We start from the raw sequence: 72,089 nt of genomic DNA, 5'->3' as shown, positions 1-72,089 counted from the left end.
ACAACACAGTCTGTATAGATTGATTTGGGCAAGTTTTTAAACTTACTGAGGTAGCTTTTATTATCTGTAAAATAAGGATAATTGCTTCTGATTCACAATCTTGGTGAAGTTTAAAGGAGGTAAAATATGTGAAGTCTTTACAAGTAAGATAATCATGTAAATATTGTCCAAATCAAAACCCTTTTGAAAGCGTAAAGGATTGCTATTCATTATTATCCTAGGAAACTAGATGTAAACCAAAAGAGGCCTAATTATTAAATTACCTGCCTTGTAATACAAACATCTGTGCTCTTTCTGGGTGTGATTCTACGGACTGCACTTTCATCTTGACCATGGATTGTTTCCTGACTCTGGTCTTACTTTTTCGTATGTTTCATACATTTTGATTTAATGTTGGATATTGTCTATGCGATAACTAACAGTAAATACTGACGTCATTAGCTCTCAGGCTCAGAAATGCACAGGTCTCTTCAGCATGAGGTTTTGAATCGATCTGGCCAGTCGTTGGTCTGGGTTTCTGTTTAATTTTTGTTGGAATTGCCTTCACTGCACTGTGAATTACAAATTCCCTCAAGTTGACCACGGTTGCCTAGTCCTTGGCCTAAGATCGGGAGTGACAGATTTTTCCTTGATGTCCTGCCCCACCTTCAACTTTCAGCAGCCCCTCCACGTCTCCCCCCTGAGGAGCTTTCTCTGCACGTGCTTCCCCTCATCACACAACAGACCACTGTTGCTCCCTACTCCGTTCAAGGGCTGTGGTGAGTACTTTTATTCTAGTCTCAGTCTGGGCTGGGATTGTACATTTGGGCCTCTCCTCTAAGACTTTCTCAGCCATCTCCTCTTTTCTTTCTTTTCTTTGCCTTTTGTCCGGCAATTAACTTCTGTATCCATACGATAGAGCTTGGCATCGAGAGGTTTTAGGTAACAGTAATGTTCCTGCCACTTGCTAGGCTACAGCAGACCTCTACCTGCTATGGACACAAGGTTATAGGCTCAAATTGATTTTTCTCTTCCTGCCCCGACCCTCCCGTGGCAGACAACTTTTGCTTTTAGCCCTTTTCCAGAGTCACTGAATATTTCCTTTGTGCCAGGAATCGGGAGTGTTTTTTTCCCGTTTCACTAGTGACTTACTGCTTAGCTTCAAAGGAAAGAAGGATCTGGGAACCAAGCAAGGTTTCTTTCCTGTGTGTCACTGAGTACGATTCTCGCACATCTGCTGCTGTCCTGCCATTTCTTCTAAGTACGCAGCGGGAGCCTCGTGGAGAAGAGCTGGTGAGTTGGTTAGGACTGACCACCCTTGGGTCTCAGAACTCCAGCACTACTAAAATATGCTAGCTCACACTTGGTCTTTAAGTATCCATTCAAGTTTAAGCTGTCTTCTTCCCACTGGGGTTTTCTTTCTTTCTTTTTTTTTTTTTTTAAGATTTTATTTATTTATTTGACAGACAGAGATCACAAGTAGGCAGAGAGGCAGGCAGAGAGAGAGGAGGAAGCAGGCTCCCCTCTGAGCAGAGAGCCCAATGCGGGGCTCGATCCCAGGACCCTGAGATCATGACCCAAGCTGAAGGCAGAGGCTTTAACCCGCTGAGCCACCCAGGCGCCTCCCACTGGGTTTTAATGAAGGTTCATCATCCTCCTGAACTCTTACAAAGCTGAGAATTTCATGTGCCCCTTTTTTTTCTGGGGGCCTGGCACCATTTAGAATTCAATATATCTGGCTGCTTGAGCAGTTCAGTTATCTAGATTCAAGAGCATTTATGATTGACATTTATCCGGTTTCTTCTAAGCAACTGTAGAATCTCACAATTTTCTCATGATTTATCAGTTTTACATAATGTCAGGTCTTGCTCTAAATTAAAGACAGTTACCAATCTTTTCATAGTCAAATTTGAATTAATATGTATAGAACTATAGCATCTTTATGCTATTTTTGTTATATAGAGTTCAACTACGTATATTAAAAACTGCACAAGACTGTTCTATAATATTCTTATTTGAACATTCCTATGTATTTTAAGTAAATTAAAAGACCAAGGGAATGTTTTATATTTTCCCAGATTCTTACCATTTCCATGGTCTTCATTAATTTATGAATATACAAGTTTTATCTTTTAACATTTTTCTTACCTGAAGACTATCCTTTAGCAGTTTTGCATAGGATGTGTTTAGTGGTGAGGGATTCTTTTAATTTTTTTTTTAAATCTGAAAATGTGTTCCTATCTCTTTGAATCTAGAAGGATGCTTTTACTGACAATAGAATTCTGTGTAGTTTTTTCTTTTCTTCAGCACTATAAAGATGTTGTTCCACTGTCTTTTCATTTTCATAGTTTCTGATAAAACATCCATGATCCTTTGGATTGCTGTTCCCTTTATACAATACATCATTTTTTCCTCTTCATTTTTTCAAGATTTTCTCTTGATATATTATAAAAATATGTTGTTAGACTTATGCTTAGCTGCTTGAATCTGGAAATATGTGCTTTTCTACGATTTCGAGGATAATTCAGCCACTACTTCTTCAAAAATTTTCTGCCTCATTTTATCCTTTATCTCCATCTGAGGCTATAATGATGGGAGGTGAAAAGTTTTCACAGGTTCTTTTATTTTGTTTGAGAGCTTTTAGTAGTTTCTTCCTCATGTCAAATTTCTATTCTGTTTTAAATTAATTTATCCTTTCCTCTATTATCACCATTGTGCTAATAGAACCATTAATTCACTATTTTTAATTTCAAGCAATATATTTTTTGATTCCAAAATTTTCATTTGGTACTTTTTTATGTATTCTATTACTCTGGTGAGGTTTATTTTTTCAATCGTTATAGAATACTTTTCCATTATTTTTTAACATAACTAGACTTGCTACTTTTAAAGTCCATGATTAATAAATTCAAGGTCTGTGTCATCTTATGCTTAACATCTGTTAATTGTCTTTTCCTTCAGAATGAGTAACATATTCTTTCTTCTTGTTAAGTCATTTTGGATTTTAATCCTGGATATTGTGAATGCTGTGTTTAGAGATTCCAGACTCTACATTGCTACAAAAATGCTGATGACTTTTATCAGGCAATTAACTAGATCTGAAACTGTGTTTTTGGTACATGGCGGCTCTAATGTTAGACTTCTTGCTGTCTGCCTCACTCATCGTGATTTAGAATTCATTCATAGAGCTAGTCAGACTTCATATATAGGATGACAGAAAGCCTAAGAGAGAGGCCAACTTTTGTTAAGTCATTTTTCAGACTTAGTTACATATTAAAATGAGAATTCTGTCCACCACACATGGATCTCAGGCACAAGCAGGTAAAACCACACCTGAACCTAGAAATCCAGAGTGGAGGACTTCCATACTTGTTTGGCTTATTTTTGGGAAGGACATATGATGTATTTTTATAGGTTCTTATTAAAACATTTCTTTGCAAGAATATCACAATAAAGACTCATATAGCTTTTACCTATATTAAATGATTATTAATGGTTTTTAAACATTTTATCTATTTCTCTAAATAATTTGTATTATTACTACTATTGTGGAACACCTGGGTGACTCAGTTGGTTAAGTGCCCAACTCTTGATTTTGGCTCAGGTCATGATCCGAGGGTGGTGGGATGGCGCCCTGCCTTGGGCTCTGCACTCATCACGGAGTCTGCCTGAGATTCTCTCTCTCCCTCTGCCTCTGGCCTTCCCCTTACTTATGCTCTCTCTGTCTCCTGAGATAAATAAACAAATTCTTAAAAAAATATATTAATACTATTTTCACTGAAATTTGGAGAAAAGATTCTGATTTTATAGCCTTTGACCTTTAAATATTTCAGCACATGTGCCCTAAGAACAAGGAATTTTCTTGCACAGCTATCATATACATAACTATTTGGAAAAGTTTATATAGATACAATATCATCTATAATATGTAATAATTATATAATTATAAGATATAATATACAATCTATATTCATAGGTCACCATTCACCTGATTATGTCCTTAAAGGATTTCTTTCCTGTCTTTATTCCTGGCTTATTCTAGTGCAACTATTAATAATAATACTTTGCTAAAAAAATAAAAAGAACTGTACAAATACTACAATAAACCAAATACCAGGACTATGGTCTAATTAAACAAAAAGAGCTCCTGTTTATTCACTTCACGTGGTTAATTCACATCTTAAATTATTTTCCCAACACCCATTGCACCTATTTTTGTTCAGCTAACATGATTTACATAATTCTCAGGCATTGACCTAACCACTATCATAACTTATACTTTCTTCCTAGATCAGCAAGATTAGACTTTCAAATCAGTACTTAATTCTATTTGTTGAGATTCCCAAATCTATAAAATTTGGACCCTGGGAGCTCCACCTTCTCATGAAACTCAAAGAACTATTTCTTAGTAAGAGTTATTTCATTATTATAAATGCTCTTTTGGGGCACCTGGGTGGCTCAGTGCATTAAGCTTCTGCCTTCAGCTCAGGTCATGATCTCAGGGTCCTGGGATCGAGCCCCACATAGGGCTCTCTGTTCAGTGGGGAGCCTGCTTCCCTCTCTTTCTGCCTGCCTCTCTGCCTACTTGTGATCTCTCTCTCTGTCAAATAAATAAATAAAATTAAAAAAATAAAAAAAAATGCTCTTTTATCGTCTAGTAGGAACCCTTATATCAGTGTTTAAGTGGATGTGAATCATAAGCAGGAGGTTCCAACACAATAAATTTATAATGTAATATGCATTAAGATGTCCTCCCAGTTCCCAAATTTATAGTCTGAAAATGGATACTTAATCATAACAAATATAACTTGTGTTATTTTTTTTTCCTGCTTAAGTATAGAGACTGATCTTACATTCTATGTACAGAATGGTATGGACTCAATCTATGTATTCACTATAATCACTTAGGAAATTTGATTTAAATCAAGTCTTCATTCAGTCAAATTAAATACAATTTCAAGAGACAAAATCAGTCCTTCTGAAACCTCACTAATATGAGGAGCTTTAGATAATTAATGGGTAACTTTATTTAAAAAGAATTTTCAAGTACCAAATAAAAAGTACCTTCTATGATTAAAAAAAAGACTTTTCAAGAAAATCCTTGAATGTACCTTATATTATTCCTCATAATACTGTGTATACCTCTCATGTTACTGTGGATTACATTACTAATTGTATTACACGGTACGCTTTACTTTAGCATTTCAAACATTAGATATTATACAGCATGTTACATAAAAATTCATTTAATGGAGATTAAATGATATGCTTGGGGCACAAAGCTATTTGCTGGCAGTGCAATGATTAGAACTGAGACTTTCTGACTCCCAGTGTGGGTGTGTTCCACAACACCAGGTGTTGGGTGGGTCCCAACTAACCCAGGAGGGTTAGCAGGGTTAGCAGGCTGGGTCCTGCTAACTGATATACCAAAAAGAAGCAGTTGAGTCTGGGGAAGATTTCTTCACCTTCAAGTTTTTTGGAGAACTAAGTATCTTTTAAAGCTATAGAAACACTGAACACAAACTGGCTTCGACCATTAAAAACACACAGATCATGAGTCTGTCGATTGTTTCAAATTTAAACTTACTTATTTATCTTTTAATCTCTTATCAGGTTATATATTACAAAAATATCTTTGACTAATCTGGCAATGTGCTTCTGTTCATTATTTCAATTGTTAGATTTTTTTATTACTTTATTTAATACATGTTTCTAGGAGAACTTTGCTTTTCCATCACTCTGCTTTGTATGAATATAATTATTGGAAACAAAGTGTGTTTTTAAAGAACTATGCTAACCTGGGAGCAAGAGTGCAGCCCTCCTTTTCCAGAATATGCCAACTGCTTTATCCATGTTCTTATATTTAAGGAGAACATTTGTTCTGTGATTTCTTTGTAAGATGGGTGGTAGGTAGGATAAACTATGATTAACTTTAGTCTAATAACCTGATTCAGATGTATATCTCAACAAATGGGAATAGCAGAGCTATAAAGTTAGAAACTCCACATACTGCAGATCCTCTAAATAAAAAATAAAAATGTTAACCAAGCTTTATTAGCCTCATCCATATATCCTTTAGGTAAGAATGCTTCTTAGCATTAGCTCCAATTCTAGCCCAGTGTGCATTCATTCATTCATTCACTTACAGACTACATCAGAGGCATTTTCTTTTATAAACACTAACAAATCTATTGCCATGTGTATTACTGTATGTCAGAACCCGTGACAGAAACTAGAGATATGAAGAGAAATCAAACAGAATCTCATCCCTAGAGAAGAGATAGACAAGGAACTGATGATCACAGCAGCAGAGGTTTTAAGAATTGTTCACGGTGCCAAGGGAGCTTATATAAGCATAATGAACCCCGGAGATGGAAGCATGATTGGAAATAAGAGGTGATGCTTGAGCAATCTTGATAGACAAGTAAGAAATAGTCTGGTAAAGAAAACCAGAGGATCTCTCATGGGGAATACTTGTTTTATAAAAGCATGGATGCAAGAGAGAGCATGATGTACTTTGGGAATACAATGAGGGGTTTTACAAAGAGATACAATGAATAGGATAAACAGGGTCAACATGAAGTTATTCAAAGAATTTTGACTTGGTCTTAACCAATATAAAGTTAAAATAATCTATCATAAAATAGACTCACTTATGAGCAACTGATTATCAAAATTAAAGCAGAAAAGAGCCAGTGTTTACTTCCTTTTGATGTAGACTACTGGGACGGTTTGGAAGGAAAGATATTGTATTCAAATTGTGTATGTTAATTGTAAGTAAAAAGTAGCCTTCTGTTCTGAGGAATTCTCTGGATGGAACTTCAAGTTTTCTGAGTACTTTTTTTCTTTTTAAAGTAGTACTGACCTCATTGTTACCCTTTCATGCTTTGCCTGTGACTCATTGTTTTTTTAGGTTTTACTGTATCATTCTTGCGTAGAATGAAAGTTGTTTCAAGGATTTGAATTTTTGAATTTTTCATCATTGGAGTTAAAGTATTTGAATTTTTAATCATTGGAGTTAAAACCAAGTGAAAGGTTTTCAAGATGGAAAGCACAGTTTGCTAATAATATCAATGACTGATTCATTATTATAAAAATGTGTTAAGTGATGTGTGTGTGTGTGTGTGTGTGTGTGTGATGTGGGTGCTGGGGTTACAGTGGTGAGAAATGATTCTTGTTTTCATGATGCTGACAGGGGAGTGGGTGAAATACACATTAATCACATACTTTTATAAATATAGCCGATTCTTATTTGCAGATTCCATATTTGTGAATTTTCCTACTTGCTAAATTTATTAGTAGCCCTCGAATCAATACTCATTGCAGTTTTGTGTTCATTCGTAGATGTGTGTGTGTAGAGCAGTGTGAAGTTTTAGTCTCCTGACAGGTACATTCTGCACTTGATCTTAGCCAAAAGGCCAAGAAACGATGCTGACAGGTACATTCTGGACTGAGGTAGAACGAAGTGACACCGCATTCTTATTTCACCTTTTGAACTGTAAATGAGCACCCTTTTTGTGGTCTGTGTATTGCCATGTTTGTGTGTGTGTGTGTGTGCTTTTTATGGGTCATTTTATTGTTTTAGCAGCCCCCAAGCCTAGTTCTGAAGTACCAGTGTTCCTAAGCACAAGGAATTTATGATGTGCCTTCCAGAGAAAATACACGTGTGAGTCACTCAGTCATGAGTTACAGTAATGGTTGCCATGAGTTCAATGGTAATGAGTCAGCAATATATATATATGAAGTCAAGTGTTCTTAACCAGAAACGCACATAAAACAAGATTATGTATTGATCAGGTGATTGTTGCACTGCAGGCTCACAAAAAAAATCCAACCCTGTATTTTCCTTAGGAGCAATGGTTTAGTTATTTGCTAATTCAGTGCCCACAGTAACTTTACAAAACATAACTACTGTGGATAATGAGAATCAACTTTACATTAAAAAATTACAATTAAGGGGGCACCTGGGTGGCTCAGTGGGTTAAAGCTTCTGCCTTCGGCTCAGGTCATGATCCTGGCGTCGTCCTGGGATCGAGCCCCACATCAGGCTCTCTGCTCAGCAGGGAGCCTGCTTCCCCCCCTTCTCTCGCTGCCTGCCTCTCTGCCTACTTGTGATCTGTCTGTCAAATAAATACATAAAATCTTTAAAAAAAATTACAATTAAGATAAGTGCTTTTATTTTATTTTCCTAATCTTTGGAGCTAGAAGCAATTGCTGATTAAATCCTTTAGTTTAAGATATTATATCCATATTAATTTTTGCTTTTGCTTTTAGATATTTGTTTTCAGAGAAACAAATATCTGAAACAAATATCTTTCCCCACACATTTTTTTTTTTCGTTCTGAAATTCTTGGTATATATTCTGGATTTTTATTTGCATGATTCATAATAGGTGAGGTTTGTTTTTTTTTAAAGAGTTTTTTATTTATTTATTTGACAGAGAGAGAGAGAGATCACAAGTAGGCAGGGAGGCAGATGGGGGAGCGGGGAGCAGTCTCCCTGCTCATCAGGGACTCGATCCCAGGACACTGAGATCATGACTTGAGCCGAAGGCAGAAGTATAACCCACTGAGCACCCAGGCGTCCCTCATAATAGGTAAGTTTCGACTCAGAGACTATTCATTAGAGATTATTTCTTTAAACTACAGATTTATATGCTTAGAAGTTCCTTTCAAGATCACCAAAGGCAAAGCTGTAATTTTAGAGAGGAACACATGAAATTCCCAGAGATGAAGTGACTTTGAAGGTGAGAGTTAGTTTGTGGTATTCCTGGGACCAGACCCCATGCCTCCACATGGCACAAATCAGCGGTCACTTTGGATACGCAGCGCATCCTCTGAGATGCCGAACACCAGCCCCAATAAGCCCCAAATCCTCTCTTCTGAGACCAGTGTTCTTCTTCTACAGCGGGTGGTATGCCGGAGCCACTTGACACGACCTAGCTCTCACCCTCACATGAATCTGTAACATGCTCTTTGGTTTACTCTGTGGAACTGGTACACACATGCCGATGACCATCAGCATCTAGAAAAAGAGGGTTCTCAGGTTCTGAGCTGCAAAATGAACAACCGCAAATGAAAGAGGAAGTTTGGGCAGAGCCTAATTATCTAAAGCACTTCCAAAATTCAACATGAATTTTAAGTTCCTGCTTTCAGAAATTCCTGACTTTTAAATTTCATGCTTCAGCCGTGCCAGCGATAAGAAAAAGAGGCTATGCTTTTTGTCAAGGTATGACAGGTCATGATTTCCTGGAGTGCAGAAGATGATATTTTTCACAGATGAAACAATTATTTGGGCACTCTGTCCTATTTTTGTTTCAAATAATGTGCAATTAACTGCTAATCAGTTATCGTGCGTGATTCATGCCCTCTGATAGAAGTTAAAACAAGGATGCTAGAAGAATGTTTGCCACAATTCATAAGTTTGATGTGCAGCAGGGAATTTACATATCAATCCCAAAATGGAAAGCAGGCATTTAGACTTTGTCAAGTGCAAAAAGTAAGTGATTCATAAGAAAAAGTTATTTTAGGGGAACAAATGAAAGCAGAAGAAAGGAAAGAAGTATGCTATGTTCTTCAAGGTTAGAGAATATATATTTTACATTGTCTAATATTATAATAATAATAATTCTCTAATAATATACATAATACATAAATACATATATTAATATATAAAATTTTCATAAATATACAAGTACATATATTAATATATAAATAAATATATAATATATAAATATATGGGTATATATTTCTATTCATATATATTTAATATATATGTTGAATATATATTTTGAAAAGTTTAAAATTCAATTTCATAGAAAACATTCAAGTAAAGTCGATAAGCATTACAGTAGGCTGCTGGCTTCAAAAGCATTTTTGAAGTGTGAAGGTGATAGCTTTCTTTTATGGGTTGGATTTTTCAAATGACACGCCATCTTTGCACTGGTTCCTAAATTGCCCAATTGCAGGGGTCTTCAAATCGTTCTCTTGTTATTGTCTCTGAAGCTCAGTTCACACGTGTGGTTGGAGTATTCATCACTGTGTAGCATTATTAAAGAATTGGAAAATACGTAAAATCCTAACATCCCTCAATTAGTTCAGATACCATAATTAGTTCACATACCGTTTTATTTTTAGAGAGTATATTTAAATTAAAAGAATTTTTCACCTGCCCTATAGAAATATTCCTGCCCTATAGAAATATACATATCTTCTTTATATATGTAAATATATGTTATAAATATATAATGAAATACTACTTAACTATGAAAAAGGATGGGATCTTGCCATTTGCAGCAACATGAATGGATCTAGAGGATATTATGCTCAGTGAAATAAGTCAGACAAAGACAAATACTCTATGACTTCACTTACATGTGGGCTCTATGAAGCAAAACAAGTGAACAAACAATTAAAGAAAACCCAGACTCATAAATAACAGAGGACAAACTGGTGGTTGCCAGAGGAGAGGGGAGTGGAGGATGGGCAAAATGAGTAAAAGAGAGTGGCAGGTACAGGCTTCCAGTCTGGGAATGATAAGTCACAAGGCTGAAATGTACAACATATGTATTGTAATGGTGTAATATGATAACAGGTGGTAGTTACACTTGCCATGAGCATAATACAATGTTTAGAGTTGTCAAATCACTATTTTGTACCCCTGAAACTAATGTAATATTGCATATTAGCTGTACTTCAGTAAAAAAAAAAAGAAGAAATATATTAACCATAGACATTCAATAATATCTAAATATGCTCCAATTTATCAATTGCTCTTGAAAAGGACATTCAGAGACAAAGAAGCTAAATTATCTAGAACTTGTTTTCTCCTTATAAATTACCTCTCCACTCCTATTAATTTAACTTATCTGTCTTTTGTTCCTTCTTTGTTCTTCCTAGATTATAATTGTGGGGTTTTTTCCCCCAAATCAATGTATTATTGTGTGTTTTCATATAGCTTGTGTCCTAATATAGGAAGAAATCGAAGGAAAATGCAAAACTTCACATTGTTTTTCATAAAAATAACCCAAGTCATCCTTTTGACGTTAAATACAATTAAATGCAATTACTTTTTTCAAGTTGGCATCTCTGGACTAAAAAAAAAAAAAAGAAAGAAACTAAAAAAAAACCTTTATATTTTATACAAACCATTTTTAATTCTTATAATAAGCTTTTCCACTGATATTCTATGGTCTCTTTGGCCTCTATATAATTGAAAAAGGGTTTTTTAGTTTTTTAGAGAGAAAGAGCAAGAGAGTGGGCAGGGGGAAGGGAAGACAATGAGAGGGAGAAGGGAAGAGAGAATATTAAGCAGACCACACACCAGGTGCAGAGCCCGAGGTGGGGCTCGATCTCACAACCCTACGACCATGACCTGAGCTGAAATCAGGAATTGGATGCTTTATCAGCTGAGCCACCCAGGCACCCCGAAAAATAACTTTTGATGTTCATCTGCAGGCTGTAACTTCTCCATGGGCGAGAACTGTCCGGATTACTGAGTTTATACTTTTCACTTTAATATTCAAAATTTATTGAATGTACATAATTAAAGATCAAATAGGAGAAAAGAATAGATCCCTCACAAATGTTTAAAACTGCAGCACATAACCCAACTACAGGTGGTTTAATCTGTGAGGATGTTGATTTTTTTTTTTCTTCTGTTCATGATGATTAAGGGTAGGTGACCATAAGATTGGACTAACAACTCCACTGTCATAGATGTCCAGATTCATTTTCTCATGTGGCATGTTCATTAGATTGCTTTCGTATTAACAGTAGCATTTCGGGACACCTGGATGTCTCAGCTGGTTAAGCCTCCGACTCTTACTTTCAGCTCAGGTCATGATCTCAGGGTCATGAGATTGAGCCCACGCTCAGTGGAGAGTCGGCTTGTGATTCTATCTCCCTCTGTCCCCCACTCTTGCTCTCTCTTTGTAAAATATATCTTCCAAAGTAAACTTTTTGGCTTATAGTTAAAAATCCTAGGTAATTTAGGATCAGATATTCTTCTACATTACATAATGTGAAATTTCAAATTTCCATTTCTTTATCCCACAAAGAAAGGCAATAAAATAATAGTGAGATACAAGATAAGTTGGGGAACTGGAGAAGCGAAATGCTCTAAGCTTCCCTCCAAGTAGATAATCCCTGCATCCCAGTATAAGAAAATAGCCACCTACAACTTGATTTATCCATATCATTTTGATTTTACCTTATTCTCAAACAATAAGAGTGGGGTTTTTTTGGTTTTGTTTTTTGTTTCTGTTTTTGTTTTTGTTTTAAACAAATAAGGACATGCCTTAAGCAGAGTGAGTTCTAAATTCCTGGAAATGTTCCAGCACATGCTGGCCTGGCCCCCACCTCACATCTATCTGCCTACAGGCCAACTGCTTTCCCTCTGCTCCTCTTTGCCCCATCTGCCCTGGCTTCTCCCCCTTGGGCACATTGTATACACTCCCACGCTAGGATCCCGGCTGTTTCATCAGTGGCCTATCGTATTCTTCCCCACTGACATCCAGACCTCTCTCCTCCCACTTCCTTCAGGTCATTTTGCAAAGGTTGCTTCTCAGAGAGACTCTGCCTCACCAACTTTTCTACAATTGCAACCTCCCCAAACCCTGTACTTCCAGTTAAATATTTTCTGTCCCCTAAAGCAATGCATACAGTTTCTGAAGTCTGGGATCTTGGTTTCTTTGTTCAGTGTGATAACTCTGGCACCGAGAACAGTTCCTAATTTGGGAAATTCCCAGGGTTTGGGAAAATGGAGCTTTGTTTCAGGGTCTCCGACAGAGTGCAAGGTGAAGGTAACATAGCAACTGCGATTTGTTGCTAAGAGACTAAATATTTTGTACTATGTGTGGTTTCCCTTTCTCTTTCTTTCCAGATGGGACTCTGTAATACTGTTTTATATTTTCCTTTCAGCTCTTGAGTATTGTATGTGTTTAGGGAATGCTTTGGCTTATCTTCAGATGGGAAAAATATCCAGACTTAACCAGCTATCCCAGTTGCTCTCTTAGGGGCTTATTGATCTGGGTGGAGAGAAGGGAAGGTTAGCCCTTTGCCTTTCCTACCTCCCAACCCAACTTCTTCCCCTGTCTATTCAAAAGAGCAACTAATCTGAGCACGGTTTCCTCAATTTATTTTTTTTTATTAACATATAATGTATTATTTGTTTCAGGGGTAGTGGTCTGTGATTTATCAGTCTTACACAATTCACAGCACGCACCATAGCACATACCCTCCCCAGAGTCTACCACCCAGCCACTCCCACCCTCCCACCCAGTCGCCTCCAGCAACCTCCGTTTGTTTTTTGAGACCAAGAGTCTCTTAAGATTTGTCTCCCTCTCTGGTTTGCCTTGTTTCGTTTTCCTTTCTTTCCCCTATGATCCTCTGTCTTATTTCTCAAATTCTTCAAATCAGTGAGATCACATGATAATTATCTTTCTCTGATTGACTTATATCACTTAGCATAATACCTTCTAGTTCCATCTACATCATCACAAATGACAAGATTTTGTGGTTTTGATGGCTGCATAATATTCCATTGTATATTTATATACCACATCTTCTTTACCCATTCATTTGTTGATGGACATCTAGTTTCCTTCCATAGTTTGACTATTGTGGACATTGTTGCTATGAACATTGGGGTGCAAAAATTCTCACCAAAATACTAGCCAATAGGGACCAACAGTATATTAAAAGGATTATTCACCAGGTCCTCAATTTATTTTTAATGAAATCGATGCAGACTTTAGGAGTTGTAGGTATTCTTAATATCTTTCAACTTGGTCTTAACAACAGTAAGGATACTAACAATGATAAATTCCAACATAGTGTTTGCTGATGGTCAGGCACTTGTCCACTTAACATATATCAACTTACTGAATGTTTACTGCAACCTAATTAGGTGTATATCACTTTTACTCCCATTTTGTATATGAAGGCTTGTGACACAGAGTTAGGTAACTTGCCCAAGGTCACAATGAGTTTGCCAGAGCCAGGAATTGCCCCAAGCAGTCTGGTTCTAGATTGGATACTCTCATCCACTCTGAAACTATCATGCCTTTATTATTTCTGGCTTGTAGCTCATTTCTGTGTGTGTGGGTGGGTGCGAAATTGTAAACTTCATTTGGATTTAGTAATAACTTCATGTTCCTCTTTTATTATAGCTGTTGGTTCATCAGGATTATATCTTAAATTTTAGCAAATAACAGCATCTGTTTTTATGCTCATTTAAAAATTTTTTACTAAAATGCATTTCCTACTATTGCATTCCTAGAAAAAAAATCACATATGGTCTTTTGTGTTAAACTTTTAACAAACACTAGATTCTGTCTGCTAATATGTTATTGAGAATTTTGCATGTATCTTCTGTTGGTATGTGATTTTTCTTTTTATATAACACTTTTTTTGAGGTCTGTGTTAATATCATGGTCAAGTTTTCTTCTTTTCTTTGTGCTCTGGAGTCTAGAGAAGTTAAATTCCATGAGAAATATTCTTCCTTAAAGTTTTGGATGTTTTGCCTATGAAAATAATCTTATATTGACTGCTTATCCAACCATCTGTCCTAAAATCTGGAACTATATCTACCTCATAACTCCTGGGAAAATACAGCTTTTTCTCTTCTATTAGAATAGAATAGAATAGAATAGAATCTTCTATTCCTATGTATATGCAAATCTCTCAGTTGCATCCAGTTTCTGCCCCTCTTTGTTTACTTAATTCAGTCTTGGGAAAACACTAGGTTTCTTGGCATTCGTTATCAGTTCTGTGAAGGCAAGTTGATAAACTTTCTCAAAGTGACAGATAGCATATTTTATCCAAAGTTTGCTCTGTAAGTGCATTAGGGGAAGAAAGAGGAATTGGGAGAGACAGAATAAAATGTCAACCACTTGAATTCTTAGATAATTCTATGAGAAATTACAATTTGTACAATATTTTCTGAGTCATTTTTGTTTCTCAATCACCAAATCAGTTGCTTCTTCATTCACAAAAGTAACATGTTGTGTTTTGCTTTATGATAAGGGGTATATATATATTTTTAAAAGTCAAATTCTCATTTTTATACATCCATGTATAGCATATGCATCTTTAGTAGAGAATTACAAAATATGACAATCCTAATAGCTGAGGATTAGATATTTAGGTGATATTTTCTATTTTAAAAATGTGACATATTTATAAACAATGTTTTAAAAAATTATTCAAAAGAAAAAGTTTAAAAATTCAATGATCCTATGCTATGAACTTAATGACAAAACTGGTACTATTTATTAAAAGACTTTATGTAGATGTGTATTTTTTTTCTTGGATAAATACCTAATATAGAATTGTTAGGTCAGGGTAGGTATAGTCTTAATTTTATTAGAGACCATCAAAGAATATTCCAAATTTGTTGTACATTTTTTCATTCACACCATCAATATCGCCCCTCACCCTTCCCCTCCTTGGTATTATCAGTCTATTTAGTTTAAGCTGTTTTAGTGAGGGGCAGAAATATTTTGTTTTTCTTTTATTTGCACTTTCTTGATGATTAAAGATGCTGAACACCTTTTTACATGTTTATTGGATGCTTATCTATTCTGCCTAATAAATTGTCAAAGTTTTTGCCCATTTTTATTCAGTTTTGTCTTTCATACTTGTAGGAATTCTTTATATATGCTTACTATGAGTCCTTGGTTAGATTTAAGTATAGTGATTATATTCTCCCTGTACATAGATTAATGTTTCATTTTTATTAACTATGATTTTCAGTGAGCAAAAGTTTTGATTTTGATGAAATTCATTAAGTGAATTTCTTTCTTTTTTGATATATCAGTTTTGTGAGGCAACAATTGCTAGTTTTTCAATTCAAACACTAATCTAATTATCACTGTGAAAGTATTTTGCAGATATAAATAAGGGAGATTATTCTAGAAAATCTAGGTGGGCCTGACTGAATCATTAAGGAGGTTTTAGAACCTGGGTTAATGTAGGAAGAGAGAGAAAGACAGAACGTAAGAGAAAGGGGAGAGTTATTTTTCTATATTTTCTTTTAGAAATGTTATCATTTTAGCTTATACATTTGCACTTATGATCTATCTTGCAATAATTTTTTGTGTTTGTTGTGAGATAATGGGCTAGGCTTATTTTTTTCCTCATTTAGATTCTCACTTTTTTCCAGTAACATTTTTGAAAAGTGTTTCCATTCTTGTTGAATTACCTTATCAAGTTTATCAAAAATTAATTTATCAGGGGTGTCTGGGCAACTCAGTCCATTAAGCATTTGACTCTTGATTTTGGCTCAGGTCATGATCTCAGGGTCATGAGATTGAACCTCACATTGGGTTCTGCCCTCAGAATGGAGTCTGCTTAGAATTCTCTCCAACTGCTCCTTCCTCACACCTCTCCCCCCCACTCTCTCTCTCTCCTTCTCTCTCAAAAAATAATAATAATAATAATATTTTATCACATACTGAGCCTATATCTGGAGACACTATTCTGTTTTATTTCTCTATTATTTCAACCCTTACTACAGTTCCTATCACTATAATTACTGTAACCTTATAGTACTAAATCTTGAAACCATTCTGTTTAAGATTTCCAAGTTTGTTTTTTCCTTTTTCAAGGTCTTAACCATTCTGGGCACTTTGCATTTGTATATAAACTTTAGAATCAACATGTCGAATTCTACAAATGCACAATAGCATCTGAATTATTCCTATACAAATTTAAAGAAACCATGTAATTTTATTATAAGTGATTTTATACATTTATCCTAAAATCTTCCATATCATTATTATCTCTAATTCTTACAATAAGTTGTGTCAATTCAATAACCTCATGCATATGGTTTCCATGGCTTTTCTTACAAAAAGCTCAAGTAGATGAATAAAGAGGGAATTGGTTTTCATTTCTGTTTTGTTTTTAATATTGGCAATCACCTTAGGACCAGCATTCTTTATGACCATTCAATCTTTTAAAACTAATTTTCCAACTACAGCTCATAATTTGAATCAAATTCACAGTATGAATTTTGCCTCTTTAGTCATTTCTTTGATATTAAGATTATGTTTGCCAGTTGGATATCTTCAGGGATCCTAAAAGGAATACATTAATAAGAATGTCTGATATAATATCTACAATTTTTGCTTAAACTGGTTTTATTCTGCTATTGAGACAAAAGGATATATCTTTGTGGAATAAATGCATGAATTCCACCCTGATTCATTTTAAATATTTAATATTTTAGTACTTTCATGTAGACTTATTTCACCAAAAAAGAAATTACTTAAATTTTTATGGAGCAGTTTTATGCTTAATAGAATATAGAAACTGTTTCATTGGCATTATATCCATTTGCTTTCCTCCTGAAGTCATAGCTAAACCACCTTTCTGAGCCTCTCTTACAATTATGTGTAGTTACATGACTATGTCTAGCCAAGGAGTTGCAGGTGGAACTAATAAGTGCCACCTCCATACCTGGCCATATAATCTTCTGGTCCCTCTCTTCCCTGTAGGCCAGATTGATATAAATGTCCAGTGTGACCATGGAAACCATATGTTGAAGATGGTGAAGATTGCATTATTAGCTTGGGACCCTGCAAAGATGGCCCCTCTTTCTCAATCACCTCTGCTTAGACTTATGTGAGTGAGAAATAAACACCTATTATGATACACTACTGAGATTGGGTGGTGTTATTTATAACAGTAGTTAGAATTGTCTTAATTAATATAAAAGTGTTATCTTAATGTTGAGTGCTTCCATGATAAAAACCTAAATGTATGACATTGGCTTGGTAATTTGGGGGCAAGAAGTACTCAAAGTGACATAAAAAGGTAGATGGCATGGTGGCTGGGATGGCAAAATGGAAGCACCAACCAGTCTCAGCTTTCATATTCACATGGTGTTCTCTGTGTGTGTCTCTGTGTTCATATTTATCCTTTTTATAAGGACACTAGTTATGTTGGATTAGAGCACCCAACTACAATCAACTTTTAACTTAACTAATTGCATCTACAATGACCCTATTTCTAAAAAAGTCTACAGTCTGAAATCCTGTGGGATAGACCTTCAACATATGAATTTTGTGGGAACACAATTCAACTCATAATTATATTTATCAAACCTAGAATTACAAGGGAAAAGACTGATATAGAATATTAGGAAGGTATTTTGGTTGATATTAGCTGAGTATAACAAGGAATATAGAGAAAAAGGTGGGCTTAAGTAACAATTGGCTGGTATAGGTAGAGAGAATGTGGATAGAGTGTTTCCGGAAATGTGGAGTTTCAAAGTGTTGGAAAACAACAAACAGTAGGAAATGAGATTGAAATAGCTTCCCACCAGAGCCTGAGGGTCTCAAGATTGCTGCTATAAAGTTGAAGGAAATAGAATAGGGAACTTTACCAAAAACCAATTTGGGCTTGATATTATTTCTAGGAAAAAAATGAAAACATTTTTAATATAGTTATTGGTAAATGGAATAGATTAAAAATATACACATAAGAAGCCTATTAAGCCATTAAAGAAATGAGATCAATTTTCAAAAGGATCTAGCTATTCAAGTTCTAAAACAACTCTTAGACTGACAAATATACCAACAGAAGCTAGGCCATGAAAGTTTCTGTAGGTATTGTGATGGTTAATCCTATGGGCCAACTTGACTGAGCTAAGGATACCCAGATAGATGATAAAATCATTATTTCTCTGTGTCTGGGAGATTGTTTCTGGGGATTAGCATTTGACTTGGTAAAGAAGACTGTCTTCCCCAGTGTGCGTGGGTATCATTTAATTTGTTGGGGGCCTGAATAGAACAAAGAGGTGGAGCAACCGTGAGTTCTCCCTCCTTCTCCTTGAGCTGGTTCGTCCATCTTCTTCTACTCACAGATGTTGGAACTTTTGGGTCTCGGCCCTTCAGATCCTATGACTAACACCAGCAGCCCCCTGGCTCTAAGACCTTCAGCCTTGTACTGAACTTTACCACTAACTTTCCTGCTTCTCCAGCTTGCAGGCAACAAATTGATGTATATCTCAGCCTTCATAATTATGTGAGCCAATTCCTGTAATAAATCTCCTCTTACACATCTCTATATATCATATTGGTTCATTACTCTGGAGGGGGAGTGACTAATAAAGATTTCATCTCCAAACTGACACCCTTGCTCTGCTTTTAAAAGACTAGTCCACCACAACTGTATCTTTGGGGTAAATGCCTAGTAGGGCCATTGTTCAGTCGTAGGGTATCTCTATTTTTAACATCTTGAGGAACCTCCACACTCTTTTCCAGAGTGACTGTTCCAGCTAGAATTCTCACCAATACTGTAAGAGGGTTCCCCTTTCTCCACATCCTCGTGAACATTTGTTGTTTCCTGTTTTGGTATTTGTCGCCGTTCTACCTGATGTAAGGTGATATTTCATTGTGGTTTTGATTTGTATTTCCCTGATGGCTAGTGAAGGGAGAGAAAACTAAAGGGGTTGAAATCAGAGAAGGAGATGAACCGTGAGAGACTATGGACTCTGGGGAAACAAACTGAGGGTTTCAGAAGGGAGGGGGTTGGGGGTATAGGGTGCCAAGGTGATGGGTATTAAGGAGGGCACATGTTGTGATGAGCACTGGGTGGTATATGCAACTAATGAGTCATTGAACACTATATCAAAAACTAATGATGTACTATACGGTGGCTAACTAAAGATTAAAAAAAAAAGAGAGAGAGAGAGAGAGACTAGTCCAGTATGCATGCAGGCAAACAGGTTCCGTTTGATATGGATCCCACTGTGAATGGGATCCCATTGCCATCTGTTCGTTGTTGCAACTTCTTTTACCATAAAGTGGATCCCTTATGTTGAAGTAATATTCTGTGGAATTTCATACCTGTAAATCAGATACTCTGTTGAGACCTTAAATAGTGAGTACTTCTGCCCCAAAAAGCTGCAGGCTATATTCCATATATTAAACATTTATCAGTTTCAGTAAAGAAAGATTGTTGTTCTGTGTCAAAAATACTTCTACCAGCAAGAAAATAAATGCCTAAAGTAACAGTGAGTTAGATTATGTATTATAAATGTTTCCTTCTTTTCCCCATGAACACTTCTTTAATTAAAATCAGCTGACAGAACATTAACATAAGCACCAAAATGTATGCTCAGATTAATGAAAATAATAAAACATCTCACTGGTTAGTGAATCAATGCATGAAATTAGAGCAATATCAACATGAAATTTTAAGCTTCTTAAGACATAGGAAATAGAAAAGTTGTGCTATTTTTTATTTTACTAAAAATCTTGAAAGAACATATCATAGGAGGAAACATGCTATGCCATCACTGACTACAAAATATATGTTTACTGCAGGGTTTCTTAAGAAAAATGCCACTTTATCTAAATATCAATGTGTTTATATACCAGATTATCTTATAAAAACTCTCCAACTTTCAAAGGTATAATGCATAACTTCATAAATTGTCACATAGAAGATTTTATGTTAATTTGTCAAAAACGTTTTTAAGTTATTTCACAGGCATATGTATTTTTCTTTAAATATATTATAGGGAATTATTGTTCTATAAACAGTTTGGAAAATATTAGTCCAATGTAATGCCTATTATCTAGTAATAAAAAATGAGACTATTCACTCTTTATTTTGTACATATTTTTCACATTTAAAAAAGTTATTTAATTTAGTTTCCTTAAAAAGATGGCTATAATAGCAACAAAGCTATTTACCCAGCTTTTTAAATGGCAAAATAATATCTGGGAAAGTAAATTAGATAAAATGTAAATAGCCCCAGTATTTTTTTTATTTTATTGATACTGTTTATTTTTAATCTTAAAAACTATCAATTGTTTTTCGAAATTCATTTAGTTATGCAGAAAAAACCATTAAACTATTATGCATAGATACAAAATCACTTAGAGCTTCTGAACCTATTTTTTTGTGATTTTAAAAATGTTAAAGAAAAAATGACAGTTCTGATCATCTTCATTAAGTTATAATTTACATAAAATAAAATATACTGATTGAGGCACCTGGGTGGCTCAGTGGGTTAAGGCATCCAGCTTGGGTCATGATCTCAGGGTCCTGGGATCGAGCCCCGCATCGGGCTCTCTGCTGGGCGGAGAGCCTGCTTCCCTTCCTCTCTCTCTGCCTGCCTCTCTGCCTGCTTGTGATCTCTGTCAAATAAATAAAATCTTAAAAAAAATACACTGGTTTAAAATATAGTTTCATAAATGTGACCCTCTGTAAGCAAGTCAATCAAGTATACCGATACCCTTTTGCATTCATCACCTATTAGGTTAGGTTCATATCATACCTCCCTCTTCAGGAAACCATTGCTCTGATTTTTATCAGAACACTATATACTTTAATGTCTGGCTTCTTTCATTCAATAGATTGTCTATGAAAGTCATCCATGTTGATACACACACACACACACACACACACACACTTATCAGCAATACATTCATTCCTGCTGAGTAGTGTTCCATTTTAAGAATAAGACAAAATTATTTAGCCATTTATTTGTTGATGGACATTTGGGTTCCAATTTTTAGTTATTATTTCCACTTTTTTGTTGCCACCAGTAAAGCTATTATAAAAATTCTTTGCTCAAGACTTTGTGTGGACATTAATTTCATCTTATAACAAACTGAAAAAAACTTGTCCAAGGTAGATGTATTATATTACACTCTCTCTGTCAACACATGCCTCAATTGTTCTATGTCCTTGTAAATACTCGGTTTTAGGGGTACCTGGGTGGGTCAATAGGTTAAGCCACTGCCTTTGGCTCAGGTCATGATCCCAGAGTTCTGGGATCAAGTACCGCATCGGGCTTCCAGCTCTGCAGGGAGTCTGCTTCTCCCTCTGGCCTTCTCCCCTCTCATGTTCTCTCTCTCTCTCAGTCTCTCAAAAAATAAAATCTTAAAAAAAAAAAAATACTCCGTTTTGTCAGTCTTCTCGATTTTAACTCTTCTTAGGAATGTAGCTGGTATCTAACTGTGCCTGTAATTTGCCTAAGGATGTTATTGTCTTAGGAAATTTTGGTCCTAGAATGTTACAAAAAATGTGGGTTTTTTTAAGAAAAAATAAAATTTTAGGATAAGAAAATATAAGACAAATTGGAATTAGATACTGTGAAGTAGATATGTGGGGGGAAAACAGCAGCTAGAAATATTTAAATAATGATGAGATATTTATTTATTCAAAATAAGATATTTATAATGAAATGAGAAGGTTTTATTTAAAATTATACACACACACACACACACACACACACACGTGTACAGTGAACCTTAAAATTTTTGAAGCAAATTTAAGGGGGATAACACTATGATTTCAGGGTAAGGAGAAAAAAATTTTTTTTTAAATTTTTATTTATTTGACAGAGAGAGAAACAGCTAGAGAGGGAACACAAGCAAGGGGAGTGGGAGGGAGAGAAGCAGGCTTCCTGCTGACCAGGGAGATGATGCAGGGCTGGGATCATGACCTGAGCAGAAGGCAGATGTTTAATGACTGAGCCCCCCAAGTGCCCCCAGAGAGAAAATTCTTAAGCTATATGTTTTTATGCACCAGCCATAAAGGAAAAGATTCATGTATTTTTTTTTCTAATGGAAAATATTCATAAAAGTTTCTGTTCATCAAAAGACGACATAAAAAATTAAAAAGAGCAAGAGTGGGAGAAAGTACTTGCAGTGTAGTTTTTGAATACTAAAAAAAAAAAAAAAAAGAATCATCCTACTCTTCAATTAGAAAAAGACTCAATGTTATGAATAGATAATTTCCCCAAAATGGGAAACGCAGTGCAGATGAAAAGCTCATGACAAAAGGCTGCCAAATCTAAAATATGCCTCAGAGGGGAGCAAGGGACACCTGCCCTGCGCTCTAGTGGACGTGTAAACTGGTAGCACAATTCTGGAGAGAAGCCTGGCAATATTTAAAGGAATCAATGGTGGATATACCTTATGAAGCAGCTATCCTATTCTAAGACCTGTAACTCAAAAACTATCACGCATCGCTAGAGCGACGTACATGAGTACATCTATCAGAGCGTTATTGATCACCGTGGGATCAGTAGACAAGCTGAAGTGCTATCTGTAGTAGTGTGTGGGGGCTGTTGTAACAAAGTCACACAAACTGGGTGGCTTACACAACGGAGATGTGTTGTGTCACAGTTCTGGAGGCTGGAAGCCTGAGATCAAGGTGTCAGCTGGGCTGGTTGTGCCTGAGGACTCTGAGGAGGAATTTGTTCCTTGCCTTCCTCTACAATCTGCCACTCGCTGGTAGTCTGCAGCATTCCTTGGCTTGTAGAAGCATCATCTCACCTCTTTTTTTCGTTTTCACATGGTGTTGATCCCATGTGTATACATGTCACTGCATCCAAATGCCTCCACCTTTTTAAAGATTTTATTTATTTATTCTAGAGAGAGAAGAGGGAGCGAACGCACTTGCAGGGAGGAGCAGGGAGGAGGAGCAGAGGCAGAGGGAGAAGCAGACTCCCCGCTGTGCAAGAAACCCAAAGCAGGACTTGATCCCAGGACTCTGGGATCATGACCTGAGCCCAAGGCAGATGCTTAACCAGACTGAGCCACCCAGGCACCCCAAATGTCTCCTTCTTTTAAGGGTATCAAACATACTGGGTTCTAATGCTAGTGCACCCTAATGATCTCACCTTAACCTGGTTAATTCTGCAGTAACCCTATTTCTAAATGTAGTCGCATTCTGCTGTCTTGGGAGTCAGGACGTCAGCATTTCTTTTATGGGGATGGACGTAATTTAACCCATAGTATTACCACTAAGGATATCAGTGACTAAAACAAAGAGGGTGTGTCAAAGGAGTACATGAGGAGTGAAAGGAATGTGTGCCCAGAATAGGAGTGAAGGGCAATAATAAAATAAAATGAAACAGTTAAACTGGATTAAAAATGAAATATAATGAAATACAAAAATGAAGCAAATAAAACAAGATCTAGGGCTTAGAGAATTGATTACTGCTCTGTACCGTATGCTGAGTAATATTATTCATTTAAACTCTGTGCTCCTGAATTCTGAAGAGAAAACCAAATACATTTAAATATCGGGAGATTCATGCAAGCAGTTCTGTTTCTGTCTTTTCTTGAGAAACTCAGAATCTGACCGTACTAGGTCTTCCTTCCTCTGTGGCAACCAAAATGCTATTTTGAGTAGCAGCCACACCTTTGAGAAGGGGCTTATGTTCTTGCCATAGCGTTCAATAGGGCTTCACGGAGCTCAGCTATCAGCCTGATCCAAGTAAGAATTTGAGCTTCTGACTCTATTTCAAGGTGTCCACCAGGACAGGTGAGACAATACAGATCACAGAAAATTTTGATCTTGACCAGAATATATCATTCTGAAGATGTATTTTTTTTAAGGATTTTATTTATTTATTTGACAGACAGAGATCACAAGTAGGCAGAAAGGCAGGCAGAGAGAGAGGGAGAAGCAGGCTCCCTGCTGAGCAGAGAGCCCGATGCGGGGCTCGATCCCAGGACCCTGGGATCATGACCTGAGCCGAAGGCAGAGGCTTAACCCACTGAGCCACCCAGGCACCCTGAAGATGTATTTTTAAATCTGAATTCAGGTGCAGTAAAATTTGCAAATTCACTAATCCAAGCCCTTTACCTATAATCTTAACCACATTAGTACTGCCTTCAATTCAGAGCTCTCTCTTTTGGTCTCAAATGTTATTTATTTCATTTGCAGACATTTTTTACTACTGTGCGTTGTACACATAAGAAATGGTTATAGTAACTAGAGTTATTGGAAATAATATCTTTGTTTTAGAATGTTTTGTTATAATGTATTTTATTTCTGATTGATAAAACCCAATCCTCCCTCACCTGCATGTCTTTCTAAATTTCACAATGCCATTTTCAAATAAAAACAATTTATACTTAAGTTCCCTAAACACTGTCAGATTCTCTGTCTAGAATGACTGGGAACAGTACACAAACGTGTCCCTTTGTTTACATCTCCTCTTACGACGCCTGATTCCTGTTTGTTATTACTTTTTAAAATATGCAAAATTTTCTGCCTGTCCCCAGTAATTATTGTAAGATAATGCAACACACATACACACACACACAATCTCACATTTGGCAACCCTCACATGTTTTCTCCCAAGTAGTACTTTTCATTTTATAGTGCTGGTGAATTTGATTTAATGAGAACATTCACAAGAGACCCAAGGATATTTACACAAATGGTATTTTATTAGAGGTCAGCTCTCTTTAGATTTTGTGAAAGCCAGGAAAGAAGCCTTTAGGCTTATTACTTCAGGAATGATTTAACCAAACTTGTCTATCTTCTTCTAGAGATGAGTGATGAATCACAGAGGTGATATAATTCTAAATCTCATCAAAGCAAAACCACATACTTTTATATTTAGAAATAAGTGAATCACTAGGAAAAAGAAGAATAATATATTATTGGAATAAAAAAGACAACAGAATCAAAGCTTTTTCCTCTTGTTCAGTGAGGAGTAAATTCAAACTGTATTTTTTGCAAATAATTTACAGATTACATTTAATTTAGGTGTAGGATTACCCAAGAAATATATAAAATTAACCTGGTAGAGTAATTAAATGAATGCACAAATACCTCAAAGCATGTCTTTTCAGTACATCAAAGAATGGCATAGGTATTCTCTTCTGGTTGCTACTGACTTAAGTTTTTGTCTTGTTTTTTTTTGTTTGTTTGTTTTTAATTCAGAGCTCCTCTAAGAAATGGCTGTTATTTTGGACCACACTGGATACGCCCAATTTGCTTACAGAATTTGTCTGAAGTATTCAACCATGTGATTTGGTTCATAGGTAGAACACGAAGAGGTGTGATACAAGCAAGGCTTTGATGTGTGATTGTGTGTTTGAATGTGCCTTTCATGTCTTTGCTATGGCCATGAGAAGAGCAATTGTGGGAGGTGCCTAACCCTTCAGCCTAGGTCTCAGGACAAAATATGCATCAGACCTGTGATGGCCAACCTGCCAAGCCCCACCTGGATGAGTCCGCACCTCCTTCCAGATAACTCACACTTGCCAGCAGATCCACAGACACATAAGGAAAGTGTTCTTGCTGTTTGCCCCTGGGATTTGGGGTTGTAGATGTGAAATAATAGCTCTCAACTCTAGGCTGGTTAGAAGTTTTGGGTATTTTTGGTTGCTAGATGTATGGTGAGTTCCTTCTTCATGTAGTTCCTGATTTTTCCTCATCTCAGAAAAACATCCCTCTATTATTTCTTTCATTATTATTTCTAAATCATTAGTTGTACTTTCTTAAGGAAACTCAAGCATGTTTGTGTTGAATTTTTATTCTCTGTCTTGTGATTGGGTCTCTTCACTGGCCATATTTTCATCTGAACTTGGAATTGATTTTTTGTTTTTCTTCAAATTTATTGAATGAATTTTCTGTAAGCCAGTTGGAATAGAGTTTAATCCTTCACTGTACATTTTCTTTTTAAATTATACATTTGGGCTTTTCTCTTATTAATATTTTATTCCAACATTTTATTCCTCACTTTTATTTTTCCTTATTTTGGTCTGAAAATACAAGTTGTTTTTGCACATTTTTCTATCTTCCACAATAAATTCCCATTAATGCACCCTAGTAGTCTCATGATTTCTGTTGAACTCCTTTTTAGATCATAAGCTCAACATGGGTTGTTAGTCGCTCTCCTAGTCAAATGCAGACCTTCAATTTTTTGTGTGTATCTGCTACCCTAAGGAGGAACCTCCTAGTTTCTATTCTGCCCTTGTTTCTGGTCCATGATGTCCCTTTATGTTCCCAAATATAGAGCATGTGGGGGAGGGGAGGGAGGGGTGGGGAGAAGCTTAGCATTATGAACAGCAGTTTTCGATACTAGCCTATTAATAAAGCATTTAATACATTTTTCCTTAAAATTCGTACTTGTTTTTCTGTTAATTACAGATGCTCTAGCTTCCTGAAATGCTGTGGTTATTTAACAAATATTTTTAAAGAAATGCATAAATACATATGTCAGTGAGTTTCCAATTTGGCTTATGAGAGAAAAAGCCATTTTATTACTTAAAGTTTCTTTGACTCTTTAGTGGTCATTTCTTTTAGGAAAACTGTGGCAAATAATTCCCCTGCACTCGTTCCTGCAAATTCATTGAGAACAGGTTATCAATATCACCATTTATCACTTAGTCTACTTTCCTAGTTTTTACCACATATAAGCTAGAAAAAAATGTGTGTTTAATAAAGTGAATCATACTATGCATGAAGCTCTTTTAAAAGAACTCTAGCTAAGATGAAGTCTTGAAAACTTTAATTAGAATTTTTCTTAATTGTGTTAGATATTCCTATCTAAAAAGAAGTAAAATTTTTAAAACAGCTAAACTGAAATTCTTGGCCAACAGAAAAATATAGATATCATCAGATTCTCCTCTATATCTGTTCTTAAGTCTTTTCTACTCTGGTCCATGGTCCAAAAAACTGAGTTCAAACAAAAGAAAGAAAGAAAGAAAGAGAAAGAAAGAAAGAAAAAGGACAGATGAGTCTAAGGGAGGAGAATGTGAGTGGACCTTTAAAAGTGACCCAACTGTGAAGATATTTTTGTTTCCTCAAATTGAACATTTAATTTTTAATGAGGAAACTAAGGGAAACATTTAATTAACTTGCTCAAAGCCACAAAATGGAATATATTATCAATTCATACATGGAGAAAATGCCTTCACTTTTAACTTAATATTTAAATGACTGCAAACCCTTCAAGGTTGCAACAAATTTGCAGACTGTTGGAATAACATATTCAGACTGCATAAAGGAGAAATTATGGCTAGAGGTCTAGGTCTAAGAGTCAATAAGAAGTGAACCTTGAACTCCTCCCATGAGAGCAGCCAGAAGGAGATGGAGACGGTTGTGTTAGCAGCAGTCAAAGAAGTGGTACAGCAACAGACACTGAAAAAGACCAAATAGGAAGGACCTAGAGATTCACACGACAGAGTCAAAGCCATGAGCAAGAACCACACCATGAGCATGTAGGGGAAAAGAGAAGCCATGGGGCATGGGAACCAGAGGCTATGGAGATATGAGAAAGCCCATCTAATCATGGAAACGAAATTCTGCTATTATAGGGATATCTTTAGAGAGAGAGAAATGAAACTTTTCATCCATGCTAGACCTTAGTGTTAAGACTTGTCAAATACCATAGAAAATGTAGAAGGGAGGAAGTTTAGGAAGATACCACTGGATTCTAATAACTATAAAATATTTGAGATCATTATATGAGTACATTCTGCCTTGGAGTCTAATGAAAGATATAAAGGAGTAGAGGGGTGAGTGATAACAATTAGCACTCTAATAATCTCTATAGCCATTTGTTTACACATTAGACAAGATAACTAATGAATCTAATGCAACCCTGTATTCCTACAGCATAGTCATTCAAGGAAAGTTAGTTTTCTGAATGTTGAATAAGAGTGGAAGCAAAGAGTATAAGCTTGGGGCACCTGGGTGGCTCAGCCAATTGAGCATCCAACTCCTGGTTTCAGCTCAGGTCAAGATCTCAGGGTTGTGGGATCCAGCCCCATGATGGGCTCCATGCTCCGTGCAAAATTCACTTGTCCCTCTCCCTCCCCCTCTGCCCCTCTCTCTTTCTGCCCCACTCTACTCTATCACTCTTTCAAATGAAATAATAAAATCTTAAAAAAAAAAAGAGTATAAATTCTATGTCCTATATGTCTCTGTAAAAGAAAGGGGTGGATTCAGAGCAAACCATGAGGAAGGGACAGGATCACTGCATTTAATTCCTAAAAATCAATATATTTTTTTTAAAAGCAGCATTGAAAAAAAATAAAAAGGTATTTTCTAGTGAGAAGGGTATGTTGCATAAGATTTTGTCTACCCATCAGAAAATGGAGAACTTCTAAATAAAGCTTTTGAAATATCATCATCATCATCATCATAATTGAAATAAAATAATTTTTATTGCCTCTGAAATATGTATGTTAGAATAAAAATGATTCTGTTTGATAAGCTGTTTTCTCTCAAGAACTAATAAGTCCCCTAAGTTCTTGTTGTAGAAAGTCAAAAGATGAAATAATAATGCAACTATAAATCTTATGTCAAGAACAGTATGTGATTATTTTATTTAAAGTACCTGCCAACAACTAACTGTTTTTAGCAGAGGAGGCTTAACTATTTATTGTGTTGTTTAATACATTATTTAATACAAGAGCTTCCTTTCCATGGAGTTTGCTCTTTGGAGCATTTAACAATGGGAAGTATTTAATCATCTCAAAGCAATGCCTGGACCGTGAATTATATAAATTTATAAGATTTATAAGTCACATTTCCTTTAAAACCCTCACATTAACATTTTTAAATTAAGAACAAGGATGGACTAGAAAATAATACATTGAAGGATTAAGTTCTGGAAAATTTAGAAGGAATTATAAGTGCAGTTACCAATGAAAGAAAAGCAAAAGCCCCTCAGACATCAGCAAAAAGCCTCCCATGGCTCTCACAGATGGAATTACACAGCCCTGGAGTTTTTTATTCCTCTATTTTCCACTGTGAATGTTTTCTCCTTTGGGAAATTGTTCTTGTTTTTCCTTCCTGACTCAGGTCTTCACCTCTCCCATAATATCTTAGTCAGTAAACACCGAATGTCTCAATATGGTCCACATGGAGTTGTTTCCTCCAGTCCTCTGTGGTATGCCTAGAATATTTTATATAATGGGTAGCTGGCAGAGTGCAGAGCAGAAATTATTTCTGGCCACAAGAGATAGAGTGTCCTGACTGAAATTCAGTATCCAGAATTACCCAACATGAGCTTAATCTGTTTGTCATGCCTTGGTTCTGACTATCCCTCTGCTCAGCAGATACTCTTTTAGTGAATCTTCATCCTCTCAGGGAATATCTTTTAACATCAATTAATAGATTAAATTATCCAGAAAATAAACAAACAAAAAAGGCAGGAAATAGGACATGAAGAAAGGAGTAATAGCATATGCCTTTGTATTCTAGAAAATGCAGTCATTAAATACAAAATACCTGTTGAAGTAGAGTGGTAAATAAGAACTTTGATAACAATACACATGAAAATTAATGTTCTTCATGAATTCCAATGGTTCAAATAGAGATTCATGCATTAAAGGTAGAAGTGCATTTATTTTATTCCAGAACAATCTCAATAGATAGACCTACAAGATTCTAGAAAGTAACAAATCTCTCTGAAATTCAGAGTACAGAGTAAAACAATACAGACCTTCTGGTTCCTGAAACATTCTATCTTTAGCTAGAGCTCTCTTTGTCTAAGGAATGGCAAACTAAAACAAAATAAAACAACAATTGTATGTATGCCAAATAACTGTAAAATGAGGAAATAGAGGTATCATCCCAAAGAAAGAGAAGAGCATACCACAAGCATTTTAGTTGATACTGTCAAAAGTACAACTTATATAATATTAAACCAAAAGAAAGAAGGTATTTGTTCGTGTAACCAAATTGCAGATAATATTGTTTTTCATTCAACAGATACTTGTGTATACTTTTTCTTTTCTATTCCAGGCATGTCCAGAGAATAAAGATTTCCTTGCTTGGTGGACATTGCAATTTAGGAAGGCCTATAAAAGTTTTTATAGAGATACTCTTAGACATATACGCATATAATTACAAGCTGTAATTTGCTTGGACCCCAGGACTGTGCTTATCAGAGTTGTTGCCTAACTATGTACTGTCATCCTTCTCCAGTGGAGTTTGCTATGTGTAGGAAAAAACAATTGCCACCTGTGGGATCACACCCCTGCCGCACTGGGATCAAAAAGGAAAAATAGACTCCTCTGTAGTGCATTTTGGAAAAAATCTCAGGAAGGAAATTTGAAGGACATGACTGAGTCCATATGCAAGCAAAATTGGTTAAAAACTTAAAAAATGAAACATAAAGCATAAAAGTAAAAATTTAAGACCCTAGCAAAATATAGATGCATAGTAGACAGGTGAGTGCTGGGAAGAACTATCTAAGCATAGCATCTGTGGGGAAAAATCATATAAGAAACTACAGTAGTGTTTTTAATCCTTCCAAATTAAAAATAGAAGACCAGAAATAAATGTAAGTGTAAACGTGGGAAATATAGAAAAAAATAATGAAGTGTGTTACCTTAAGAAGAAAAACATTAACCACCCAAAATAAAATGGGTAAAAAATTAAACACACACACACACACACACACACGAAACAAAACACAAAGAGCCAATGAATGTGTGGAAAAATGTGGACAAATAAAAAAAAATAATTTCCCACTGTAATCAAGACAATCTGGTATTGGCATAAAAATAGACATTGAAGAATGAAAGAGAATAGACTGCAGAAATAGACCCACACATCTCTGGCCAAGTAATTTTGACACACATGCCAAATTACCTCAATAGGAAAAGGGCAGCCTTTTCAACAAATGGTGCTGGAATAATTGTGCATCTATAGGCAAAAAAGAACACATCCCTAATCTTACACCATATACAACAATTAAAGTGGATCAGAGACTCATTATAATAGCTAAAATCACAAAACTTCTAGAAAGAATCAGAGGGAAAAATCTTCGTAATATTGGACTAGATCCAAACTTTTTAGACAGGACATGAAAAGTCTAGACCATACCAAATACATCTTGACAGTTTGTATATGTCTTTCCTTACCTCTTACTTTCTCTGCCTTATTTCTCTTTTACTTGTCTTGTGCGATATATTTGCTCACATGATTTTCTCATATCCTCTTCCTGGATATTTCTGAGAACATTAATTACATGTCTTAATGTCAGTTTCTATTTTAATATTTTTTCCTGTAAATTCTTCCATGTAAATTTTTTTTTTATTTCATTCTGTTACTCTCTTGAAATACTTGTTGATTTTTCATTTGTTTACCTTTCATTGAAGAACTTAGCCCTCAACATTCTGTAGGCCCAGATTAGCAGAATGCCTACAGGACTTTGGTGGTTTCCTTCTATGGTATAAATATAAGCAGATTCCTGCCTTGATTTTAAATTATCGTTTGTCAGGAGCTCGGCTGAGCTGGAAGACAGCTGAGCTCTGGGTCTTGTAGCAGCTGATTATAGCAATGATGAGTTAAAAATGGAGAGTCAGTGTTTGTGGTTTTAGGGATCACCACCACATTATCTTGTCCACCAAGGTAACTTTCCATTTGCTTATTAATTTTTATAATGTCAGTGTGTTCATTAACTTGTTTTAAGTATTTTTAGCATTTCTGTTGACTTGATGCATTTGAATGAGCATGAACACATATTTGGTGGGTATGTTTCTCCATCTCATTGTTCACTGTAGTTATCTCTGCAGAGTGGGAGGAAAGAGGTAATGCCCTCAGTTGACAGCTAAGACACTTCTACATTATTTGAGTGCCTTTCAATTTTGATGTAGTAATTTTGCAATTAGAAAAAAGTAAGAAAAAAACATCAGCAAGGTCAAATGTTACTGGAAGGTTAAATAAGATTAAGTGCTGATTTATTTTTTATTTAACAACAGAAAGTAAGTAGGTCACTAGTAACCTTGACAACGATTTTAGTGAGTTTAGTAAAGTCAAATGAAAACTTTTTAAATTGTTAGGCAGTTAAGTCTAGTTTAGTCAAACTATTTTAATATTGATTAAAACAATTCACAACAAAGACAGATTCCTAAGTAAGCAAAATTTTAAGGCAGAGAATATAAAGACACAATGTTCACACAGATTTTATGCTTCTCTAGATAGTACATGCTAATAATGTATAAAGGAAAATTCTGATAAATTATATTTGAAATATCTGCATTTAATATTTAATTATTAGATTTAATATTAATGGATATCAGATGTGAAAATTTTTATGACTAATTTAAAGTGCATACATTCTTTTAGACATAAATTTTGAATATTTAATGGAACTTAGTATTTGAAAATTAAACTACATATCATGCTGCTGATTCCAAATCGTGAGTTTCTATGAGGTTATATATTTACCGTATGAAATATATATTTTCAGCATAAAACAGATCACATAATTAATTATTTGGGATGATTTTTGTATAAGGATGAGACTACACTATATTTTCTTTAGTATTGTTTAATTGCTAATATTTGAGCAACACTTAGCAAGTGAGACAATTAATTTGTTTGTGTGTAACACTAAACTTATCAGCACTCCTCATCCAGATATTTTTTCTCCTATGGGCAACTATTGTTTATAAGATTCCTGTTGAGGAAAGAAAAATAATTCAATTTAATGAACCAGTGGAAGAGGAAGGTTTGTTTATTAGTCAGAAGGATTCAGAAATTTGAAGCCAATACAAGGTTAACATTTGTTTGGTTTACGTCTTTTCCATTATTAGGAGAATAATGGAAAAGACGTAAACCAAATGAATATCTCAACATTCTCCATCAAGGTAAATAATTTTTGGCAGAACATGAATGTCTAGAGAGTGCAGATTTAAAGAAGAGTAGGCTTCACATTTTACCTGCTATCCAGCAGTCCTTGATGAATATTAGATCAGTTTCCTCAGCATCTCCTCAGAACCCCGGCTGGGATGAGGGGATGAGGACTAACAAACTGGCTTCAACAAAAGTAATTAAACTTTGTTATTCCCACTGGGTTTTCTGTGAAGAAAGTTTCTCACTACCAAATTATTTTAAATAATAAAAATAATAAAATTGAGACCATTTCTCCTATTACCATTCTTTTTCTCTTTTCCTTTTACACAATTACACTACTTTGTGGCATTTTTAATATTTCTGATACATAAAACATAATTATTTCCTCTGCTAATTAACTCTTAAAAAACTTCTATGAGGCAAAGTGAGTATACTGAGGCACAGCAAGTTTAAATAACTTGGTGAAAGACACATATCTTGTAAGTGGAGAAGCCCAAAGTCTATACTGACCGTCTGTCTCCAAAAGTGGTGTAATTAAACACCATTCCAAACTGTTCTCAAAGGCTAAAAGTAGTTTTACATTAGCAGGTAAAAATTCATTTATGGGTTAAAAAATCATTTCTAATCTTTTTTAAAAAACACAACAAACTAGAATAAAGTGGAATAAATCAGAACAGACTTCATGTAGAAAAGCTATGTTGGGGTGTCTGGCTGTCTCAGTGGGTTAAGCAACTGCTTGTGGCTGAAGTCATGATCCTGGGGTCCGTGATCAAGCCCCGAGTCGGGTTCCCTGCTCAGCAAGGAGCCTGCTTCTCCCTCTTGCTCTGCTTGCTGCTCTCCATGGTTGCACTCTCTCTCTCTCTAAATAAATAAAATCTTTTTTTAAAATATTTTATTTATTTATTTGACAGGCAGAGATCACAAGCAGGCAGAGAAGCAGGCAGAGAGAGGAAGGGAAGCAGGCTCCCTGCTGAGCAGAGAGCCCGATGTGGGACTCGATCCCAGGACCCTGAGATCACAACCTGAGCCGAAGGCAGAGGCCTCAACCCACTGAGCCACCCAGGCGCCCCTAAATAAATAAAATCTTAAAAAAAGAAGAAGAAGAAAAGAAAGTCTATGTTACATTCTTTCAGCTATGTGTATGTGTAAGTGGATAATGATACATATTTCTTCTTTCCTTACCCGTTCTTCCCCCAGAGCAGCCAGAATAATTCTGTTAAAAGGTAATTCATCACAGTCATTACGATGGTTGTAATTAAACAAACAAACAAACAAACAAAAACAAGACACCAAAATGAGAAAACAAGAGCTGGTGATGTTGTGGAGAAACTGAAGCCCTTGCGTGCTGTTGGTCGGAATGTAAAATGGGGCAGACATTAAGGAAAATGGTATAAAACATTTCCTCAAAAAAATTTAAAGTAAAATTGCCATAGAATCCACCTTCCATTTCTGGGTATGTATCCCAAGTAATTGAAAGCTGGGTCTCAAAGAAATACTCTCAAAGAGCACAATCATGTTTAAAGAATCAGTATGCACATTAGCCAAAATGTGGAAGCACTCTGAATGTCTGATGGAAGGATGAATGAGTGCGTAAAATGTGAAACAGGCAAAACATGAAAGAAGCCAATCACAAAGAGACAAACACTATATGATTCTCCTTATGTGAGGTATTTACAGAAGTCTTACTCAAAGAAACAAAGTAGAATGGGAGTTTCCAGGGGCTGCAAGGCCTGGATGAAGAGGAAGTTACTACTCAATGGAAACAGAATTTCAGTTTTGCAAGGTAGAAAAGTTCTGAAGACTAATTGCACAACAGTGTGAATATGCTTACCATTACTAAAGTCTACACTTAAAAATGATTAAGATGGCAATTTTTCTGTTATGTACATTCCAGGCACAATTAAAAAAATTTTTAAATGGAGTTTGATAACTAGAAAAAGCAGTCCTCAAATAAGTCCTTATTAAAAAGACAAACAAACAAACAATTCAGGACTGTTGATCCTCTGCTCAGAGCGTTCCAGTGATTTTCTGTGTCAGTTAGGGTGAGTCTTTACCGTGGCCCTAAAGCATCCTACCTCATGCTGTATCTCCCCTTCACCCGATCATTCTGCTCACTTATGTTCATCTCCGTGCTGTTTTTTTGAACATTTCAGGCACTTTTCTACTTCAAGATCTGAACACTTGTTTCCCTTCCCTTCTCTCATAACCCCTAGATGTATTCAAGGGCTCAGCAAACTGGGGGGAAAAGACAATATTAAGCTGAGAGTCATAAATTATAGATTTCAGAAGAAAGCCAATCAATGTATTAGCCTTCTGTAAAAGGAAGGACTTTTGTATATTGTGTATACTTACACTATCTTGGTTGTACCAGCTGCAAAGGAGATTGGGATTTGCCTTTTTTATTCTAGGAAGCTATGTGCCAAACAAAGAGTTGGAAGAATAAATTAACAGATATCAGGTGATAACTAACATTCAATGCCCATGACATATTATATTAAAGGTGATGACCTACCTTTTGTCTAGTATGTCATTCCTAAAAAATTCCTATCTTACCTGTTCGGTTATCACCCACTACATCCAAAGTGATATATCCCAGTATAAAAATTCATAAGTCAGTGATTGACTGTTTGCATCTAACATACCTTGTTATTAGAGTATTCATACTCTAGAATCTACTATTCAGGGAAAGATTTCCATATTTTATTCAGTAAGTTTGTACATTGCCCGTAAACATAGATGTATATCTACAAACTTCCCAAAATGGCTCTAATATCTGAATGGGATATACATTTAGTTTTAGAAACTGTATTTCATCATACAAGCATTGCAAAATGTCCTTTAATAGTTGCTTTCTATCTCTACACTGAGTTATCACAAAATTTTCACCCCTCATATTCATTTCCCACCTTAAAACTATAAACAAAATGAGTAATATTTGTATGATTTCTAGGTCCAAAGATTTTTTTAAATGAAATATGACCGTCTAGATTATTAGGAGGTCAGCAACAGAGATTTCTTTTTTATCTTAAGAAGCTTAGAAAACATTATATTTTTGGTTGTGTACTTGTCTTAGCAATGATAGTTGCATTGTGTTCATTCATTTGATAGACCATATCTAAAACTCTAAAGATAGGAAACAATGGATTTGTTTCAAATCTATCCCCAAAGAAATAAGGTTTTTCAAAATATATCTAGTAAAAGCTGTCACTTTTCTCCCAGAGGAAGGAAATAGATCTATTCTGAACATATAAAAGATGGGAGACAATTAATAAAAGAAGAAATAAGTGAAGATTTATTTCAATCTTTAGAGATACACTTAATTTTATGGTTTTACATCTTTTTTCTGTTCTATTTCCTACAGAACATGAATTTGAAGACTTACCTATTGTAATGAGCTTGTTATGTTTCTAGCCTATGTATGGTAATTAACTCCTAGTTTTAATGTCCCATGGTACACTTTTATAGTGCAGAATGAACATTTGCTTCTAAATGCATAAATCATCTACATTAAATAGAATTCAGAATGCTATCCTTTAAAAAATGACATTACAACATTGTATTGTGTTAAAAATATCATTCTTTAATATATTTTCTATGAAATTAGAATTTTGTCACATCTGAAGCTATAAATATTAATTGTTATAGTCTAAAATTTTCAAAATGTGTATTTAGCTGCACATGAACACATTCCTAAGCAATTTAATCCAAAGAAAACCTCTTCAGAAACACATGAAGACAAACACATCACCCCTTTCGTTATTCAATAAAAATCATGAAATATATTAGAAAAGCCATTGAGCAAACAAAAGCAAAAAAAATTAAATTAATTATTACTTATAAAAATTAAGTATTATGATCCCCAATCTTGCCCACTAGTACTTAGCTTCAAATAGATGCACTTCCCATGACATTTGATCCAGAGAACAACCCACCGATGCAGACAAAAACAAATGTACACAGATCACCCTTCACTGCCTTGCCACCCCATTCCTAGATGTTTGTTTATTTATTTATTTATTGTGTGTTATGCTAGTCATCATACAGTGCATCATTAGTTTTTGATGTACTATTCCATGATTCATTGTTTGCACATTCCTAGGTCTTTAAAAGACAAAGGGATCATCAGATCATTAGATCATTAGATAATTAGATTATCAATATTGTAGTAGTGAGTAAATATTGAATACTACTTTATGATATAGAATACAATAATTTTACACACACACACACAGAATAACTTGCATATGAGTACACAAAGACTTAGCAGTATTAAACAAAACAAAAGCAAAACCCTAAATGTGCATCAATAAGAAAATAATCAACAACCTAAAATATAGTCACACTCATACAGTACAATACTATAAACCTCAGATAAAATGAACTACTGTTAAGTAGATAAATCTCAGAATTTGTTTAAAAAAAAAAGGTATTGTAGAAACACAAAGCCATCAATATAAAGCTTACAAGTAAGCAAATAAATAATACATACAGTTTCAGGTTTTTAATTCTGTGTAAGAAACCACCATCAAACATATTGACTAAAAACAACTATTCACCCTACAAGATTCATCATATTTTACATAAATGATTATAGTTCTATTTGTGCAATTTGCTTCCCTCAACCAATAAATTGCAGACCTGGAATAAACATGGAATTTTAACTATAATTGTGAACTTTAAAAAAAAAAAGAATTTACTTATTTATTTGACAGAGAGAGAGAGAGAGAGTGAGCACAGGTATGGGAAGTTGCAGAGGGGGAGGGAGAAGCCAGTTCCCAACTAAGAAGGGAGCCTGCCAAGGTTGCGGAGGGGCTCCATCCCAGGACCCTGGGATCATGACCTGAGCAGAAGGCAATTGTTTAACAGATTGAGCCGCTCAAACACCTCTATAACTGTAAACTTCTTTTTTATTTTTCTGAAGTCTGAAACAATATGAGAGCTAAGTGCTATTATATTATCTTCATATTTTATATGTATTTGAATTCAAAATAAAAATCTTGCTAAGACTGGTTAATTAAGGATCTACTAATAACACTTTCACAGAGATATTTACATTTCAATAAGGGTCACTTGGAGACCAAAACCAGACACAGCTAATATAATGGAATCATCATAATAGAATGACAGGATATGAAGTAGATTTCTTCTTTTTTTTTTAATTTTATAGTTACCATGTTGCACATTAGATCTCTAGAATGTATTCATCTTATAACTGGAAGTGTGTACCATTTGTACCTGGCAAGCAAAAAAAAATTCTATTATCTGTTTATGTGAGTTGGACTTTTTAGGTTCCACTTATAGTAAGATCATAGAGTATTTTGGTCTTTCTCTGACTTATTTCACTTAGCACAATGCCCTCAAGGGCCATCCATGTTGCGGCAAATGACAGGATTTCCTTTTTTAATAGCTGAATAATATTCATTTATTTTATATATATAATTGTATTATATATATATATATATATATATATAATGTTTTCTTTATCCATTTTTTTGTCCATTTATCCATGGACACATGGTTGTTTCCATGTCTTGGTTATGTGAACAATGTTGCAGTGAACATGAGATTGCAGATATCTCTTTGATATGATCATTTAATTTTTTTCAGATAGATAAGTGGAAGTTGGATAACTGGTTTATGTGGTAATTCTACTTTCAACTTTTTGAGGAAACTCTATACTATTTTCTATAACTACCATACATTCCCACCAACAGTGTACGTGCATCCCCTTTCCATAAACTTCACCAACACATCGTATTGCTTCTCTTTTTGATAATAACCATCTTAAGGGTGTGATATGATATCTCATTGTGGTTTTGATTTGCATTTCCCTGATAATTAATGACACTGAGCATCTTTTCATGTACCTGTTGGTCATTTGTATCCCCTCTTTGGAAATATGTCTATTCAGGTTCTATACTTGTTTTTAGATCAGATTACTTGTTTTTCTGCTATTGAGTTGAATGAGCTCTTTATATATTTTGGTTATTAACCTTGTATCAGATATGTGATCTGCAAACATTTTCTCCCATTCTGTAGGTTGCTTTTGTATTTTGCGAAGTGTTTCTTTTGCTATGCAGAAATGTTTAGTTTGACACAGTCCCACTTATTTTTGCTTTTGTTGCTTGTGTTTTGGTTTCATATCCAAAAATTGTTGCCAAGACCAATGTCAGGGAGAATTTTCCCTCTGTCTTCTAGGAGGACTTTTATGGTCTCAGGCCTTACATATAAGTCTTTAATCCATTTCCTGATAATTTGTAAGAGTGGCATAAGATAAGGGTTCAATTTCATTCATTTGCATGTGATTATTCACTTTTGCCAACACTTTGCCAAAGAGACTATCCCTTTGAGTATACTTGACTCTCTTATCAAATACTGGTTGATCATATCTGCAGGGATTTATTTCTAGATTCTTGGTTCTGTTCCATTGGTCTATGTACCTGCTTATATGCCAGTACCATAATTGTTCTGATTACTATAGATTAGTAATATAGTCTGTGAAGAGGAAGGGTGATGTCTCCAGGTTTGTTGTTACTCTCAAGATTGCTTTGGCTCTTCAGAGTCTTTTGTGGTTCTATACAAATTTTAAGACTGCTTTCTATTTCTATGAAAAATGCCATTGGAATTTTGATAAGGAATGCATTGAATCTATAGATGTATAACCTTTTTAACAATATGAACACAGATATCTTTCCTTTTTTGTGTCTTCAACTTTTTTCATTGAAGTCTTATGTTTCCAGTATATAAATCTTTCATTTGCTTGGTTAAATTTTCTTCCTAAGAAATTTTTTATGTTGTTGTTAATGGAATTTCTTTCTTTCTTTTTTTCTTAAATCAGGTATTTCATTGTTAGAATATGGTTACACATCTAATTTTTGTATGTTGGTTTTTTGTCCTGCAAATTTACTAAATTTGTTTATAAATTTAAAAAGCAAGTCAAATGGAAACGCAATAGTATAATGACAGAGTATAAAGTAGATTTTTAGTTTTTATACTTGAAAACCAAGTGAAATTGAAATTGTAACCTTTAGTTTAAATTTGCATTCTTCTGATTACTGATTAGGTTAAATATTTTTATTGGGTTATGTTAATCATTTATTCATAAGTTTTTTATGCCATTATTTCTTTTATTGCATTTTATGGGACCACTATGCTTTTGCTTCTGTCCTCCCATCCTCTTTGCTGTTTTTGTTGCAGATTCCCTTTCTACATACGTACATTCAAACAATACATTGTTATTCAGTTTTAAGCATTCTCAAAAGAAATTGAAAAATAAGAAACTATTTCATGATTCCCCATGACTTCAGTATTGCATTCTCCAGTGCGTATGTTTATCTGATATTGTTTTTCTTTTTAAAAAGCTAGCTTAACATTTCTGTGAAGTTTACTGGTGACAAATCCTCAGCAATTTTTGTGTCTGGGAAAGTTGATTTTGCCTTTGTTCCTGAATGATAACCTTGCTAATGAGAGAACTTAGGGTCACACATTTGTTCTGAACTTCACAAATTTTATTCCACTTTTTTTCTTACCTGCAGTTTTTGATAGGAATGATTACTATCATTTTTCATTTTAATTCTTTCCTATGGAAATGTCTTTTTGTGTTACTTTTAAGATTTTCACTTTTTCACAGGTTTTCAGTAATTACATTGCATTGTGCCTTGTTTAGGTTTTCTATTTTTGTGCCCCCCTTGCTGCTTTCTAACCCCCATCAATTGATTCACTGTTTATAATCAATTTGGAGGAATCCCAGCCATTATTTCTTCAATACTTTCTACTCTCCCTTTTCTCTTTAATTTCTAGAACTCCAAACCTATGAGTGTTATACCTTTCAATGTTCAATCACAAGAGAGCAAGACTATGTTTCTTTTCCCCTTATCATCTTTCCGACATTGAGCTTTATTTCTATTTCCATACCTTCCAGTTCACTAAATTTCCTTTGACTATTTCTAATCTATTTTTCTGACTCATTGAATTTCTCATTACATTTCATTTTTATCTTCTGCTTATTTATCATTTTATCTTCTATTTCTTTATTTACAAAGTATATTTTCTTTTAAATACTTGAACGTATTTATAATAGCGGCTTTAACATTTTTGTTCACAAATCCCATCCTTTCTATCATTTTTAGATTATTCTACATTTGTTTGTTTCTTGAACATTGTTACATTTCTTGTTTCTTTGTCAGTATAGTGAATTTCAAATAGGTGCTACACAATGTAATTTCAAAGTTTACAGCATCTTAATTAGGATTTTATTATCTTCCTTTAAAGAGTGTTAGTTTTTGTTCCACTATTTAACTAATCAGTTAAATTATTTTTATTTTTTTCCTTTTTGAGATTGCTTAAAAAATATTTATTAGTGTGGATCTAGAATAGCCTTTATTCTAGAGAAAGTTCTAGCCACTACAGAGATGTAGCAGTTATGTGTTTTTACTGCATGCCAAAAGTGAATATTGAAGTCTCTCTTTTTAGTTCCTCAGAATTAAAAACAATTCCCAGCCCCCCTTAAGATTTAAAAACCACTCAGCTTGCATATCCTGGAGTCTGGCCTCCTGGAGTTTCACCCAATTCATGCACATTCTAATAGACATCAAACATGCAAGAGGCCTTTTTGTAAATTTTATTTGCCATCCCTCTTCCTCTCTGGACCTGGATCCTGCAACTTCCACCAGCCCTGCACTTCCTGAATGCCAATATGTCTCTCCTGAACTCCCCAGTGAGTCCACCATATTCCAGCTGTCATCCCCCTCTCTGCTCTGTAGTCAATGGGATTTCAGACCAAACAGTTGTAAGGCTCATCTCATTTGTTTCTCCTCTCTTACATATCATAGTCCTTTGGTGCTTGTTGTCCAGTGTTTGACAATAGTTATTACATTTTCTCAATTTTTCTAGGTGTCAATTTTTCTAGGTTTATTAAGGTCAATAAAAGATTCTGAAATTGTGTTTCTTTTGAGAAAGCACGTTTTGAAAAATATTATATATTCTGAAATCAATTTTGGGTTATGTTTTCATACTTGGAATACAAATTTATTCATATCGGCATATTGAGTCTATAGATAACAGTATTTGAAAGATAAAAATTTTAAAGGATTTAGTTTTATAATTTCTATTCTAATTGTGTTGGTATTCCATTTGATTTTAAGATTTGATTCCATTTTCTTTTTTGTAAACAGAGTTTTGTTTATTTCTATTGTGTACATAGAGTTCAGTTTGTTACAGGAGACTGCTGCTTTGAAATGCTGCTGTATGAAAGCAGTATAATATAGTAGTTAATTAACTTTGAATTATTGTTATTTTTTTAAAGATTTCATTTGTTTGACAGAGAGAGAGAGAGACAGCGAGAGAGGCAACACAAGCAGGGGAGTGGGAGAGGGAGAAGCAGGTTTCCCACAGAGCAGGGAGCCCGATGTGATGCGGGGCTTGTTCCCAGGACCCTGGGATTGATAAGGGAAAAACTGTACTCTAAGATGCCTGACCACACCAGCAAGCGAATTCCAGTCCCTGTCTCAAAGCCCTTCTAGGGGTGCCTGGGTGGCTCAGTGGGTTAAAGCCTCTGCCTTTGGCTGGGGTCATGATCCCAGAGTTCTAAGATCAAGCCCTACATTGGGCTCTCTGCTCAGCAGGGAACCTGTTTCCCCCTCTCTCTGTCTCTGCCTGCCTCTCTGCCTACTTGTGATCTGTCTGTCAAATATATAAATAAAATCTTAAAAAAAAAAAAAAAAGCCCTTCTAGGTTCTTCTTTCCGACCCCGTTTCCCATGCATACCAAAACTACCAAGTATGGAGAAGTAGAAGGGTATAAATTATCCTCCCTTTTTGTGCTCGGGGCTCAGACCTTTGGAGAACAGTCTCCTCTGAGCCCTCCAGTGTTAAATAAACCTCCGAGCCTCCAAAGTCTCCGAGTACCACTTGGTTCTTCCGTCAGGATCCAGTCCAGTTTCCATAACAGGATCATGACCTGAACTGAAGGCAAATGCTTAACAACTGAGTGAGGCACTGCTGGCTGAATTTATTATTGATGTGAGTGGAGTTTCATTCTTTCACTCATTAATTTTGGAAAACTATACAATTTGCTTAAACTATTTGTCCTTTGTGTTGCTCATCTCTAAAATGACAGTAGTAAAAGTACTTGCGTCATAGTGTTTTAATTATTCAATCAAATAATATACACGCTGCACTTAGCACAGTGTTTTATAAACAGTAAGCAGGGAAGTCCTGCTCCATATCTCAGGGATATCATTCACTTTGGGTGTTATTTTTTCTCATTCAATGAATGTTGGTATGTATTATTTTCATTTTTTTTTATTTCTTATTAACATTATTCTGGGAGATACACCTCTGTGCCCAATAAAAACCTAGTTTAAATTTAACTTCAGACAATATCAAATATTTACTTATCTCTGCAAGTTGAGCATTTCATTCTCTCCATTTACTTTTAACATTTAAAAAATATTTTTTGCCTTAAAAAACTGCCTCCTCTATTTCATCATCTAAGTTTTCTTATTTTCAAGAAAAGGCAATATCACTGCAGGGGTTTTCTTCATTTTGTGCATTATAAATATGTTCCTGTAAAGTTACACTGTATTCGAATGTTTGACACTGTTGAAAAGCTTACAAGGAAATGAAATCATGAAGTGATTATTTAGACAATCAAGTAAAATTTTTCCGTAACTTAATTGTTGCCCATTCAGCATTTTTCCTATGTTTCTCCCTGATTGCTATTAATAGCTGCCACAGAGAAAAAGACTGATTACTTGTAAGGGAAAGGTAATTTGATATATAACAAATTTATCAACCACAACACTGGAAGCAGAGCACAATATAATACATGAGAAAAAAAGTCAAAATAAACGGTAAAGCCAATGAGAAGGAAGGAATGCCACAAAAAGTGTGCCCAGTTGTCTTAGATGGTTTTAACTTAGAATCAATCATTGCATATGAAAATATCGAGTCATAAGTGATCTTAATAAGCAACTCTGATGGAGTGATTAGAAAAAATATTAATTGCTTCTATTAAAGTAGAATTTAAAAAGAAATCTAGGACATAAATGTATGAAACTTATTTTATAGTGTTTTACATTAAGAGATGAAGAAATATGGACTTTAGCTAGAATAAAAGTGGAGTAAAGAAAGAGTGTGTGTGTGTGTGTGTGTGCTTTCCTCGTGAAAGAAATAACAGCATAGCTGAATCTGAATAGTGTTGATTTAGTAAAGAGAGAAAAACTGACATAGGATAGTCAGGAAAAATAAAATGGAAAAACATCTTTGATGTTGTTTGTGTAAAGCTGTCGATACTAGATTGTGGAAATGTTTTTCCAGTTACTGCACATTTCTCAGTGACATAGGAAGAAAGGTCACCGATTGTGGCTGAGGATGGGGAAGAGATTTTGGGTTTAATATGAGAAAACAAAGTATGGAAAAGTTATCTATTAGAGTGGAAAAATGAAAATGGGCTCCCAAAATAAAGTAAGCTAACTAACTGGAGGTTAGTTAGTAATAATGAATTCAACGTGAAAAGAGGCAGCATCGGTGAGTGTTTTCTCCACCGTGTTCCACTGTGTGGAGTGGGCCACAGACATTCAGCTGTGGGGGTGTGTAAAGAGATACTTTCATGAGAGACGCACTTTTACCAATGACGTGCAAAAATGGGTAAAGCATGCAAGAAAGGGAGTGATTACAAAGACGGTGATTAAGTTAAGAAAGAACACAAGAGCAAATTGTAGAGATGTAAGAGGTACAGAAAACGCGGTAGGGTCCAAGTGTTGAATATGTGGTGAGCTTGTTGCAGTCCTGTAAGTAGGTTGCACACGTTGACAATGACAGGGTCAAGGGATGACCACAGGTGTGAATGAGTACAGTGGAATGGAGGTCACGATCTCTGGAGAAGATACAGGAATGAAGGTTAAGAATATTAGAAAGAATCAGAAAAATGGATATTGGACTCATTTTAAGAACTGTGACAATTGTTCTGCTGGAAAGAGTAAGAGTGATCCCATGGTTAAGCATTTTCGAGGAGTAAAGCAAGATGGTTGGTAGTGCAGTCTGATGACATGAAGGTTACTGTTTTTAATACAGGCAAAGGGGGCAAAAGAGGCAATGAAAAGCAAAAAGAACATTGATCTCACCTCCAGATCCCATCTTCAGGCATGAGGTACAGGGCAATTTGAGAAAGAAAACCACTACCACTTGAGATTAACATGAATACTGAGTGCTCATTTAGACACACACACACACACACACACACACACACACATGCACATCTCACTTAGCCATAAAAATCTCAATAAATTCCAACAAACTCAAAATATATAAACCATGCTGTCTAGCCACAATGCAATAAAACTGGAGAATAATGCAATCAAACTTACCCTCAAGTTTCCCGTATATTTAGAAACTAGAAATCACATTTTAAATGGAGGGTTAGAAAATAAATTGTTATAATTGTGTAAGATTTAGACCTGAACTAAATCAAGTCATCATATATAAAAGCAAGTGATCTGGAGCAAAAATTACAATTAGAGGAAAATGTGTAACTATAAATGTACATATTAACATAGAAGAATGAATAACATTATTTTCTAAAAAAAAATAAGCACCCTGTTAGGCCCTTTACACTTCTTACAGAAATCTCACATTATAGATAGTTAGTCCATTTTATTAAAAAGCCCAAGACTCAGGTAGAAGACTCAGATAGACTTAATTATCTGTCACTCATACTGCACGGGAATACCAGTTCTGAACTAAGTTACTAATACTTCTATCCACCAAACTACTCTTCTTTTCCTCTGAGAATGATTTGATCTTGACCCTAAAGCGCAGCCGGAGGATGGGTCTCTACCCTAATATTCAGCCCTCAATTCTAACAGTTTGTGAATATATGTATACATATGTTGGATCTGATTGTAATTCTCTCCTCTGTTCTTCCTGCCCAAACTGTTCTGTGATAGGAAATGGATGACTCCCATCTGATTGAAGATCCTTGGTTTACCATTGAAAAGACTATACAATGTCTGAAAGTTCCTCAGATAAAGTAAGTCAGAACTTTGTGTCTGATCCGTCTGAGCTGTTATCGTCTGAGGGTTCAAATTTCTTGGTCCCCGTTGACTAGAATATTATAAAACCTGGATTAATTTACCACTTCCTTATCTAAAGTGCATTGTTGCTACTTCCCTAGTTGTCTTGCTCCCTACAGAGCACTGTGGATTTTATGATGCATTTTGTTTTCAGAGAAACAATATTTTCATAGCTTGAAATCATTGCTTGGTAAGGAAGAAACTGACACTTATTCCAGTAAATGGTAAGTGCCTTTGACTTAGAAAACCCAAGTCTCTTTTCTTATTTTTCCTTCTCTACAAAACTTTAACTGTAATTAGGAAATGTGTTTGTTCCCGACCACCCTATTTTTCTCTTGTTGTAGATGAGCCCATGAATAAGAATTAAAAACAAAACAAAAACAACAAAATATTTTAAATAAAAAGAAAAAGAGCAAGTTTTGAATATGCTTATCAAAAATTTAGAGACTGCAAAACCGGCCTATTGTCCTCCTTGGTGTATTTTAATTGGTGTTAGCATTTAGGCAATATTGGGTAAAAAAAGCTAATCTACATTATTATATACAGTTTAGATAGCAAAAAACCATAACTTTCTTTGTGGAAAACATGCACTTTTCAGAACTAAGGATGTTTTCAATGAAATTACTAAATCAAAATCAATGAAAACTGACAATTTCTTAGTATAATTACTGCATGTAAAACTTAGAAATCTAAATCACTGTATTTCAAAATTTCCAATTCCCAAATATTTGGAACGTTTCAAACCAAATATTTAAATATATTTTCTTTTATTGATCATTTATAAAAACTTCTACAAGTGAAAAGAAACTATATTTTACTATGAAGTGACATCAAGAGATGTTGAATGACTCGAGTTTTATACATTTTTAATAGTTGTTTTGGAATGAATTATTTTCCCTTAGTGTCTTTCAGCAAAAATCTCAAACATGAAAATATCTTTGTTTACTTACATAATTTCTATTTCAGTTATTTAGTAGGTTTTGTGCTTATTACCTGAGTTTTTTAAAAAGAATTGTGTAATTCAAACAGGCAAGTCTGAATATATAACAGAGATTAAAAGTTTTGAAAAAGTATCACAAGTTGACTATAAGTCTCTTCCTCCCTATGAACACCAATCTACTATGATCTGTTCCTAGAATCAAACACTAATGCACTTTTTAGGGGATCATTCTAGAAATATGTGAAATATATTCTTTTGATAACATACTTCTCTATGAGTTACTTTTTCACTTAATAAAATAAGTAAGATAATTTTATATTCAAAGAGTGACTCTTTCCTTAGATATGATGTAGTCTGAAATAAGTATATTACCATATTTCATGTAACTAGTTCCTATTGATTGCTTACTTTAAATTATTTTCTATTACCAAAAATGCCACCAGTGATATATACCTGTTACTCAATATGAACGTCTTTACATAAGTGTGAACTAGTAAATATGTCTGAAGTATTATTACTGACTGTATTCCAGGGGCGTGGTCTGATAAGAGCAAGATTAATCAAAAAGCCAAAAAAGAAGAAGAAGAAGGAGGAGGAAGAGTAGGGGGAGGAGGAGGGGGAGGGGAGGGGGAGCGGAGGGGGAAGAGGAGGAGGAGGAGGAGGAAGAGGAAGAAGAAAGAAAGAAAGAAAGAAAGAAAGACAGACAGACCATGCAATATAACTACTGATTTGGGATATACAAGTGTGTGTGCATGTGCGTGTGTGTGTGTGTGTGTAGTATAGTATGTGTCTGTGTTTATATGTGTGTATGCACATATACATATATGTATGCATATAATCAGAAAATGTGTATATGTATATTATATTATCAGTACATTCTATTCATATATAATAAGTATATAAATATACGTCATTAGTATATATGTATTCTTGGAATATGTACATTTTACCCTAGAAAATGTATATTTTACCCTATAAAATGTATGTATGCATATATCAGTACATTATATACATATATAATATAAGCATATATGTATATAATATAATCACAAAATTATAAATTAATATATCTATATATGTGTATCCAGAATACATACATATGTGTTTATATGTGTGTATCCATAAATATGGAGAGAGAGAGAGACAAAATTTTTAGTGTAAATTTTGTCATTGATAAAATATTATATAACACAAAAACATAAATAATTAAATAAAAAAGCAGGGATTTGTATGGAGCTGACCCAAACACTTGATTTGGTAGGCTGGGACTACACAAAAATGGGCAACATATTAGCACTGGCTTCTACTTCTCATCCCAATTCTTATCCTATACTGTAGGATTATGAAAAGCTTTCTGAAAGTCAGTTTGTTCATATGTAATATAGGCAATTTTTTGGCCCTTCCTAAGAATTGCAAGGAAAACCAAATGAAGACAGATTGTTGAAAGCATTTCTGGAACACTGTTTTCAAATGTGTGATCTCAGACCATTCATATGAGAGCCATCTTAAGCTACTTACTGAAAAAATTTTCAATTAGGATTAGAAGCAGTTTTCCTTAGATGAATTTCCCTCTATCCTGCTCTTGTAAAAAGTATTGCCTTGTCACAAACCATTTTCTTTTTGTCTTAAATATGTGAAGTGAGAAATTCAGCCAACTTATTCTAGGTAACACTTAGCTACCTCATTGTCCTGGCCATATCTGAGAGACATTCACTATTGAGGGAGTTTCTGATGTTTGTGCATCATCAATCAGCATTTCATTCAACCTCACATGTTCTCACAGGAGTAAGAAGACCCATCCATCATCTATAGTTCTCTCCAGGGCTTAATGCTGCATTGGGAAATAGGCATTTGACCTTATAGTTTTGTTTTGTTTTGTTTTTAAGTAGTTGACATTTATTTCTTACAACTCCTACCATTTGCCATTTATTCAAATAATCGCTCCATTCCAGAGTGCAGATATAGTGGTTTCAGAATTGCTAGCTAATAGTCCATCAAAACGAACCTTACAATATAGAACCCACTGTGTGTGTATAGTACACTTTGCACTCATTCTGCAGATGCCATTCATTTCTGAAGTTACTTAGGTCAGCACATCTTGTCTCACTCCTTTGTCCCAGTCCACAGGTGTTCGTTACTCCTGAAAAGCCTTACCAATTAAAATACTTTTTTTGCATTTCAACTTCTTATTTAAATTTTAGTTAATTAACATAGAGTATAAAGTTGGTTTCAGGAGTAGAATTTATGGCTTCATTACTTACATATAACACCTAGTGTTCATCACAAGTGCTCTCCCCATCACCATCACCATTTAGCCCCGCCTACTTCCCTTCCAGCAACCCTCAGTTTGTTCTCTATAGTTAAAAGTCTCTTATGGTTTGTCTCTTTCTCTTTTTTCTTTCTTCTTCTATGTTCATCTGTTTTGTTTCTTAAATTCTACATATGAGTGAAATCATATGGTATTTGTCTTTCTCTGACTGACTTGTTTTGCTTAGCATAATACTCTCTAGCTCCATCCACATCATTGCAAATGACACGCTTGCATTCTTTTTGGTGGTCATTGTATATCGTAGTTTCTTTATCCATTCATCAGATGACGAGCATTTGGGTTTTTTCCATAATTTGGCTAGTGTTGATAATGTTACTATAAGCATCGTTGTGCGTGTGTACCTTTGAATCAGTATTTTTGCATCTTTTGGGTAAATACCTATAGTTCTAGGATTAATTCATATAATCTTCTTCAGCATGTGATGCAGCATCCACAGGAAAACAGCAGACTGCGTTAAGCCCAAACACATCGTGATTATTTATACAGAAGAGAGATGTAAGGTTCACATTTATCATCACAAGCAAAATACCTCTACTCCCGCTGAAAAGCTTTCATTTGCTCCTCATATAATGTGACTTAATATCAAAGACTAAATTTTGGGTGAAGACACTCACCTAGTAACTAAAATCCTCTGATTATTACCCAGCAGAAGACCCAACATCTCTTCTGACCAGGATGCCAATGATAGTTAATGATATGAGTCCTAGAAACAGATTGGCTTGGTCTGATTCTTTTTTTTTTTTTTTAAGATTTTATTTATTTATTTGACAGTCAGAGATCACAAGTAGGCAGAGAGTCAGGCAGAGAGAGAGGGGAAGCAGGCTCCCTGCTGAGCAGAGAGACCGATGCGGGGCTCGATCTCAGGACCCTGAGATCATGACCTGAGCCGGAGGCAGAGGCCCAACCCACTGAGCCACCCAGGCGCCCCGGCTTGGTCTGATTCTTGCTATGTCAGGTAGCTATGCTATCTTAGACAATGCAAGTTTTTTTTTTTTTTTTTCCCTTGGGCTTAGATTTCCTAAAATGTAAATGGGTGTGAGAAATATATGAATCTCATAGAGCAATTCTGACAATCAATTGAATGAATACATAAAACACCCAGAATTGCCTGGCACATAGTTAATGCAAAAAGAAAGTATTATGATGATTAAATTGATAATGAAATGTGTTAGAATCCAATAGATTGAAAGACCAGGTTTAATGTAGCCAGAAACACAGAAACTATTTCCATGGTGAAACAAAGATAGACTAAATTATGAAGGAATATGAAAATATCTATATAGTAATTTTGTCAAGAAGAGTTGAAAATTAGACTAATTTATTTAATTATTTATTTTTAAAATGTGTTATCTATTTATTTGAGAGAGAGAGAGTAAAAGCAGAGGGAAGAGGCAGAAGGAGAAGCAGTCTCCCCACTAAGCAGGGAGCCCAATGTGGGACTCGATCCCAGGACTCTGGGATCATGACCTAAGCAAAAGGCAGACACTTAACTGGCTGAGCCAGCCAGACATCTTTAGAATGAAAAATTTGAGTAGGTCAAAATACAACAAAATACAATTAGAAAAATAAGAAATGTTGATCTTAAAAGTGAGTTTATTTGATTGTTTGCCAAGACATTCTGTGAATTTCAATATAATATAAATTTTCATCTAGCAAATACTTTAAAATATAACATAGTAATTACATATAAACATAAATGTATATATAATTGTATAAAATGCACATATGGCCTACTTATCCACATGAAGACATGTTTTAATATTTTCAGATAAAGAATAATTATGAGGTATTATTTTATAAAATTGGATATAAGAACTATTTTTAGTATAAATTACAACATGTGCCCTACACTTACGACTGGGTTTTACATTTTTTCAAAATCGAGAAGTCATTATTTATATAGTAATAGCAAGATTTTAACATAGCCATTTTCTTCCTGAGTGTAAATTCTCACTCTGAAACTTGAAAAATAAGGATTTGACATTCTATGATTAGAATTCTTATTATTTATGACCCTTTTTCAGACCATTATCTATTTGCTTGCTCTGCCATTCAGTGGAGATGAAATTATCAATCTTTTCTCTGGGTTTGCCTGCTTTTCATCTGCATTTATCTGTGTTTTGAATGGTTCATTACACAGACCTGAACTGGTTTCCTAAATGTGCCAGTAGGTATAAAAGAGAAAGGTTATATTGTACTCTTTTGATCTTTTGAAAGTGTTTCTTTTCTTTTTTCCCTCTTTAAATTTTCTGGCAGAGGATATAAAATTGTAAAATACTAAGGAAAACACAGCAAATAATTGTACCTTGTTTTTGAGATGAAAAGGGAGGCAGTTTTGAAAATTCTTGAATAAATTCTGAAAGGTATTTGCCTTGAATTTGCCTGTGATCAGCTGTAGAAAATGCCTTAGGTTAGATTTAGAAATTTTAGAAACAAAAAAAATAACAAAAACTCATCAAAGAGGAAATCTTTTTGTAACCAATTAGTTCAAATTTATATCTAAAAGAGAAAATGGGGGCACCTGGTTGGCTCAGTCATTAAGTGTCTGCCTTCAGCTCAGGTCATGATTCCAGGGTCCTGGGATCGAGCCCCATGTCGGGCTCCCTGTTCAGTGGGAAGCCTGCTTCTCTCTCTCCCACTCTCCCTGCTTGTGTTCCCTCTCTCGCTGAGTCTCTGTCAAATAAATAAATAAATAAAATCTTTAAAAAATAATAAAAATAAAAGAGAAAATGAATCCCATTTTATTTTAGGCAAAAGGAGGTGTTAGCAACTTGAAATCTGCTAATAATTTATCTCCTTCTGAAAGCCAGTTGCTTTTTCATTGCTATCCCACCTTGAAAAAAATCTAACAAAAATAACATTTTTATTTCTTTTGACATTATAAAATCTCTAGAGGTATCTTTAATAAAACATCAAGGGCAGCATTTATCAAAAGACTAATAGGTAAACATGTTTTTAAAATGTAAATAATAAATGAAAATGAATAATATTAATTATTGATATATATTTGAACTTGAAAATAAGCCTCATAATTGCTATAGGTCTGTGTCACTACATAATTAGTACTTTGTAAATAACTAATTGCTTCATTCATATATCTATAGCATGGCAAAAAAGCACAATCTTTTCATAATTTCTTCACAGTTTTAGCATCTGTAGGTACTAATATTATGATTGCATATGCACAATATCTTAGAATAGGTATTCAAATGAATTTCAGAAAAAAACTGTAAAGAATGTTTTCTAAATGCAATGACAATTATTTAGAGTAAACTTTAACTTCATTTTTCTTTATTCATGAAGTCATTAGACTTAAGATGTGTATATAGTAAAACTTTGAGGTTACAATAATGTTTTTTGAGTTCAGAGGAAAAGAAGCTCCAGCCTCCTCAACCAGGGCTGCTCCCTCCATGCACAGGGCCCTGCGTAAACATTTTGTGTGGAGGCGCTTCTCTATGTGAATAATTTAACTAAAAAAAATTATTACAAAGGTCATGGCCCCATGTAAGATGCAAGGTATTTTTATCCATGAAGACTAGAAAAATGAGAAAAGAAGAGGTACTTATCCGATGTTTATTTTTCAATGCAGGCAAATGAAGATTATTCACAATCTGTAGGCATCATTTCTCCCTGTTCATCTCCAAGAACCAGTGTTTCCTCCTTTATTCCAAAAGGACCATTCTTGACTAGTTTGATGTCTTCCACCATGAGTAAAAGGTAATAATGCTGTTTTAACTGACAATGTCATGGCTCTTTTGACTCTGTTGATATTAAATCAGCGCAGATGTTGGTGTCTCTGCAGTTCCCTAATACATCTATTTCATGCTGGATACATTATTACACAAGACACTGCATTCATGCAGCCCATGAATGATGCTTCCAATGACTCTCAAAGACTGATACCTGGCTTTGATGTTGATGGTTAAAAATGCAAGTCTCAACTGGTAGGGAGAAAAAGGTGAATGAGAATTCTTTTTCTGGTCATGGTAAATTTTCCACTCAGAATTTTATAGCATAAACATAGAACAAAACATCTTCCAATCCCATCTTGCCTTGAACTTTCTGGTTTTTGGGGTTTTGTTTTTGTTTTTGTTTTTCTGCATTTCTGAAATGTAATCTCTTTACATGTTGCCCTTACTTCTGCCTTCCACATGCCACCATCAGCTGAAAGACTAGAAAACAGACCCATGGCAGAGCAAGAAGACCAGTCCCATTCCTGCAAGAAACATCCATTCTTCCTTAGGGTACTGGTTAGTGCTGACGTGAGAGAGCACAGACTCACCATGCCAGTCAGCATCAGGAAAGGCCTAATTAGAAAGGCTGCTAATGTTGTGGAGCAAAACCAACAAAGCAACTGGCATTCTAGTTAAATAAAAGAGTTCCACAGTACCTTCTGATATAAAATCAACCTACAAAAAAATCAAAAAATGTTTGGCAACAATAACCAACCATAAACTAAAAAGTCATGCTATTTTGATAATAAAAAGCATAAATTCTATGATAATTAATTTAGCCAGGAAGATATTAATACTATATAATAAAACTTTAAAACATCTAATAAAGAATTTAGGGAATAACATGATGAAATGAAATGCCATTTTTTTGAGTAACCTCAGTGCCCAATATGGGGCTCAAGTTCACGACCCCAAGATCAAGAGTCACAGGCTCTACCAATTCAGCCAGCTAGGTGTCCTGAAAAATTCAATTTTTGAACTACAAGATTCACTGCTAAAAAGGTACCAATTTTTCTCAAACTAATCTTTAATCTGCAATTCCATAATCTATAAATGAAATCCCAGTTGGTTTTTTGAGGGATTTTATAAATTTATAATAAAATGCAAAGTGGAAAAATAATGTCCACAACTAGCTAACTAAATTTGAACAATTAGAGATAGGGGTAACTTACCTTAGTAAATATTGCAACATTCTAGAAAGAGTAATGTATGTGGAAAGTATCACACTACACCCACACAAAAAGAAAACTAGACCATGAGGCGTATATAGACATGCACAAACACCCAAACCTATAATATACAAGATTGTATCACAAGTTAATTGTAAAGTTTAGATTGTATAATTGGGAAGCTTGTTCAATTTGTGTTAAAAAAAAAAAAAGTCAAATGACCTCAATGGAAAGATGGACTCTGCATAGATGAAAAGATTAAGTGTGAAAAAAATTAAAACATAGAACATAAGAAAAACCTAAGAGACTGTCTTTATCTCTAGGTAGGACACAGGACTTCTAAGTCATAAAAACATGGTAAAAGACTGATGAATTTGATGCACAACTTTAAAGAGAGTCAGTGAATGAAGAATACCATGGGCAATTTTAATGGAGAGACGACAGACAGAAGAAGGGGATGTAGTACCTAGAACCAACGAAGACGTTATCTGGATGATGCAATAAATCAATAAATAAGCAACAAATCAAGCAACAGTGAGCAGTATCATAGAAAAGAGGGCAATTTAAGGAAGAGAAAACATCAAGGCTCTAAACCTATAAAGACATGCTCAAACGCATGTGGAATCAGAGATACAAATTAAAGCAACGCAAAGCTATCATTTTACATCTATTTGCAGATGATGAAGCTGTGATAACTTCTCCAGTTGAAAAGTATTCAGAATTCACATTAAGCTTCCACATTATTCTTCTGGATTGTCATTTTTCCTACTCCTTTGTCATAGTAAGCATAATTACATTCATTATGACTAGCATTTTAACACCTTTTGTAAATTGGTACTTACCATTTGTCCCCTCCTTCCCCATAACTTAAAGATATAACTTTCTCACGAAATTGGTAAAAGTAACTAACTCCACGTCCTCCAGTGGATAACTAAGTTGGATATACCCTTGGAGAACACCCCAATTGTCTTGGTCACTCTTCGTTTCCCTTGTGCTTCATGCACTGACGCCTTTAGACTTTCTTCTGAATAACTAATTCACCAGACTAGCTTGATCACAAAAGAATCAAGAACTCTCCTAAATTTTTAGGAAATCAATGAATTCAGTTGTTATTCATAATTATTATTAAATATAATAAGTCAGTTTGATGTGTTTAATCTGCTTTCAGGAACCTACAGGTGATAATATTACTGATTTGGGAAATCCTCCAATTGACAACAATAAATTGTAATCCAGGCATGCTAGCAGAGGAACAATTAGGTGTTTATTTAATAATTTTTATTTTCCCAAAGGAAATAAGTGATGATGTTATAAATCTCTTAATATGAAGTAGTTTTAATAATGGGAAACAATGTCAACTATGATAAATGTTGATGCCTTTATTTAAACTTGACTTAAAAATGATTGTGAGACGTATTCTTTACCATGGCTAAGAAAGGAGCAATTATTGAAAAGCAATGAATTTGAATTAAATTCCCCTGAAGAAAACAATAAACAGTTAAACAGTTAAAAATTATGAGGCTTGTTTATTTCCCAAGTGAGCCAAAGCAATTAGATAGCTCTTTCTTTCAGCTGCCTATAGGATATAACAAATCATCCAAATAATGACCTGTTTGGAAAAGCACGTACTGTTTTTCTTCCATAGTCTATTCAAGAAACTCACTTTTTCTGATTTTTTGGGTCAAATTTTTATTTACAGTAAAAGTATTCCTAAATGTGAGTAGAAAAGACTCTCTAGCTATACTTCCTGTAGTCAAACACTACTTCTTTTTAGATTTTTTTTTTTTTTTTTTTTTTTTGAGAAACAGAGTGAGCGCAGGAACCGGGGGTGGGAGGGGAGTGGAAGAAGGACAAGCAGACTCCCTTTGGAGCACAAAGTCCGGGGCTAGAGCCCAGGACCCTGAGATCATGACCTGGGCAGAAGTCAGATGCTTAACTGACTGAGCCACCAAGGCACCCTATTCAAACACTACTTCTCATGCATAGACATTACTTAACTAGGAGCAGCAATGACAAGAATTTACAAATGAGGCTGCCACCTAAAAGGACAACAAATACTAAGAAACATTGAGCATCATGAGCAATTTCCTTTTATAGCGTGATGGTCAGAATTTCCTTTACAGTCCTTGGAGAAGTGTATTAGGAAGTAAACTCTTTATTCCTGTTTTATTTTCCCTATGAGAAGTTTCCCTCTGCAGGTTTTTTAAGAACAGATGAACAGCAGAGAAATAAACATGAATTCCTTTAACCAACGTTCATCCAATACTGTTCTTTGTTCCTTGTTTTTTTTTTTTTTTTTGCCTTCCACTCTTATTGTGCCTTTCCTGATTTTAATGAGTTTTAATATGATTCTATCTTCTTTTCTATTTTAGTATATTAATTATACTTCTCTGTAAATTTTTTTTAGTAGTTGCTCAAGTTTGCAGCATCCACTTATAATTTATACCAGTTCATTTCAAAAAAAGCTATACCTCTTCACAGGTAGACTAGCACTTATGAAAAGAGCATTCCCAGTTCCACTTGCCCATTCCTTGTGACAGTGCTGTCATTCATTTCACTTATCCAGAAGCTGTCATTATCAAATACATTGTTGTTATTATTATTTTAAATGAATGTCAGATCAATGAAGAATAAGAAAACTAAGAGAGTTTATTTATTTATTTATTTTAGATTTTCATTTATTTATTTGACAGAGATCACAAGTAGGCAGAGAGGCAGGCAGAGAGAGAGGAAGGGAAGCAGGCTTCCTGCCGAGCAGAGAGCCAGAAGCGGGGCTCGATCCCAGAACCCTGGGATCATGACCCGAGCTGAAGGCAGAGGCTTTAACCCACTGAGCCACCCAGGTGCCCCAAGAGAGTTTATTTTATCTTAATATATTCCTCCTTGAGTGCTCTTCCTTCCTATAAGTAAGTCTGGGTTTCTGACCTATATTATTTCTTTCTCCCTGAACATCTTTTAACATTTCTTGCAAGGCAAGTCTACTGGTGACACGTTCCCTCAATTTTTATTGGTCTGAGAATTTTTTTTTCTTAATTTCTTTTCTTTTCTTCTTTTCTTTTAAAGGATAGAATCCATGATACAGAATTATAGTTGGTGATTTTTTTCTTTCAATACATTAAATATTTTACTCCAATCTCTTTTTACTTGCATAGTTTCTGAAGACAAGTCTTATGTAATTCTTATTTTTGTTTCTCTGTAGGAAATAGAAAGTTATAAAAATAATTGACCTGTCTTAATGCTTTGTGGACTTTGCTCTCTTCACCCAGTTCTGGCAGCACCAAGTGGTTTTGTAGGATTCTGGAGGATGGAGAGAGCGCAGTCTGACCTCCTGCTATCCCCAGGAGTTGACTCAAGCATGGCCCAGCAGCCTTGCCACCCCTTCCTGCAAGATGGGTTCTAAGAGACTCAAGAGGAGGGACATCTCTCTGCACTCTGTCCACCCTGATAGCAAAGCACATTGCACGTGGTAGCCGGATTTCCAAGTGGAAAGATGAGTAACTGAGTTCTCTGTGGACCTTTTTGGTTTGTGGGAGTTTGGTTGTGTTTCTTGGTAATAGTGCAGCCACACATGTCTGCTTTTCGTTTCTTAATTTTTTAAGATTAGTTATATATATATATAGATAGATAGATATACCATGATATATCTATATATCATGGTATATCTATATATAATTATATATCATTATCATTATATCATTATATATCTATATATATTATATATAGATATATAGATATATGATCTCAGGGTCCTGAGTTTGAGCCAGGAGTTGGGCTCTATATATATCATGTATATCTATATATATAATATATATATCATGAGTATATATATATCACTAATCTTAAAATTATATTAATTAATTATTAACCTTTTAAAGATTATTTATTTATTTATTTGACAGAGAGATCACAGGTAGGCAGAGAGGCAGGCAGAGAGAGAGGAGGAAGCAGGCTCCCCGCTGAGCAGAGAGCCCGATGCAGGGCTTGATCCCAGGACCCTGAGACCATGACCTGAGCTGAAGGCAGAGGCTTAACCCACTGAGCCACCCAGGCACCCCAATTAATTATTAATCTTAAAATTATATATATAATAATATATCTATATATATTCCTAATATACATAATACATACATATACATATTCACCATTTAAATGTAAATGTTTAAAATATTTAAAAGTAGGCAATTTACATGTTTCCACAACTGATATTGACGTGGACCTCATTCCCTCCCCTTCTTCCACTCTCCTTTTTTTCCTCTTTTCACACTCTTGTGTTGTTTCTAATAAACGGTTGCTTTTCAAAAAAAAAAAAAAAATGACCTACATAAGAGGGAAAAAGGACACAATCCAAAAGATGTAGGAAAGGAGGGTATAAAATGTGATAAAAAATGAAAAACATTAAAATGTATAATACAGATAAATCTAAATATATAAAGACCATTATTATAAATATAAATTTAATAAATACTTGTTAAAAAATAGAAATCACCATTTTGTTTAGAAATAAAAATTCAGTTATAGTCTATTTGCAACAAATCCAACTAAGTGATAAGTGCCTGAGAATCGGAATATCCATGATCACGTGCAGTTGCAAGTCCAACCACAGAGAAAGTTCTAGCGGGCAAACAGTAACCCCTGAAATGTCGATAGAGCCTTCATAACATGTATTTTACTAAAACAAAATCAAGAAAAATTAAGAAATCAATTACACTATAATTATTAGGGGAACTGAATCGTTATCTAAAAGTTTTTGCAGAAAAAATGCAAAGCCCAGAGAGCTCTATACTCAGTTTTACCAATTATTCAAGGAACAGAAAAATAAAGTAACACAAAAAATTTTTGAAAGAAAAAAAGTGAAGATACCTAACTCATATTACAAAGTCTAGCACAGTTTTCACTCCAAAATAAAATTGAGTACAATATACAAAAGGAAATTGTAACATAGACTAGGAAAAATTGAATATTAGTGCAAGCGCAATAATGTATAAAATAAAGTATATAATACAAAGTTGTGGTGGGATGCCCAGGTGGCTCAGTCGGTGAAACGTCTGCCTTCAACTCGGGTCACGATCCCAGAATCCTGGAATCGAGCTCCGCATCGGGTTCCTTTCTCAGCAGGGAGTCTGCTTCTCCCTCTCCCACTCCCCCTGCTTGTGTTCCTTCTGTAGTTGTGTCTCTCTCTCTCTGTCAAATAAATAAATAAAATCTTAAAAAAAAAAAAAGTGGCTTATCTCTAGAACGCATGTTGTTTAAATATTAAATTTATTTAATTCATGACATTAATAAATTAAAGATGAAAAATCAATATAATTAACCCACATCTGTGGGGGAAAAAAAAACCAGTTTGACAGAATTTACTGTTTAGTTAGTATAAAATAAAAATCTGAGGGAATTCTCTTAACCCTATAAAAGGTATTTCTAAAACAGACATTAAATAAAAAAAATACTTTGCCTTTACTATTACCATTAACTATTGTGATGTAAGTATATATGGGGAAGAAAGAATGCGTAAGAAGATAAAAGACACCAAAAAGGAAAAGGGAAAAAAAATAGAAGTGTACAGTTAAGAAAATATAAAATAAATACACTGCTATATTAATGTTGTCAAAGTATACATTTATTAAAAAATATATTTTTAAAAGATTGTTATTTATTTATTTGAGAGAAAGAAAGCACAAGCAGAGGGAGGAGCAGAGGGAGAAGGAGAAGCAGGCTCCTCGCGGAGTGGGGAGCCCAACATGGGGCTCCCTCCTAGGACTTCAAGATCACGAGCTGAGCTGAAATCAGACCGTTAACCAACTGAGTCCCCTAGGTGCCCCTATTAAAAAAATAAAAAAAAATTTTAAGGGAGACGATATCTTGATGGCCACTGCTGAATGGAGCCATATATATTTCATTATTTCTGTTCGTGTTTACCACTTATCCCAGCATCACGAAACAATACATTACTCCGTTACAAGAAGTGGTACAGTTGCGGTTAATTCAACCTGTGGAGACAGAGCTGGTCTACAGTTGGAGCACATCCGTCTCTGGTTCAGGAAAGCCTGATTGGTCTGGCTTTTGATTCTTGGCCGTGATAAGGACAGTGGAATTGTAATGTGCTGACTGAAGTCGTAATTACCCTGGAGACTTCCTCGGTCAGCTCTTACTATGGCCTAACTGCTTAGACGACCCTATTTTGATTAGATGACTAAGGGGATTTATAAGGATCCCCCAAGGGCAGCTTTTCTGAGCTCTCTGAAGCAGATTTTCTTCTGGTCCTCTCAAAAGCCTGAGTCAACACAAACGTGCCCTTGGGCCCTTGGAGGGCAGGAGCTGCGGGATGCTTTGCCTGCACTCTCCTCTTGCTTCACCATGTTCTCTGCCTTCATTTTTTTTTTTTTTAAGATTTTATTTATTTATTTGAAAGAGATAGAGAGTGAGCAAGATGGAGAGAAAAGGAGTAAGGGGAGGGGCAGAGGGAGAGGGAGAGGGACTCCCCGCTGAGCAGGGGTGGGGGGGGCTCCATCTCGGGATTCCTGGATCATGACTTGAGGGGAAGGCAGACCCTTAACCGACTGAACCACCCAGGAACGCCCGTTCTTTGTCTTTAAATAAAACCTTGTGTGGCTGTAATCTAAGGAATCTAGTGAATCACATCAAATATACACAGTAAGGAAAATAATGTAAGTGTCCACACACTAGCTGTTGACTCTATTTCTTTTGTTGCGAGCATATATATAATGCTTTTGTATGTCCCAAATTTCAACAGTTAAGTAGGTGAAATTCTTCTACTATAGGGTGGGGGAATATTTCACTGAAGAGATGTTCTTTTTCAGTATTGGTTAAAATAAGAGGTTCATGAAAAGAATAAATTGTCAGTTTAAAATGAGTATACTATTAAAAAGCAAACAAGGGGTGCCTGGGTGGCTCAGTCCATTAAGCATCTGAGGCTTGATCTCAGCTCTGGTCTTGATCTCAGGGTCCTGAGTTTGGGCCAGGAGTTGGGCTCTACAGTGGGCGTGGAGCCTACTTGAAAGAAATGAAGAAATAAAGTGGAAGGAAGGAAGGAAGGAAGGAAGGGAAGGAGGGGGGGAGGGAAGGAGGAAGGAAGGAAACAAGAACAGTGATAACATTTATGATTCAAATTATATCCTATCTGCTTGAAATAAAAAAGCATGACTAAAATAAAAGTGACAGTATATTGATGTCAAAAAGGTAAACTGGTGTTAGGAAAATAATAACACACATCATAGAGCATTAATGTCAATTTTAATATTATTGCTTTAGGACTTTTTTATGCAATTCCAAATAAATATTTGGGTTTAAAGTCATTTATGTGCAAAAAATCCTTTTTTTCATTAAAATACTTACTACATTGCTTACATTTGAGAAACGGCTTTAGAATATTTACCTATTCACCATTAAGATTTTCCCCCTATTATATTTTATCAACAGCCTCAAATCATGTCCCTGACACCAAATGTAAATTTTTGAATATTTAGGGTTTTCCAAACCAAGAAACCACTTTTATGTTCTGAAATTCTAAGATCTTTTTAAGAAATCATAGTTGAACTTTCTAGTAAATAAAGTAATAACCATATGATTCAGGAACAGAAGACCAAAAAAAGATCTTGGATTATAAAGAATAAACTCCCATCAATTTGTGGAGCATACTTATTTAGTGTACCTTACAAAATCATCATTTCTTTTTAAACCAGCTGACTTTTTTTTTTAGTTGTTGTAGAAAACGTGGTACAGTGTTATAAGAACTTTTGTTAGTATTTCAAAGCGGGGCTGTTTTCTCTTAATCACAACTCTGAATCATAAGAAAAACAGAACCAAACAAAGCAAAAATGTAAGAATTTGCAGATTGCCTTCCACTATAAGGCAAGCAAGCATTGCATCCAAGAATGAAAAATACAGGCGTCTGGAGAAACTTCTGGTTTGAGGAAGACACATACAGTAGATGTACTTTTCCCTATACTCCCTGCTAAGTACAATTACCACCATGGATATTATACATAATTTAAACATAAAATGTTTCCAAATGGTGGAGAGAAGAAGGCAGATCAGCTAGGAAGCTTGAGACCCAAGGAATGCATGGTGGTGAGATCCACGTGTCTCCCTACTGCCTCGGATATCCCAGACTGGACGTGAAGAAGTCAGCAGCCCAGTGGCACCAAAGGATACAAAAAGAATCTGCACAAATTGGGCTTTCCAATGAAAAGATTAGGAAAAAGCTACCAAGAAAGAAAAGGTTTTGATAGGAATGGTGCTAGTCCAGCCAAATGCTAGCAAACACTGGGATCCAATCCCTACCCCATCAGCAAATGCCTAGAAGGGAATCTGGGCTTACACCGAGGACCAGCTGGGAGGAGGCCCTTGACCTCCTGCAGGATGGGGTCTGATCCTGCTGGGTGGTAATGAGGCTCATTCTATGATATCATGTTCCCCGGGGTGGGATTATGATCTCCTGCTGCATCACTCTCAAGAAGCCAGAGACAGCCCCTTGTCTCCTAAAGCTAACCTTTATTTAAGAGGGACATACAATAATGAAGTGACTGTTATTTTGTGAGATTCCAAACCTCTATATACTGAATTTTAAACTTTATAACACCACCCATCTAATATAACACACCTTTAAATTCTGATTTGACTGTGTTTGTTGGAAACAGGTTGGCTGTTTTTATCTTTCTTGCAGAAGGAGATAGAGAAAAAAAAAAACCCCACAAATGTTATGTGAACAATGCTATGATGAATTATCTTTGCCTTGCTCTGTTATTAATAATGCTAAGGCTCTTTGTCACATGTAGTTTCCTTTTTCATAGCTTTTTTGGATATTGGAGGAACTGCTGCTAGCACGGTTCTTTTCCTGTCTCCTCTTCAATCTTTTGATTAAGGGCTGCCAGCTAAGAACCCGAGGGTGAGGCTATTGATTCAGAGACTCTAATAGAGCTGCAAACTAGTAAATTGGATTGTCGGAACCTTGTTGGGCTTGCCCACCTTAATACCTGCAGACTTGCAGTCCAGGCTAGACAGAGGATCTTATGATGCAAAGAACCAGTCCAGCTAATACAGGGAGCTTCTGGCAGCCTGGCTTCTTTCATGCTCCCTGATACTTTGTGTGTTTCTCTGTGTGTTTTATTTGTTTACCATTCCTGCTAAGTTCTGGTAATTGCTGGAACTATTCCCTTGCTGACTCAACGAGTCCCTTTTCCTACCAGGGGCATACTATCTTGCCTGGCAAATGTTTTTCCACTCTGATTTCTAGGGTAGTTCTTGTGCAGATGTCCCTGATGATGGGGGCCAAGGTACATGACACTAGCCAGTATCCCTTTCTTGCCTTCAAACTCCCCAAACGGATCATTGTAATCAGAGCATTCACCATGCCCTTCTTAGCTAAAGCTCTGCCAGTTGCCTTTCTGTTTGCCTGTAAACACTTCAGTCCGTGAGACACTGGGTGGTATATTTGTACTAAAAGTAGCCTTTCCTCCTTTCCAAACCTTTGCAATTCTTGTCATCCTCCCCATCTTCCCTGACTTCTTCCTTCCCTTTCTAATTTTCCCCTCTTCTTTCCTTTGCTGGTACAAAGCATTCCTTCATCAGCGCAATAATTATTGGCACATTTTATAAGAGTCCGTCATCCCCGCCCAAGTAATTATTCTTATTCTTTCTTCTGAAAATGACGTTTATTTACTGGTAGAAGACATAATTTCAGGTGATCATATTCCACACTTGACCCTGCATTCAATGACTTGGGTCCACATTCTCTTCAAGAAGCACCGTGGCTATAGCTCAGTTCAGTACTGAAATAACACATCCTTCTGAAGACATTCTAGAACGGGATCTTTCTCCTATTCGTTGCCTTATGCAGAGTAGATAACTTTGAGAACTCAGCAGGATTTCACAAAGTCCAGTACACATAGCACTACAGGGTTGGGAAGATTTCCTACAGCTGTATAATCTCCGTGTTCTTGCCAGAGCCGGAAGGCACTCCTGCAGTCCCTAGTTTCACATCCCCCTTCCGCCCCAACTCCGGGGGGGGGGGGGGGGGGGTTGGGGTCCAAGTGCCTCAGGAGGTCAGAATCGGAATAATGAATCACAAAAGCCTGTTGACCTTAGGCAGACTCATACTCATTTAGTTAAATACCACAGAAGCAATTAAGATGAGGCCCCTTCTCATCCTAGGGGCTACCTATGCTCTAAGCTTGCAGATCTGATTCAAAAGCATTTTAATGAATGTCACTTCCCGTGACAGGCAAGGATCATGCTGTTGACAAGAAGAACAAATAGAGTTAATGGTTAGTCACAACTTCCAGGTCAGCACTACCCTGATTTTGTCTTCTGGAAGTTTCTCCATCCTCGAATCATCACAGATCACAAGCACCCAGCAGACCGATTGCGGGAATGGGCACCACTTCCTCTGCAAACGAAAAACCGGATGGGAATGGAAGACGTCCTACCACTGCCATTTCTTCACTCACACAGGATATATTCGAGACGCTGGAGACAATTTCATAATGACTTTTTTTAAAAATTACCCTTGTGAGTTTGCGTCCTGAGACTCAAGGGGAGCTATATGTTTTCCAGTGAAAGCTATTGTTAACCATTAGGATATCAAGTCAAAACATAAAGAAATATATTTATTTAAATGTTGCCAATCGATACATAAAATTACATGGTGTGCACATAAAAACAATGGCTGCATCGATTAATCTTTATTCACCTTCTCTGCAGTACTGACACATTTGTTGACTCTTTGAAGCATATACAGACAGGTATTGAGTACTTAATACAGATTTTTTTAAAACTTCAGTGAAGATTTCTGCTTTTCTTGTAATAGCCCTTTCTCACATGCTTCCCTATCTTATTAAATAATATACGTGATATGCAAATACATTTTTACGGAAAATTGGAAGCCCCACATGAATCCGCATCCTTCTTCCCGCCTTATCTTCCTGAGTTAGTGCTGTACAAATTTATTGTGCACTGCTCTGTGCCACTGTTTCAAAAGGAGAGGTTTCAGGTTCTCATTAAAAAATGTATCCAAATATATAATTACCATATCGTTCAGATTAGCCAAAAAAATACATCTGTCATTATTTCCTTTTTGGGAATGTTCTTAACATGGGCAAAAAACCCCCATAAATATACATGATATGATTGATATGAATGTAGTACATTCTAGCTGAAAATAGTAATAGATGATATTAATTTAGCAAACAAAGTTGTGGTTAAACACGTGAAACTCAGAAATGATATACTTGATGTCTGAAACAGACTGTTTTCTAATATTTTTCAAAAGTTTAATTAGTATAAGAAAATGATTAAATGATTAAATTATTACATGATAAAATTACACTTCATAATTTTTTTCTGAATTTAAATGTGAAAAAATAACTCAGTGATGTTGACATTGAAGTTTTTACACATAAAATACTTTATATGTTAATAGAAGAAATAGCATAAAATATTAACTACTTTATCTCCCAATATGCAATACCATAGATCACAGTAGTCTTGGATGATTTTATAAGAAATATATTTGCATGTTTTCATGTTATACTAAAATGTTAGTCTCAACACTAGCAACTATCAACACTACAGAACATGTCATGTGTTATCAAAAAATGTAAAAGGCACTGAAAAGAATGATATTCTTGCATGTATGTCAACAAGTGAAAAGCTTTCCACCTGAATCATACACGCAAGTTTCACTTTATTATAAAATACGTTAGTAAAGCGATGCCTGGGCGGCTCAGTCAGTTAAGCCTTTGCCTTTGGTTCGGGTTATGATCCCAAGGCCCTGGGATCAAGTCCTGTGTTGGGCTCCTTCCTCAGCAGGGAGCCTGCTTCTCCCTCTCACTCTGCCATTCTCCCTGCCTGTGCACACTCTGTCTCTGACAAATAAATAAAATCTTAAAAAAAAAACCTCAATAAAAAAATTTACTCTGTTATTCTATTTATGGAATATTAAGAAAGATGCTTAAAAAGGATAATGCTTTAAGTAGTAATTACTACTTATATAGCACTTAATTTAAAACATATATGTGTGTTCATATATAAAAATACACATACATAAACACATTTAAATACTCAGACATACATATACATTTAATCCTCACAAGAATTTTGAAATAGGTGAGCATATTATCCCCATTTTAGAGAAGAGAAAGCAGGGCATAGACAGATTAGACAACTTGTCCAAGATCACACAGTTAATAAATAGGCTGAGTTTCATCCTAAGACAATTTGGCTTTAGACACCTTACTCTTTGCCACCTTGACTTCAAAGGATTCTTAAAAAAAAAAAAATGCATTCTTTAAAGAATGAAATCATTATTTAATTTCAGTGTCAATTAAAGATTCTAGAAAAGCTGTCCTTGTCTGCTTGTGTTTCAAAAGAATCAGCAAACTCCCCAATACTGTAGAGAAAGCAAATAAAATGAAATAAATACCGCCATTATTTGTTTGCGCACACCGTGTAATTTTTTTTTGGTTGATTGGCAACTCAATTTAATGAAGTAATGGTTCTGAGGTCCAATGATCTAAATGGTCTACCTCTTCCTTACCTTTATCCCACTCATTTCTCTGAGGAAAATGCTGTGATGATATTGTACCAGATCAACTTATTTATACTGGAGCTGTTTTGTTTCCCACTCCCCACTCCCCGTACCCCTCCTGAATTCCTTTCCTTGCATGGTTCAGAGAGATGTTGGCCACAGAGAGATTCTGCATGGATTTGGAAGGCAGAAAGGAAGGACCTGTGGCTTCTGGAAGGATCAGTGTGCGTTGCCGGGCTTGCCGGACACTGCCGGGGCTCATGTACGTTGTTGCTCATTTGCTGGGGCACCATTGGGCGGGGGTAGCAGGGTAGTCCACGGTTTTTCCAGCAACAATGGAAATCATTTTTTAGTATTACCAGTCCTGCACTGTGTGTGGAGCTCCATTACGGAGGGTTCCGAGTTTTTTTGCAGGCCATCTACACGGGTAACGTTGAAGGCCATTGACGTCCTCGTGGGTTATACTTTCTCCTTGTGGGATCCAGTGTAATGGATGGATTCCACTCTGTGCTCACTTTTCTCCCTCAGGCCTCACAATTCTTCCCAGCTCCCAGCTCAGTTGCCTCAGAGGCTTCAAGCTCCTCAAGCTCTTCAAGCTCTTCACCAGACATAAAGGCAAGAACCCTCCAAAGCTTCTCCACAAGTTGTTACAACTGTGGAAATCCATTATTCCATACTACCCGCAGTGATGCTGCTTTTCTGATCAAACGCTGAAACAATCAATGCCAGAAATGGTTCCAGGGGAACAAAACCTCAAAAAAAAAAAAAAAAAAAAAAGGGTTTCTTTGATTTAGATTTGGGTTATGTAAAGTGGGTCTTCTAATCTGACTTGACTGAAAGGCGTTAATGACTCATCTGCCGGACAAAGAGGAACTGGTAGTCGATGGTATGGATTGGCAGAAGTGTTGCTTAAATCACAACCAGTACACACCTGTAACAAATACCCACAGATAGCAATGCTTTGGATAACCAAGTGATTGTGGCCAAAGAAAGTTTTTATTGAAAATAAACTAATAAAGCTGGTTATTTGTTTCTAAGTGCCTGAAGAATTTGGGGGAGAAAACATTGAGTTCAGGCTTTTATAGTCTCACCTCAAGGCCCAAATAAAAAGGAAAATATAAGAAAGTTTCTTTTATTACCCTGAAAGAAACCCTCATCCCTCGTAGCCACAGGGCTGCAATTGCTGAAACTAAACTCAAAGTATAAACCTGTGAGTGGTTGAATCATTATGCGAATAGAATTCACAATTGCACAGCATCCCATTTGTTAAATTTAGGGCATTGGTTGGGAAGGAAGGAGATCCTGAAGAGCGGGATGGAGACATATGAGTCTCCGTAAAACCTCAAACTCTAAATTCTTCCCAGTTTTCTTTGCCAGAAGAAGCAGACACTTGAGGAAGTTCAGCTTCCGTTGCCTGAAGAAACTTGAATGTCCTCTTTTGAGATAGTTGCCTCCAAGGGGAAGGGGTAGGCTGATCCTCCTCAGGACCTATTCCTACCACCTGTCACTGCTTCTAGACTGACAAACAGCCCCATGATCCTCAGATCCCAGGAGGGAAGTACAAGGAATGTAAGTGGGATCCACAAGGAGATACAATACACATCAACAGAATGCTTCCACAAAGCCTCCGTCTGTGGCTATACAGGGAGCCTTATATGTCAGCCTGGTATTCCAACCGCATTTTCCATCACCAAAAAATTATTTGATGAAGTGTGGCAATGGACTCCTGATGAATTCTTATCTTTATTTTATTTATTATTATTTTTTTAAGAGTAGCTTTAGGTTTCCAACAAAATTGAGAGGAAGGTCCTCAAATTTTTCCAGTTATCCTGCCACCACACATTCATAGATTCCCCTTATTATTAGCATCACTCATCAGAATGGTATTTTCTTTAAACAAAGGTCAAACCTACACTGACCCATCATAATCACTGAAAGGCCATATTGTACCTTAGGGTTCACTCTTGGTGCTATACATTCTATGGATCTGGACAAGTAATATGCTGACATGTTTCTGTTATTAGAGCATGCAGAGTATTTTTTATATTTTTTGGACAAGCTAAAACAGTAGAATTGACATGTGTATCTTATCGGGAAGCATGGGATGTCAGTTTATTCCATTCTCGTTGTTGTTAATTTTGCTTCCCTTGATAGGTGGCTTCTGCCAGGCTTCTCCACTGTCGAGTTACTATGTTTTTTTCTCTGCAATTAATAATTAATCTGTTGAGTCACTGCATATCATACTTTCACCTAATACTTTAACATCCATCAATGATGCCTGCCTGAATCATTTATTACCATAGTGGGGAAAAAAATGATGTTCAAATTCCATCATTCCGTTGCATTTACATTTCTCATTTAGCAAGTCTGTGAAGGTGAGATTTTCCTTTTTCTGTGTTTGCATTATTTATGTGTGGGTGTATGTATCTACATGTGTATACACACATATACAAATGGTTGCACATATATATGCATTTGATATAAGTATGGGTTTATGAATTCTTGTTTTATTGGATTATAGTTCAGTAATGTCTATGTTCATATTAATGCCCAATTTTCCCTGATTTGGCTGCCAGAACTTCTTTAAGCAGCCTGTGTGTCATTTGACTTGTTCTTATCATTTTGGAGGGGTACCTACTAAGCCTGCCACAGGATATTGGAGGTTTATGGTGTACATTTTGTTTTGCTTCCATTCTGGTCGAAGCCATTTTTTCAATGATCCCAGGTTCCTTTTCATGGCATATGCCATTTAGAAACAGACCTGAACACTAAGAGCCCTTTCTCTGTGGCATGTCACTTTTTTCCCTCCCAGTTTGGCACTTGCATTTTGAATTTTCTAATGGTGCTTTTTGTTTTATTCCAGTCCCACGCCAAGTGTGTGCTCAGTATGAGGAAATTAATCATTTATCCTCCTGAGTCCAGGTGGTGAGGCCTAGGAAGTCTTTCCCAAGAAAGTTATACAGTCTTTCACCTACACTTTCCAGTAGCACTTGTATTCCTTTTTTTTTTTTTTTCCCCAACATTTAGATCTGTAATCCATTAGGAATTTACTCTTGTGAATGGCACGAAAAATGGCTCAAATTAATTTTTTTGCAACTGGTTTTCCAGTTATCCCAACATTTTATTAAAAGTTTACCTTTGCCCCAATGATTTACTATGTCAACTTTATTATATTTAAATTTCTATATCTTCTATTTCTACATTCTCTCTTTCATTCAAAGGCTTGCTTGTCTAGTCGTGTTACCATACTTTTAAGTATAGAGAAATAATATTATAATATTTTAATATTAATTTAATATAAAGTATTAAGTATATGATATATATTTGACACATCAAAGATATAATATTTCCCTTGATAGCACTTTCTCTTCAACTATTCATGCATGTTTATTTTTTCCGTATTATTTTCCCTTATTGCCAACCCCTCTAGGTCAGAAAACAAAAACAAAACCAAAAAACTAAGGGAAAACTGAAAGTACGACAAAACTCTTTTGTTCAAGAATGTTTTGTTTCATTTTCCTTTTGTAGGTATTATCACTCTCTAGAAAAAATATGCATTTTTCTATCAGTAACATAAAATTACTTTCATGTTGAGATATTTCAATAAAATTGAATTCCTAACATAATCATATATAGGACAAATTTAAATCCATTTGATGAAGTGTATAGAATGGTTTATTGAAGTGGTAGGCCATGCCTATCTTACCTACTATTGAATTTTTGGAGCTAATATATTCTGGAACACAATACATACCCAATGTGCGTTTATTGACTAAATAAAACTATGTCACCATGTACTTGGATATTTTTTCTCACTCCACTTAACTACTGTTAAATAAATAGGTACCATATGAATTATAATTTTTTATTACTTAATCATTTATAGAAAAAAGAAATAATGTGAATAATGTATATAATTCAATGGAATTATATACAATATTTCAATATTTCAATTATATACAATAATTCAGTAGAATTATTGACATTGTTAATCATATTCTGCCTACAATTATGAAATGTAAATGGTCAATAAAGAGTGTGAAGAGATACAAAATGAAGTCAGTTGAAGAGAAAACTCTTTTTAAAAAGGGATTTGATTAGTTCAATTTACCTTAAAGCTAAACTCATTAAGCTGAAAAGATGAAAATGCTCCAGAGCATGGGAAATAGAACTGGTAAATTACAGTGGTGAATTGTGCACTACAACAAAATGATCTAATAAACTAGTAATTTGCCATATTATTATGACCTAGAAAGACAATTTAATAAAAACAATTTCGTTTATATTGCTTCTAGCCTAGTTGAGTAGTTTCAAAATCTTTGTTTTTTAAAAAGACTATTTTCAGTTGTTAAACTACATTTTTACAAATTAAAATTTATGCTGTTAAATTATTATTAAAACTACCTTGGTAATGACCATCATTATAAAGGCATCTACTCAAATTCCACAATAAATTAAGACATAGTTATAATCTCACCATTGTTTTAATCTTTCTATGTATGCCTTTCTGTTTTGGGAATGGATTTTTTTTCTAAAATAATCAATGAAGAAACTTTTCTATTTTTTCCTGAACTGAAATTCTGAAATAATTAAGGTTATAAGAACTTTTTTATACATTCCTCAGTGAGCATTAAGGGATTAGTTAATAATAATGAGCGATTCTCATGTTCTTAAATTTCCATACTGTTAGAATGAATTACTTAGAAAGTAATAGAACCAAAAATATCTTAAAGAGATTTATGTTATTCTGGGGCAATTAAACGTGCAGAAACTTCTAATTTCATAAAATTTTAGAATTAAACTCAAATTTTCATTTTTTAACTATAAAATGACCACTGTTTGGATAAGTTATTAAAGTATGATAGAGATGATAATCCCTCCATGAAGTTTACCTTTCTAAAACTATTTTATTAAATGTGATACTTTCTCCAAAATATCTACAGGAAATAGTATACAT

The sequence above is a fragment of the Martes martes genome, assembly GCF_963455335.1.
Source record: "Martes martes genome assembly, chromosome: 6".
Taxonomy (NCBI): Eukaryota; Metazoa; Chordata; class Mammalia; order Carnivora; family Mustelidae; genus Martes; species Martes martes.
This window is presented reverse-complemented; position numbering follows the sequence as displayed.